The sequence below is a fragment of the Syngnathus acus genome, chromosome 2 (genome assembly GCF_901709675.1).
Source record: "Syngnathus acus chromosome 2, fSynAcu1.2, whole genome shotgun sequence".
NCBI classification, from domain to species: domain Eukaryota; kingdom Metazoa; phylum Chordata; class Actinopteri; order Syngnathiformes; family Syngnathidae; genus Syngnathus; species Syngnathus acus.
In genome coordinates this window covers 8,936,372-8,996,803 of record NC_051088.1, presented here as the reverse complement: position 1 = coordinate 8,996,803, position 60,432 = coordinate 8,936,372, and the positions used below count along the sequence as shown (strand labels likewise).

At 40.3% G+C, this 60,432-nt stretch overlaps 5 protein-coding genes and 1 non-coding gene across 8 annotated transcripts; 2 read left to right on the top strand and 4 right to left on the bottom strand.

Annotated features, from left to right (window-relative positions):
• Positions 1 to 237: 237 nt before the first annotated feature.
• Positions 238 to 7,095, bottom strand: LOC119117527 (protein-glutamine gamma-glutamyltransferase 5-like). 2 transcript variants are annotated; one of them, XM_037243858.1, is made up of 16 exons: positions 6,987 to 7,095; positions 5,633 to 5,827; positions 5,213 to 5,449; positions 5,009 to 5,127; positions 4,737 to 4,865; positions 4,449 to 4,626; positions 4,201 to 4,336; positions 3,742 to 3,845; positions 3,414 to 3,653; positions 3,309 to 3,338; positions 3,031 to 3,090; positions 2,740 to 2,781; positions 2,179 to 2,385; positions 1,932 to 2,092; positions 958 to 1,097; positions 238 to 668 (listed from the first exon to the last, which is right to left on the bottom strand). In XM_037243858.1, the coding sequence occupies exons 1-16, from the start codon at positions 7,006 to 7,008 to the stop codon at positions 518 to 520; spliced, it is 2,151 nt and encodes a 716-aa protein (XP_037099753.1). In that variant the 5' UTR covers positions 7,009 to 7,095; the 3' UTR covers positions 238 to 517. The 2 variants fall into 2 exon arrangements, with proteins under 2 accessions (XP_037099753.1, XP_037099763.1); XM_037243868.1 differs by having other exon boundaries at positions 3,052 to 3,090.
• A 280-nt stretch (positions 7,096 to 7,375) lies between these two features.
• Positions 7,376 to 14,309, bottom strand: e2f1 (E2F transcription factor 1). The gene is made up of 7 exons (XM_037270582.1): positions 12,951 to 14,309; positions 12,200 to 12,299; positions 11,811 to 12,030; positions 11,574 to 11,726; positions 11,363 to 11,477; positions 11,019 to 11,295; positions 7,376 to 10,621 (listed from the first exon to the last, which is right to left on the bottom strand). The coding sequence occupies exons 1-7, from the start codon at positions 13,200 to 13,202 to the stop codon at positions 10,392 to 10,394; spliced, it is 1,347 nt and encodes a 448-aa protein (XP_037126477.1). The 5' UTR covers positions 13,203 to 14,309; the 3' UTR covers positions 7,376 to 10,391.
• Positions 14,310 to 14,659: 350 nt separating this feature from the next.
• znf341 (zinc finger protein 341) lies at positions 14,660 to 20,751 on the top strand. Its single transcript, XM_037270594.1, is given in 22 exon segments — positions 14,660 to 14,735; positions 15,195 to 15,305; positions 15,377 to 15,561; positions 15,876 to 16,025; positions 16,100 to 16,375; positions 16,579 to 16,683; positions 16,685 to 16,767; positions 17,181 to 17,270; positions 17,361 to 17,451; positions 17,597 to 17,786; positions 18,038 to 18,163; positions 18,166 to 18,218; positions 18,221 to 18,250; positions 18,366 to 18,389; positions 18,391 to 18,448; positions 18,451 to 18,524; positions 18,526 to 18,575; positions 18,886 to 18,982; positions 19,246 to 19,378; positions 19,574 to 19,685; positions 19,783 to 19,853; positions 20,204 to 20,751. Coding segments are annotated over 22 exon segments (2,601 nt in total). The 5' UTR covers positions 14,660 to 14,674; the 3' UTR covers positions 20,635 to 20,751.
• Positions 20,752 to 21,000: 249 nt separating this feature from the next.
• Positions 21,001 to 36,635, bottom strand: itchb (itchy E3 ubiquitin protein ligase b). Its single transcript, XM_037270569.1, is given in 29 exon segments — positions 21,001 to 22,828; positions 22,831 to 22,847; positions 23,453 to 23,524; positions 23,764 to 23,861; positions 24,060 to 24,164; positions 24,350 to 24,470; positions 24,598 to 24,738; positions 25,003 to 25,011; positions 25,013 to 25,050; positions 25,052 to 25,089; positions 25,092 to 25,134; positions 25,220 to 25,379; positions 25,910 to 25,998; positions 26,361 to 26,432; positions 27,017 to 27,089; positions 27,698 to 27,826; positions 28,016 to 28,100; positions 28,961 to 29,030; positions 29,163 to 29,337; positions 30,726 to 30,821; positions 31,418 to 31,667; positions 32,108 to 32,289; positions 32,388 to 32,433; positions 32,572 to 32,706; positions 32,798 to 32,922; positions 34,222 to 34,276; positions 34,279 to 34,362; positions 34,721 to 34,818; positions 36,497 to 36,635. Coding segments are annotated over 28 exon segments (2,658 nt in total). The 5' UTR covers positions 34,791 to 34,818; positions 36,497 to 36,635; the 3' UTR covers positions 21,001 to 22,748.
• Positions 36,636 to 37,592: 957 nt separating this feature from the next.
• On the top strand, positions 37,593 to 52,881 carry calcrl2 (calcitonin receptor-like 2). Of its 2 annotated transcripts, XM_037279574.1 has the most exons (14): positions 37,593 to 37,727; positions 46,234 to 46,291; positions 46,680 to 46,839; positions 47,696 to 47,803; positions 47,879 to 47,991; positions 48,113 to 48,204; positions 48,845 to 48,974; positions 49,056 to 49,209; positions 49,943 to 50,003; positions 50,317 to 50,383; positions 50,577 to 50,795; positions 51,066 to 51,107; positions 51,850 to 51,898; positions 51,971 to 52,881. In XM_037279574.1, the coding sequence occupies exons 1-14, from the start codon at positions 37,678 to 37,680 to the stop codon at positions 52,126 to 52,128; spliced, it is 1,461 nt and encodes a 486-aa protein (XP_037135469.1). In that variant the 5' UTR covers positions 37,593 to 37,677; the 3' UTR covers positions 52,129 to 52,881. The 2 variants fall into 2 exon arrangements, with proteins under 2 accessions (XP_037135469.1, XP_037135459.1); XM_037279564.1 differs by having other exon boundaries at positions 51,850 to 52,881.
• Positions 52,882 to 53,002: 121 nt separating this feature from the next.
• Positions 53,003 to 53,074, bottom strand: trnaq-uug. The gene has a single exon. It is a non-coding gene; the product is annotated as a tRNA-Gln (tRNA).
• Between the last annotated feature and the right edge of the window lie 7,358 nt (positions 53,075 to 60,432).

The window sequence follows — 60,432 nt, the reverse complement described above, 5'->3', positions numbered from 1 at the left end:
CTTAAGTTTGTAGGGATCTTGTTGCCTAAAACAGCGACAATTCACATCGTCATCATCACTGGGGGGAAAATGAACCCACATTGCCAGCACCAATGTCAAGCGAGTGTGACCCTGCACTAAAAAATGTTCTGTAATATTTTCCTTGTGATGTTTACATTATGAAACATTGCGAAGAATATTAATATGAATGTTGTAGAAGTTGCTTTATAGGGGCAAAAACAAGCCGAAAACGTCTTACATTCAGACTCTGTGAGCCGTGTTTATTAACTGACAGAATAACCTCGCAATGCGCTTGACAGAAAAAGCCGGCAATCAGAACAGTATAACATATAACAGAACACGTATATGATAAAGTGAATTATGTCGTCCTTGGAGAATGCACTACAAACCCTTAGTATAACAAAAACAATTTTTGGGCTGGAAGAAAAACCCGCGATGCATTGAAGCCGCGATAAACGAACCGCGAAGTAGCGAGGGATCACTGTATAGATATATGTTCTGGGTCTTTTTAATGTCACTATGTGACAGTCACTTTGTGGAAACATCTGGAAACAACGCTGGAGCTGCTACTATGTGAGAATGAAGCACTCAGCATCTTCGTGCCCAAAGTAGAGGCTACGATAGTAACCTTCTTCTCTATCTTCTCATCTGGTTGAAGGACGGTCAGCCTGGATGAGAGCGTAATAGACAGTGATTAATATGACAATTTATGAACAGATTAGTCTGCAGCAAACACACAAAAAATACAACTTCCTGCTACACTTATGAATCTAAAACCTAAGTTGGAATGTTGATGTGTCTCATTTCCAGTCAGACATACCTTACAACATTCCAATAACATTCCTGCCGTACTTTGAGCCCAAACTAGACTTGGAGTAGTACCAGAATGAAACTGATTGCATCATTTAGTGCAGGTTTCGTCTGAAAACAATTTCACAAATGTGCCTCAAATTTCACCTGGCCTCATGTTTGCCTTGCAACAAGCCGTAGCCTTCCACAGTGAGAACAGCGCTACCCAGAGGCTTGTTGAGCTGGTTGGTGAAAGAAACGATTGCAATGCACTCCTTCTTCATCTGGATTCTGTCCCCGCCTTCAACCTACACGGAAATCAGGGTGAGGAGGTTAGCTGGAACAAGTTGCGGTATGTCTTGTCACTGTAAATCAGTAAATAGATGACAGTCGAGTTCTCAGACATCATTTTCATTGTTCGTTACTCGTCAGTCAGCAGGACTGCACAAAACATTTCCATTGAACTGTGGAAGGGTGGAGCGTTCACTATCAAAGCTCAATTTTGGCAATGTAGGAAATCTTCTAATTGAAATAAACAGTTTTCCAAAATATTCAAAGTTATTGAGAAGCAACTGCATATTTGTGTTATTCTTAATAAACTACAAAATTGGTTGCTTGCAGACATTCGGACAAATAAATATTGTACTTCCTTCACCTTCCTTAGAGGAATTTGCTGTTGCAGAGTCCTGACTGAGTCTCAGAACAAAAAATGTTGCAGCATTTTCAATGCTGCCCACAGTTGTGCAAAAGGTTTGAGTCTGAATATTCGTTTCAGTAGTTCCATTCAAATTGATGATTTGAGCTTACAGATAAACACACAAAATCCTCCATCTCAAGATAGACGATTATGGTGGACCTTTGGATTTTTTTTGTTCTAAATCAACACACTATTCAAGTTTCATTTTTTTAATTAAACTACAGAAAACTACAAGATTCCAGGCAGCATCGATGTACTACTAAATCTGAGCGGGAAAGAGTACTACATGAGGTTGTAAACATGAAAAGCATATTTTTCAAGGAGACAGAATTAATTGCAGCGTCCATGCGTTCGTCCATGGTTGGTTGGTTGTTTTCGTCGCAACTACATATCCCGCCCCCAAACACATTGTTGCTTTGTCATTGGTCAGGTAACCTATGTGTACCTGTATGTTTATTTTTGGCGAGCTGAGGTTCAAGTCCTGTATAGCCAGGACCCTCTCTTTTGTCTTTAAGTCCTTAATGACCACCGCCACCTTCACAATGTCATCACCTGCCAGGAAAGCCTCATACTTAGAGGGCGGAATAGAATGGTGGCGTATCAAATCTGCAGAGACACAAAACAAAGCAAAACATGCAAACATTGTGCCAATGTTGGCTTTAATCAGTCACTGTGTCACTGGGACGGCTCACCTTCAAATGGCTGAATGCATACATCTTGGTGGCTCGCCCAGAAGCTTTTTTCTGGGCTGCTGTTGAATTTTTTTATCTGAGCGCTCAGGTGCTCCTTCAGGAGGCGTGCGCTGTTTGTTGGGTTTGTAACCGTCACTGTCAGGTTGATGCTCTTGCCGATAGTCGGCTCTCCATCTATGGTCAAGGTCACGTCCAAGCTGGACGTGTCTGCACAAGAACAAAGACAGTAAAAGGAAGACAGTTATGTATATTCATATTAGATCAAACATGTAACTTTAACTATCAGATCACATGTATGATATTTGTTGTAATGAATTTACATTGTTCAGTTAGCAATTTATACCAGGGATGGTCGACTGGCAGCCCATGTGTGAAGCCTTGATTAATTTTCAAATTTAATTTACTTTTTTTTTTTTTTTAACATTAACTAATGAACATTTAATACTTTTTATCATCAAAACAAATATGGGGAGTGGTGGGGAAAAACAGGGAAAATCCAAAATATGGAAAAAAAAAAAAGAAAGAAAAGAATTATTAACTACATTAACTATAGTATATTACCTTGTTTGGGAGGACGAGGCCCGGCAGAATGGGACCTGTATACTGTACAAAATAAGAGCGCTCAATTACACAGTGAAACAGCAACAAAAAAGAGGATGAATGTTTGGTTCACTTTTCAAAATTAGAACAAAAACTGACATAAAAAAAAAAAACACCTTCATTGTTTTAGCCCTAGCATGAATAATAATAATGTGAAATAGTGAAAACAGCAACATGCATTTCTGAAGCGGGGCAAACCTGAGCAAACAGACAGCCGACTGAACCAGGCCTCAAAGAAGAGTCAAATCTTACCAGCAGTGTATGTCAACTTACCAGGTCCGCCAAATGATTGCCTGCATAGGTCAGCAAATCCTTTAAATAAGAGTAGGCACAGGGTACAACAATTATAAAATAAGGTCCATTAAATGTTTAAAATGTGCAAAATTCTATCTAGGATAAAAAGTTTAATAAGTCATTCGCTTTGCACTGAGTAAAGAGGTTTCTTAGAATGATTAATAAAAAGAATAGACCACACCCACAATTGTCTAGAGTGGAAACAACAAAAGGTGGAGATGTCGACAGCCACTGACCTGAGTCTCCCCCTCTATATAATTGTTCTTCTGTAAACAAAATAAAAACAATTAAATAGCATGCTAATTGTACACTAATTTGCTCCTTCATAGAAATCTTCCTACTTTTCTGTCTTTTATAAGACTCCGTCAGATCCTCTGGCACATCTGAGCCGATGCTCTTGGTGAAGATTGAGCGTCCCACCCACTGAGTGTCCACCTTCTTCTCCACCACTTTACCAGACTGCACTATCATGCGTACGATGTCCGAATCAACAGAGGCATAAATGAAGGCAGTGTCATATGGGATGTCGAGGGAACGCCTCTGGATCGCGACCACAGGACAAGGACCACAGCGGTATATGCCTGCCGTGGGGACATGGTTATAACATTTCATTGGTAAATTGTACCAATTAAGTAATCCATTTATAGACATTTTAAAACATCTGCACACCTGCACTCTTTTCTTGCGGAGTTGGGTCCACAACCTGCCAGCCATTAAATTCGGCACCAATGTCTGACCTCCTCATCCAGCACTCTACCCACACATGGAAATTCCTGTGTGTGTACCAAGTTATAGGGCATACATGATTGGAATAGAAGTACAGATCTATTTAAGGGTGCTCCACAGGGGAGCGGCTTAGACCCACTTATTTTTATTCGGTGTACAGCATGGGTGCTCAAACTACGGCTTTTGGCGTGGGAAGTATTTGCTCCCCGACATCTTTCTTTACAATGACATACAACAACAGGTATTTATAAACATTTCACATAGCCCAGGGTGGTGGAGAGGCAGTATGAAAACCCACACCGCTCATGGGTGTGGGGCCCAGAAAATGAAGTCTAAAAAGTGCTTCCATATGTGTGGTTTCAGTTTGCATACAATACTTTTTCAAAATGAACAGATACCAACCAAATACTGTCTTTTGATATCCCAAGCCTCTGCCCGGTGGTCGAGTAAAACTCTTCAGTGATCAGGTTTCCATCACCATCGTGGGCTGCGTTAAACACTGTCACCACCCTGGATGGAATCCCCAGCACCCGCATTACTGGACATAAAAAAAAGCAGGACCAAACTAAAAATACAGTAGGTACTAACTTTTGCATGAACAAGAAGTAACGACAAAATAAAATATGAATGTAGCCCATTTAAAAAAGCACCTGTGCAGAGGACAGATGCAAAGACCCAGCACTGTCCATAACGCACAGGGTTGCCTTTGGCTGCCATCCATCGGAGAAGGATGTCCGCACTGCCACTCCACTCTGTCGGATTGACACCATTTTTGTAGCTGCCCTTCCACCTCCCCTCCAGAACACCCATGTCATCACTAGAGTTCACCTTGCAGAGGAACAAAAAGATGGAAGAGTAAAAAAAAAAAAAATGCAAGTTTGTGTGTGCGTTTATTTGCTAAAAAAAATCATACTTGGGTGAGGATTTTTGTGTCTCACCATAGCACAGATGATCCTGCTCAGGTAGGCTGGGTCTGCTCTTCGAACGTAGTCTTTGTGATTGTTGCTGAGGTGTTGTGGACTGACTTGCAGCATCTGAAGACATGCCTCAAGGACTCCAGGCTCATACTGTGCATACATAAACACTGATTGAGTCTAATAATTGCTGTCTCTGAATGGCTTTATCAGGAGTGTCAAAGTTTTTGTCATGGTTTGCTGGATTCGGCCTACCAACATTCAGTTGACGCCGGCAGGCTACATCATACATGTACCTGACTGAACGACCAAGGCTGCTTGCTAAAGTTGATGTCCGTGCCCATATAGATCATGCCATAATCATTCTTGACATACTCTTGTCGTTGTGCATCCAGTGGTATGTACACTGGGTCATCTTATAGGAGAGAAAACTGTACTCATTCCGCTGCATTGTGGCGACAATCGCAAGATGACTGCATGAGTCACAGCCCGAGACTCACCTTTGTGCCAAGGATTGCAGAGCAACACAAACCTTCCTGCGACGTAGCTGCTTTGCTCGTGTGCACCTGATATGTGGATCAGGAGTTGGTACTGCGCCACAGAGGATAGCACAGGAGCACAGATGTGGACAGTGACGACACGACGACCTATGTTGCCTGGGTAGATTCGTGCAGACCAGCTATGCCGATCAGACAACTTGTCTGAGAAGTGGACCAACATCTTTGCTGACATTTCACCTGTGACGATGGGAGGAAAAATGTAACCTTTGACCTTATAGTGATGCCAAGTACATAACCCGGCGAAGCCCTTGAGGACTTGTCTGCGATTAAGGGCTATATAAATAAATTTGACTTGAAAGAAAATAAACTTGTCACTATCATATACCCTCCCCCCCTGTTTTTTGGAATGTACAAACTCACCTAGCAAAACCTGCAGGACCAGACACTCTGTGTTTGGGTTCCACATCCGTCCATAAAACAGCAGAGTAACTTTGAATGGCTTCCCCCGCCGGACCACCAGGTATTTGTCGCTGAGCCCCTGGGTCTCATGAGAAATGTGGTTCTCCTGGATCTCAAAGTTGACCAATTTCAGGCGTCTTTGGCCTCTGGTTTGGCCTAAAATGCCAGTTAACAAGAAACTGATCAAATGTAATCTTATGTAATATAATATAATATAATATAATATAATATCATATCATATAATCGTTACATAAATAGATTGAGTGCCCTTATTACAGTTTTTCACAGTTGCTTGTCACGTGGCTCAAACTGTATTGTAACGTTGCTATAATTGTCTGCATTTTGGCATTAGTTCATTCATTACGAAATGGTTGGACAAGTTGTCAGCATATTTCAACACAACCAATTAAAGTTTTTTTTTTCTCAGGCAAGGCTTGGCTTTTTCCAAAGAAGAGAAATTAGTGACGCATTAGGTTAACTGATGATCTACCAGTTTTCTCTTGTGTATGATGTGAATTTCGGATCTTTTTTTAAATGGTAATTATATATATTTTTCATCTTCAATCTTTGAGTTAGGATTTGGCATCAAGGCAGTCATAATACAATAAAGTACAATCCAGTCATAAATGACAGCGGCCTCAAACAAAGCACACTTACCTGCCCTGATTTCAAGTTTTAATTATTGGTAATAAACATTTCACCCAATAAACAAACTAGCAAAAATAATCACTTGTTTGCTAAACAAATACAATTTTTTTAAAAAGGGAGCGAGTAGAAGAAAAACATTGAAATTACCTGCACAGATAAGTTTAAAATCGGACGTGTTGAATACGAATCTTGTTTTTTCAATATTTTTGTTTATAAACATTCAATATTTATTGTGTTGCTTTTTCAACATTTTTATCACAATTATTCAAATATCTAATTCAAACCTTATTTGGGGTTTAAAAGTTTGTTTTAATATTTTTTTTCATTCGTATGATGCACAAATACGTATTATATTTAAAACTAGTTAAGTCACCGACTGAAGAAAAATATGTAAAAGGTTTGTCTTTCGTTTTCATACTGCTTTTTGATTTATTGCACATTCATATCACCACGGTCGATCAATCTTTTTTTATTTACACACCTACGTGTTTACGTAGCACATTGTCTGGAATAAGTTAAAAGTTTGACTACGTGTGACAGGTTAAAATCCACCGCATTCTGTTTCGTGAAAGAATACAAAGGCTCAAGACCTAAATGCATCATTTGGTTGTCGGACAAATGCAACAAAATAGAATGCTTGCGGTGTGGCTTGCGGTGTGGCGCTTACCTGTTTGTGGCGTGGCCTCCATTCTCTGACTGACAGCCACAAGCACCAGGAGCGATAAGAAGACTCCGCCCACCTTTTAATAACGATCTCACGTTTCCTCCTTTCGTATCAGCACCTCAGCAAAAAATGAAGGAATAAATATGATGCTAATCCAAATTAAAACTCTATTTACAAAATAAATTGCATTTGTATTTATTCGCCACTAGGTAGCAGCACAACTCTGTTCAATAAGTTCCCCACTAAAAATGACATTTTACAAGGTGTACTAATGTTGGAATTCCAAAATACAGACACAATTCGGGTGGTATGCTGTGAAGCCGAATTATTCCTATCTCAAAGCAAAATTGTATTCCTAATCATTGCTAACATTATAAATGACATAAGACATGTAAGACCAAATAGTTTATTTTCTCAATTAAAAAAGATACAAAAGAGTAGGAAGTGTTTCATGACAAAAAATCTACTTCATGAGCAAACCAATGAAAAGAAGACCTAAAAAATATTTTGGCATTTCAGGATGGCATTTCAACTGTACTATTTAAAAGAATTCCCTAAAAAGCACTTTGAACCAGAATTGCAACCAAGACACAATCACTGTGATATAAATAAAGTTAGATTTTTAACAAAAACGTTCTCTTCACTTGGGCCAGAATAGCAGTTATTTTCAAAACAAGTAATTTTGAACACGTTTCAAAATGTTATTACTATACAAACTAATGCAGTCATCTTATAAGACGCAGAAGCCATACGTGTTGATTAAATCACCCCCACCAAACGAAAGAATTCATTACGTGATCATTGCACTCTCCATATTTTTGAATTTGTCATTTCTGCATTGAAAGCACAATTTTAGTTTAAGTGTTCCAATAAGTAGTAATATTAATCTACATTTTGTTTAACCTGTAAATGTATCCCCCAAATATTTCCCAAATCACTTTTTTTTTTTAAATAAATGGCTTTCCAAATACTTGAAAAAGCTACCTTCATCCATCATGAAAGGGAACAATAATGGCAAATTGGGTTTTTCAGAAAACTGATTTTTGCAGACATAACTGTGAATGAATGAATTTGTGAAAATAACCCTTACGAGGATAAAGCTGTTCAGATAATGGATGGATGAATGAACCCGTGAAAAATTAACAAAATTGACGCATCCAAACAAAACTACTGATAATGAAAGATGATTTAGTTCGGTGGTGGTCGACAACATACTTGCACATGTTAACAGCAGGTAAACTTTATACTTGCGCAACGTTAATGAGGAAAAACCTGCAGTTTTTAAAGATTTTTTCTTTCTTTTTTTTTAAAAGGACAGAGGCACCCTGAACACAGTTCACGTGCAGTGCTGAGGTTGATAAAACAGTTTGAAAATAAAGTGATGCAAGTGATGAGAATCAAAATTACAAACATGAGAAAACTTGCCATCACTAGCAAATGCACATATTAAAACGCTAATAAAGGCTCACGCAAAAATACTCAAAGAATCATTTGCATGGATCATTCGAAAAGTCCCTTCCTGCTAGCAAGACCTTCTTTAGAATCCCGTCAAATAAAAATAATAAATAACAAATTCAACGCTGTAATAAAAGATAACTTTTCGTCACACGTGTACACCCCCCCCCAATCGTTTAGGAAGGGAAACAAAGCATACATAAATTAGAAGAAAAATGTTTTGATGCAAAAATTGGTAGACATTTTGCAAAGTGGCCAAAGGCCAAGTAGAAAACACTTATCGCTGTCCATTCCCAGCAAAATCCATCATGTTGTACATTGACAAGTGTCCCAACATGTGACTATTGATCACTGAGCTCACAAGTTTTTCCTGTATCTGCACGATCACCACCTCAAGGCATCAAAATAAATTGACATATTTAAGCACAATTTCTGTTTGAAGAAAACAAAAACTCACACAGCCGCTCAGCATTTTGAGGACTCTTTGTTAACTCACCTTCCAAAATCATCCAACCTTTGCTCCACCAGCAAACGCAACCAGCACTGTTCCCATGAAACCCTGAAGATTGAGCTGGGCCAGGGTAAGGGTAAGCCTGGCTTGGCTCCAAACTCTCAAGTCACTTGCACGTGCCACCCAGCACATTAAAAACACTTCACAAAAACATACACACACGCACGCACAATTTAAATATAGCTAAATCCGAGCTAAAGTCCACACAGGAAGTGCTGTAAAATTTGGGGGGTTGGGGTTTCAATTAGAATCATTTCAAGCAACAATATTGCGCAAGTTGCTTGATTGTCCAAAGTACCTCAGCGGACCCTCGGAGCAGTCGCAAGCAACACTTGGAAGTTAGAAGGAAGGATTCGAGACACAATGAGAGGGGATAAATCTATTCATTAATTTCTCGAGAATGTATACTCAATTTATATGCAGCTTGTAGCCCTTCAAAATCAGATTTTTCTTTGTGCTCATGAAAAGTATGCTCCCCAATTTGCCAGTTGAGAAAAAGACTCAGCTACAGCTACAAAAATACGTTGACACACACGCCACAAAAACACAAGTGTGTAATATGCTAGTTGGTCATTAGCTCCGCCAAGAAATTACATCAAAACCACCACATTAATATACACTAATATATTTTTGTAGCATTAGACGTTAAATATCATATTGAAATGAAAGTACGTCCTTTTCACAACACCGTGACATCTAATCAAGCTGACAAATGTGGTTTTTTCTCTCTCCCCTAAACCTATGTACAATAAAATACACTCCCTTGATTTTAACAGGTTTTGTTTCTCCTGCAAAAGATTATTACGTTATTCTCGAGAAATTACGGTACCTATTACCGTGATTCTCAAAGTATGGTACGAGTACCACTAGTGGTACATGGAGTTTCTCTATAGCGTTACACAAAAAAAAAAAGTGAAATAATAGAATTCCAATTTACATTTATAACAAAGTACAATCAAATATTACAGCTATGCAATATCTTTTTTGAATCCAGTACTGTACTCATGTACAGTACTTTCCTTTTTTAAGTACAGTTTAGTTGTATTTAACTTACGTAAATAAACGCGCACTTTAGAACTAAAACCTCAGCCTCTCTAGTTTTTAGACTCCATTTTATCGTTGGCAATTATGGTGGGACTTGAAGAGCTTGGTGTAAAATTTTGAGATTCCCTGATCAGTACAAAAAGTCGTTGTTTTAGGAGAAAGTTTTGTGTGCGTGTGTGTCAGGCTGGTATTTTTACGAGTGGAAGATTTGCTTGATTTTAATGCAAATATTAAAAATGTAAATTAAATGTTATTTAAACAACTCACCTGCACCACACTTCAAACTTTTATAAGAGCAAACCAGTTCTCTTCTTAACAAAAGGTGGAACCTCCGAGGGTCCACTGTACAAGTCTGACTTTTCCCAGACCTAAAATCTCCCCAACCGCCCAACCCTTGTCTAACTCTCCCCCAAAACTTGTGACAAGTCACCAAAGTCACAGTCAAACAGTTCAGTGACGCCCAAGTCGTCCTCCAGGCCAAAGTGGTAGTCGGGGTTGTGAGGCGGAGACAAATTGATGAAACCGTCCAATGGGAGAGGAAGGCCCTCTCCGTGGAGGAAGTCCGTGGAGAAGTCAAAGTCTGCCATGTCCCCCAGGCCTGAGAATGGGTCGCTGTTCATAAGGGATTCTGCCACAGAAAAGGAAAACAATGAAAAAACCAGTGTAAAACAAAAGTGGTGGAAAAAAAAACATTTGACACTGACTTAAAACATTGCCTGCAGTTAAAAGAATTAGAATTGGTGTCCACCAATTGCCCTAAAATTCGCAAGCAAAAAATATTACATCTAGAATTTGTGGTTCGATTTCTTGACAAATTGTACCAATGTGTCAGACAAATCCTATCAGAACTGTGTGATAACTTCAATTTGACATTTGGTAAGTATTTTTTTTTCCCGTAATATTTCAACCTTAAGTTGTTAAACTTAAAATTCAAGTGTTTTCAACATTGATCTAAAATGAAAAAGTGACGTGCACTACTTCCTCCAGCAACGTGACTGAAAACAGAGGCGCTGGTTTACACGCACCTGTTTCCGCACCCAACAACAGCGCCGAGGATTCTGGCTGAGAAGCTGCTGTTAGCGTGGACGACGTGGACACAGGGGATGACAAAGCCACTTCCAGAGCTACGGAGCTTCTGTCTTTGCCGGGCGTCGAGCGGCTGGCTCGTGCGTGCGGCGGGGGGTCACAGCTCGTTTTTGAGGGACTGCTTTCCGTCACGGGGCTGCAAACCCCGGAGCTGTCGTCCGGGCAGAGGAAGACGTCAATGGCGCCTCGCGTGCTCTTCAGCGACACCTGGTAACCCTGAAAGTGGCATAAGGAAGGTGAAATTTGGCTGATGTGAATTTTGATGAACATTTCGGCCGTCTACCTCGCTGGGGTCTGAGACTTGCATCTGGGTTTCTGGTGGAGCTCGGATCACCATGACTAACTGGTCGGGCGTATCGAACGACGTCCTCAAATCCTGGCAGCGCACATAGCCCAGCGTGACGGAGAAGCGTTAAGGACCACGATGCTCAGAGGACTCATGCTCATGCTGCATTCGAGGAAGGTGGGAATATTGTGAATAGTCAAAAGGATATCTTTTGTTCTGTGGCTCCTCTGTGAGTAGTCGGAGCTGAAGATTGCATTTGGAGATGAGCTTATCCAGCTGCTCCTCAGCTGCAGACAGGTCGCACACTTCCTTCCGCAGCTCCTGATGGAGGGCGACTGACTCCCCGTCGACACGGTTCCCGCTGTGAAGGACGAGCAAGCACGGGTTCTTCGGTTTAAGCCCACCCTTTGGCTATGTTAGTCAGCCGCACACATTTTGGACTCACAGCCACTGGATGTGGTTCTTGGACTTTTTGGAAATGAGCTGGATCCCTTCCAATACATTGGTGATATCATAGATGCGCCGCTTCTGCACATCCAGGACCTGCGAGGCCCAATTCAGGTCCACCACGCCGTCAGCTGACTGGGACAGGAGGTCCAGAAAGCGCTTGGTGGTCAGGTTCAAGGACGTGTCATAGCGAGACTTTTCCGTAACGGTTCGAGGAACTGGGAGGAGAAAGAGCACAAAACATCACCATGTTGACTCTGCAGACCATCTCATAACTCACCTCAAATACTTTTAATTCACCGTTTGTGGCATACGAGTTAAGCAGCAAAATTCACCCATATTTATCCATCTCAGGGGGGCAGCCAGTGTGTGGGTGTGTGTTTATACCTCTGGGAGGGGCAGGTGTGGAGGGTGGCACACGGCCTGAAGATGGCCGGGACGTACTAACATACTGATGGTCGCTGTCCAGGTCCAACTTCCTCTTAACCTGAGGAAATGCAAAAAAGGAAAATAAGGTGAGGATGAGGAGAAGGGAAATGGACTGGTTGCTAGTCAATCATACGTTGGAACAGTGTTTTCAGTGAAAAAAAAATAACAGAAATTGCTATTAACAGTGGGAATGTACCGTGATGAGCTTAATGATAGTTCATTCATATATAGTATATATAAGTCCATGAGCACATAACATATGGCAAACAAGCATTCACAGTCGCAACTACGCAAGATTTCATGCAAGTTGAGAGGTACCTTAACTCACAAGTGTCTAAACGTCTGAGGCTTTGGCATTTTTTCATGAGCCAAAATTTTAGACAGTGGTGATCTTAAGATATACAGACTGAAGTAGTAAAAGAATGGAGCAACTAAAGGTATCGGTCCTGCATATTCATGATGTAATATAATAAGTTTCACTGGGCAAGTGTCTTTAAGGTGAGACCCTGTGTGATACTGTCACATATGAGCAAGAAGAGCCATTTTGGTCCGATATCGGTTTATGACAAATGTTTAGATTTGCGAATGTGAAACTCTCGAGCTTAACTTGCTATTGGAAACTTAACGGAAACTTTTGAGAAAATTCTCCACACTTTTGCAATGTGACAAAACACCAAAAGGGATTCCGGCCATGCCCACAAGTCCTCACCGATGGTTTTCCCAGTGCTGGCCTTCTCTTCTCTTGGAAGGCCACATCAGCAGTTCCCTGTGGTGTAGCAAACAGCAGGATTTCTCCCGTGCTGGAGGGGGCGGCATCCAGGTGGAGACCCTCATTGCTGGGGCTGGTAATGATGACTATCTGGTGGTCCTGACCCAGACCGACACCATCGGGGTTGAGCAAAGTCTCGAAGTCAGCCAATAGATCCTCAGACGTGCGGCCTGTTATCAGAGTCTCTGACATGGCAGGGGTCTCTCACAGTTTGCAATGTCACAACGAGATGCACTCTGACTTCTCAAGTGCTCCACTCTGACTTTTCAAGTGCTCCACTCTTATCAGTGACTAAGAAGCCACGTGATGATCGTTTGCCTTCAAGTGTTCTTGAGCAACTTGTGGATAGATTTTCAAGAAGTTCCTCATGAATCTATGACACCCAAATTGTAATCCCACTTCGAGTGAAACAGCAAAGACGGGATGCCCAAACAAATGTATTTACAATAGAATAATGCCAGACACGTACCAGCTCGGGAAGCCAGGTGTGGCGTTTAAGCACACAAAGAAGTCGAGACTCAAAAGAGCAGATGGATAGCGAGCTAGCATGCTAATCTTTTGTTTTCACCTGCGGTTGTCAGCACGAGACCAGGCCCCGTCAACAAGCATGCTAACGAGGAGCTAGCCGCTTCTAGAGACGACGCGAGTTGCACGAATTCGAGGACAAAGTCGCCGTTTGCGTCTGGAGAGCAAGAATGCAACACCGGAAACGACATCAAATTGAATGAAATGTCGTGTGAAACTTTGCGGCAGTTTTACAGGAAGGGTTGAGAGCACTCTGCAACACCGATTAGACAGTTGCTTCACCTTCACCAAAATGTTTCCGTTATGTTCGGACGATTTTAAGTAAATGTACCTTGTGAAACATTAATAAATGAAGTTCTATTCTGGATCATGCAGTAAGTCATATTAGCATGCTAGCACCAATCGCCCTCGGTTTGTTGGGGCATGCGAGAAGCTTTCTGACTAAAGTGCAGATTTAAAAAAAAAGAAAAAAAAAAGAAAATAAAGCGTCCCGTAAATTCACAGATCAGCTAAATCAGCATCTGCTAATGCACATGAAGCTCACAGCGGGTGCGATCCATTCTTATAAGCGTCTTCGCTGCCCGGTGTTTGTCCGTAATTGTTGTTATTGTCCCAGCTGATCGAGATCCAAACAAGGATGGGACACTTTTCGCGCGAAATCTTTTTTGCCGCGAAATCGACACGTGCGCCTGTCTGGGGCCTCTCATTGGTCGAGAAAACGAGTTCCCCGCTCGACGAATTGAGCGTGCCCTGATTGGTGGATTTTGTTGTCAGTCATTTTATCGATCGCAAATTTGTCGATACAAATACGCATTTAAATGTCATCCAGTCCAGTGGCATTTACACTTAACCATCGTAAATTGACATGAATGTACGCTTCAAAAATACATGGACAACATCTCTGGAGTTATTTTGCATTCACGCCTCTATTGTGATATTTTCGGTTTCATTTTTAAAAATGAAATTAATAAACGGAAAATATTGTACTACAACAATGTTTACAGTATTACTTAGTTGTTACTTAAATTTAATCGTCAAATATTCACATGCTAGTCCGTAGTTCCCAACATTAGTTCTAGTGCTACACACATTTGACAGCTGGGAGGAGCGCATTCAATCCAACAGACTCTACTAGTCAAATGCCGAACGCCCAGTCGTGGAAATGCAAGATGGCGCAGGCTATATTTGAGGTGCTCGAAGGTAAGAATAATGTGTTAATATCATGCCACTATAACCTTAAGGGCTCGGTGGTGCATTTAAAATCAATGTGATTTATCGGCACAATTCTATAATGTATAATACCCAACACAAATGAATATTTGGCTCGTGTTTTTGTCACGACACCACGTATAATTTAGTTCAAAAAGGATAAACGGGCTCCTAGGTAATGCATAAATTGAATGTCAGATGAGATGCTTCCACGAAATCATATTTCAAATGATACATCACGTGCAATTCTGTAGGTCTACCTATTTTATCGTGGTGTGTTATTACCTGTCTATGGTTTTAGCCATTGGATTATGTACAGTAAGGCATACAATTTGATTCAAAATTACACGTCGCGCCTGGTGGAGAAGCAGATTGTCATTCACAAGACTTATTTTTCAATGATGCACCAATGCATGTAATCCAATGAACAGGATTGACATTTCTCTCCAGGCATGGACAATCAGACAGTCCTGGCGGTCCAGTCATTGCTGGATGGTCAAGGGGGTGTTCCTGACCCAAATAACCAAAACGTCTCTGGGACGCCAGCTATCCAGTCCATGGGTTCGTAAATGGATGCTTGCATACGTACAATTTTCTGTTTCACTGTACACACATCTATTTTTTCCCCATAGATGACGAAGATGTATTCTTGTGCGGAAAATGTAAGAAGCAATTTAATTCCCTGCCAGCCTTCATGGCACACAAACGTGAGCAGTGCGGGTCGAATGCCCCTTCCTTGTCGACTGTGTCCTTGGCCTCCACCAATGCCTACACATCGGTTCCTTCCATCACATCAGGACCTAATGCCAACAGGCAGGTGAGAAGACAGCGTCAATCAAAGGGAAAATCATACATGATGCAAATTACTTCTGTCGCACTAAAGTCCCAACTTTTTCTCACGATATTTCAACGTCTCATAAATACAATTGTATTAATCGTAATGCCATGGCTATGTTCTGACAGAATTAATTTTGTGGGTCCCAAATATAAATAAGGTTATGGCACGGTTGGGAAGCATAGAAATGGAATGCTGCTTCACTTTGTTTTGGTAATTAAAGCTTCCCTGGTGGAGGTGTTTCTGGACCTTATCTCACGTAACTAAAATTTGTGTGTGTTATCTTTATCCTGCAGGTGTCCACCTACATCGCAGTGCCACCCTCCCCTCTAACACACACGCTGGTTCAAGGCAACGTGCTGGTCAGTGATGACATTCTTATGTCTGCCATCTCAGCTTTCACCTCCATTGACCAGCCAATGACTGCTATGCAGACACCCATACAGGTAGCACAATTTACATCACATTTGACTAAATGAGAACCGTTTTACTTTAACTCCTTTATCGTTTGCCTTTCCAGAGTAACCCAGGCATGCATACAACTGGCGTATCATACCTTCAGCACCACCACCCTCACCATCCCCAACATCAGCCCACTCACACACTTCCTCAGAGCCAGACGCCAGCCCACCCGCTGCCAGCAGGACAACCTGGCCAGCAGCCTCTTGTATCTTCACACGTCCCCACCAGCCATGGCAACTCAGTAGTTCAGGTCTACAGCACACTGCCCCACATGGTCGGTGGCGGTAATGCAGAGATTCACCCGCTGGGTCTGCATCCATTCCATCCTGTACAAGTGAGTAGAGAACAATGGCTTGAGAAGTGTTTTGTGGGTTCACATGGGGTAACTGTACACTGTGAATAAATTATTGAATTGTGAACCACAAATATGCTAGGGTTTACTGTAGTCCAATACAAGAGCCATATCAAAAGTGTTCACTTTGAAGGAGATTTTCCAGTGTATGATTTGTTATCATGACACTGTTATATATGGCATAGGTGCCCAGCCAGTGTGAGGAGAGTCAGTCTTTCACCACGCCTCCTGTCTACAGTCCGGGAAAGCTGGGCATCAAAACCAAGACGTGTAGCATTACCACCAACATAAGCTGAGCTGGGCGAGTTTGAAAAACTCATTGGCCCAAAACGGCCTCGAAGTAGCAAAAAAGGCTCAGATGGAGTCATAGGTATGTATGCGTATGGTTCCTATGTATGCAGCTTCATTTTAGAACGGAGCCAGCACTGGTACACCAATAGATCAGGATTATAGAATTGTGATTTAAAACAACATCATTGTTTATTGCTACTGATGTCTCCTTCAAAAAATCTGGTGGTATCACATTTTGTACTTTAACTATTTGTGCCACCTGTCATTCAGTGGGAAAAGAAGGTGATTTGAGGTACAGGTATTATTTTTGGACGACGCACCAGCCCTTATTTGCGGTGATGTGTCTTTGAGCAGAGGCCACTTTTTGAGGCATACGCTTTCGACTACTGCCACTGATGCTACACCAAATAACTTCAAACAAACACATTGCATAAAAGTGAGGGTGAACGATGCATGTTCGAGTGTGAAGTTTGTTCCTTTTGATTTTCCTCAACAGAGTCGCTGAAATCCAAGGCCCAAAGCTGAAGTGTAATTTCTGCGACAAAATCTTCTCCAAAAATTTTGATCTTCAGCAGCACATTAGGAGGTGAAGTACTCATTTAAAGACGTACTCGCTCTTATTACAGAAAGAGCTCACTTCCTCACAACTTTGCCATACTTTTTTTTCCCCCCTCAGTCATACAGGAGAGAAACCATTTCAGTGCATCGTGTGCGGCCGAGCCTTTGCCCAAAAGTCCAATGTGAAGAAACACATGCAGACACACAAGGTCCTCAGTGATTTGTCAGTACTCTTCTGCATTGTTGTAACCTGCAGTGGGTTCTAAAACTGCACTTTATATGTTGGTCATTTCCTGAAAGCAATACAATCCAACACAGACTTCGTAAAGATACCATCCCTCTCTTGTCATTAAGGTGTGGCCTATGGGTGTGGCCAGCACAGTGTCAAGGCTGCCTATCACCGTAAAGGTGGTGCCGGTGGCAGCCAACGAGGAGGAGGAGGAGGAGGAGGAGGAAGCCGGTGGGGACCAGCAGCGGCAATGTGAACTGGAGGAGGCGGACACCCAAAACCAGATGTCTCAGGAAGACGACGCAGCCACAATGGGTACATTAAACCGCTTTAATGCAGGCATTCACTTATATTTTGCGTCATGTCAACTCGAGTGTCATTCACAACTACAATATGTTCATCTGCAATAAAGTAAGGAGGAGAAAGTAAAAATGAATCTGGAAGATACTCGATTATAGATACCTGAAAAAAAAATCTACTTATGGAGAGTAACAAAGTATTTTTGAACTTCATTACTTCCCACTACAATGCCCATAAATGACAGGTTTGGCTACAGACAACTTCAGGGGAAGCAGAAGACAATCGTGCCAGAGGCCCAGGCTGCCTGGAGGCCGCTTGTGGAGACTCTGTGCCCTCTCAGCCTCAGAATCAAGACGGTCCAGGTCAGACCAAACAGATTGTGGTGGTCGACAGCTCTACCAGTGCCAGTTCTGCTCGAATAAGTTCAAGACCTACTTCCAGCTGAAAGTCCCCACATGACCCAACACAAGGGGGAGCAGGTGAGCTAAGGCCAATGATGTGGTTCTTATTTACTGTGAGGTGTCATCAATTGTAGCAAACATATGTATGAAATGTACACGTCAAGATCCATAATTAGGCTGCTTCCTCTGTCAGGTTTACAAATGTGTGCTCAAGTCCCTGCTCCCAGACCTTCCAGAAAATGGATCAGTTCTTGGAGCACATCAGGACTCACCAGGAAAGCTGACCTACCGCTGTCACCTCTGCAGCAAGGAGTTCCCCTCTTTGTTTGAACTGGGAGTCCACCAGTACTCCCCACTGCTTCAGCCCACAGCAGAACCCACGCAAGGAAACCACATTCTACAGGTTGGTGGACCTTCATGTAGCACTGTGCCTGCAACTGCTCTCTGGGTCATCTGCCCGTTTCTAGTTCATTGCACATGTCTGCAAGCACTAATGACTTCAACAAAAGCGAATTTGTTTTAACACATGCGGATTTGTCCACAGAGTACAATATTTCATATTTATGATTGGCAGGGTGAGGGTTTCATTACGTAAATGTGGTTGTAACGCAACCTCCAATTAGAATCTCAGTCACTCTGAATCATTCACAGGTGGTAAATAGTTGAAGCGTTGGCAGGGGTCAGCTTTTATGAGCGTTTTCTGTTGTCTTCAGGTGTGTGAAATGTCAAAGCAGATATTCCACCCAAGAAGCTCTAGAGCAACACCTTCTGACCGCTACACACAACTTTCCATGCCCACACTGTCAAAAGGTACCACACACACACACAGAGGAAGCGTGATGCCTAATAATGATGAAATATTTAATAATAATGAAAAATAATAGATGTTACTACTATATAGTTGTAAGATAATTATTTTTTCCAGTAAAGAGAGAAATAGCTTACCTAGCTGGCAGTTTCTGCTGTCATTCCAGCTTTCATCAGAGCGGTCACAATTTGTTTCCTTGCGTGACGCGTCTGAAAGCAGTTGATCGGGTTAGGAAAACCTTCAAAGTAAGCACTGCACTCCTCAGGTGTTCCCGTGCGAAAGGTACTTCAGACGCCACCTCCCCACTCATGGGGTTGGAGGGAGGTTCAAGTGTCACATCTGCAAGAAAGTCTTCAAGACAGAACACTACCTCAAACTTCACACAAGGATTCACTCAGGTGTGTAAGACGTCCTAAGATGGAATACTGTCATCGACTCGCTACGGAACGTAGATCACGATCACTTTGAGAGAATTTGTGACTGCCAGTAGGGGGCTGAGTAGGTTGTGACTACTGGACTGTTCGGAAAAGTGAAACTAGGGACTAAATGTTGGCTACGAATTTGAGTTAGATACACGTTCCTCCATTTTTCAGGGGAAAAGCCATATAAATGCTCCGTGTGTGAAGCCACTTTCAACAGGAAAGACAAAGTCAAGCGCCACATGCTCATTCATGAACCCTTCAAAAAATACAAGTGTCCTTTCAGGTAAGGGGGCAAAAGTCAAAATGTAAAGTACCTATAGATTTCTTTTGTTTTTTTATCACTGCCTTCATCTCGCTTTTTCCCCCCCCCCCCCAATTAGGACTCATGTAGGCTGCACCAAAGAATTCAACAGACCGGATAAGCTAAAGGCACATATTCTTTCACATTCAGGTCAGTAGTTTGTCCACTTCATGAATTTAACGCTTACTACACGCCCGTACTTTGATATAGATTTTACTGGATTGAATATGAAATTCATATTGGAAAGAAAATTTGAAACCAACACATACTCTGGTACCTATTGATGGGAACATTCATTTAAATTAGATGTCAATTACAAGCTTGGTCCAGAACAAATTAAACTCCCAACTCAAGGTACCCTTGCACTTTAAATGTTCTTCTTGTTGGTCCAAATTGTAACATAAAAGACAAACCAATAACAGTTTTTTGCTCTGGCAATACTTTCCACAGTGAGATAATTCACATCCCGGTGATGTCTCCACCTGTGTTTTTACCTCCAGGCATCAAGCCCTTCAAGTGTCTGTTCTGTCAGAAGGCGTTCAGTCGCAGGGCTCACATGCTCGAGCACCAGCAGTCGCACACTGACAATTATCGCTTCCGGTGCTCCGCCTGCAACAAAGGCTTCTCCAGACAGAGTTACTATAGAGATCACAAATGTTCAGGAGCTGGGAACGGAAAGAGACACGACAGCGAGAGCGCAGAGGAAGATGTGGAGCTGGACAGAGGGAACGAGCAAGTTGGGAGTAGCTGTGACCGTCTTACAAGGAGGTTAAGGACCAGCAGACATGAGTCGAGGGAAGGTGACAACCCGGAAGAGGTGGGAACCGACGCAGATGAGGGAGAACAGAACTCAACAAATGAAGGCGGTCAAGCTACATCGGCTGTGGCCGCCAGTGAAGTTGACGGACTTGAAGGGGATGCATCACAGTAGAGAACTCATGAACTCATTGAATGCTATGTTTGTGGATTTAAGGATGAATGAGTAAATGTTCATGGATGTGCAATAAGTATTTTGTTTTATATTAAAACATGATTAAACATAAACTTAGAAGTGGTAGTTCTTTTCTGTTACATGGGGGAGGGCAGGAATTCCATTGAGTTTTAAAGGTTTGAGTTGCCACCACACAGAACGAACAGTCGAACACACACGTGATCAGATTAAAAAAATAAAAAAAGATTCCAATGATATCCCATTCATTCTCATTGGAAATGTTCCCAAAACAAAATCCCCTTCTGCGGAGGTTATGTTAACATAAATTGTTATTGTAAATCTACTGTACAAGATAACACACACAGGTTTGTTTTAATATTTTAAATTTAATTAAGGTGACCAGTTTATTGTGTTTCCACCCACATATTGCATTAGAAAATCTCTTATGTTACAAAAAAAACATTTATTTACAGCAGATTGAATTTTACATGCAGGAATCTTAACACCTGCAAGTAAAATAAGCAGAGGGGTGTACTATGATTTGTAATTTATTTTTATTTTATTTTTTTTAAATGCCAGGTATTGGGATTAAAAAAATGAGACCAAAATCAATCTTTTCAAAACCAATAATGCGACCTGTACAACTCAGTGCATAATTCAGGGTGTGCTGAGTTTCAGTTAACATACATTTGCCTGTGGGTGGTTCATTCAGCCACATCCAAAGTTAGAAGATTGCAAATCACGGTCTATCACGGTTACAGGTCAAGTTAATGGTGGAAAATCTACATCTTGGTGTCATGTTTACATCACAAATCATGGTATTTGAAAGGGGATGTGTAGACTACAGATATTAACTGCATCGATTTGCTTAGTAGAAATTAAATAACTGACCCCAAACATAATATTTTTGTTCCTATTCTATTGTCGCTCAGTGTGTGTAGTAAACACATTTTCAAGAACATTGTTAGAATTGTATACTTGTCGATTCACAACAACACTTATTTGGTGTCTAATGAAGAGTACATCTTCTAAAAATGAAGACATGGACACTGCTTATTATTTCGCACTAATTTCTTGTTGCTGTAAAGTTTACAAAAATAAAGTGAAAAACCTCAACAATATTAACTAATTAATCTCTCATTAGAGCTTTGAATAGGGAGGGTTTTAAAAATATCACATTATTGTTCACCTATCTATGCAGCCTATTTTAAAGCAGGAAGTATTTAAGTGATAAAAACACATCAAAAGAAATCAGTTTGGCTTGACTTTCATTTTGGTGTTTTTCCATTTCACAATACTTGCAATTCCCTAAAGGATGCACTGTTGTGTGTGTGTGTGTGGGGGGGGGGGGGGGGGGGGTCATCCATTTCCCAAAACACAATACCGGAAATCATGACAAATTGATATCAGTGAAGACATTTTTCCCCAGCCACACGATACCAGCCGAAACAATGGTCCTATAAAACTAGGACTCTTTTTCAATGCTGCCATTGCAGTAAGCCTCTAACATGAAAAGTACTGCTAACTATAGTCACAATCATGGAGCCATTCCGGGCTGCTTCTCACGGCTTGTCTCAGAAACGAGTGTGATAAGCACCATAATTTGCTTGACATCCTGCTGATGTTTTGTCTTTCTTCTGAAAGGCATCAGCCAATACTAATAAAGTCTTGTTAGCGGGAGAGATGCAGGTGAGGAACAGCGACAATCATTATGGTAGAGGTTGATTAAGAGCGATACAATCTGCTTAATTTTGCTAACCCAGAAACCTAGCAACATACGTAGCAATGGCTAGTTTCACTAATAAGCAACTAGACAAGAGACTAATGCTGCTTCCCAGTTGCTTGCTGACTTTAAAATGGTCAGAAGATGGGGTGGAAAACACTACCAATGCGTAATATGACGCTCATTCGAAAGTGCAGGATCAATCTGGGTAGTTTTGGTTACAAGAGACTATCAATTAAAAGCTTTCTTTCCTTTGGAGGTGGAGGCAATAAATATGCATTCCCTGGGCATGGACCCCTGCTGGCCAATATGAAGGGAGGGCTCCCCAACGTCAATCCGGCGGTCTTGATCCCAGTATCTGGCGCTTTGGCGCCACAGTTGATTCAAAACATCACTCTTGTCCAAAGCCTTCTGTTTCCTCAATGGCAAACATCATCTTCTCCTTCAGCTGTTCATAGCTCTTATAAGGTGCAAGTCCAATCTGTTGAAACTGTGCAGCGGGAGAGAAAAAACATTAGATCGTACACTTCTGCCTCATTGGGACAAATGGTGTGCCTTTTGTTCATCTGTAGGACCATGGTGGTGACAAAACACATCTCCTCTCAGATTGATTGCATAAAATATTCACACTTAGTAAACACAACAATTGGTTATCCCTTTTCTGATTATATTATTCGACCGCAAACAGTGAGACAGAGGCCGGTTGCTACTCTCTGACAGTAACAAACATCTCGTTTATATAATTTTTACAGATGGTGTTAGCATCTCCACCATGAGCAACTGCTAGTAAAAAGATTGACAGTACCCCGAGAACTTCAGATGCAGTCAAACTGAATTTTGCCAAACTGAGATGACCCTTGTGAGGATAAGCCATTTAAATATTAGTTCTCCAAGACAAGAAACGTACGTAAAATGTAAGAGACATGTTATCAACATGCATTATGTGGGAACTGTTACAAATTGTGAAAGAAAAAAAAAGCACATGGGTCTTTTATTTAACTGTATGCTATCAAGTCAGATTCTGTGGTACTTTTTTGCTTCAACTCCTCAGTAGCTTCTTTCCGGAAACAACAACTTCAGCATCAGTGAACTCACCATGTGTGACTTCTGGGAAGCCAGTTTTCCTTTCCCACCTTCTCAATACAGAATTTCTGGGGACCGTTGCTTTCCTGTAAAACAAAGCATGCAGCAGAGAATGAGATATTTTATCGAGTCATCAAAAAATGAATCTGTGTGACTGTTTAAGAAACGCAAATGACCTCAGGTTCAAGTGAAGCCTTCTCAATTTCATTCAGAACATGATCAAACTATTTTGTTTCCCTCTCCCTCCCTAACCTAATTAATCCAACGTTGGCAAAGCCTCACACTTGTGGAAATCTCCTCTATGGCCAACTTCAAAAATCTTACCCATGAGGTCGGCAAAGCCTCCGACAGGAAGACGACAGGTACCAGTGACAAACTGAAGCAGCCTCATCCTCTTCTCATTGTCCATCTCTTTTATGAACTAGCAGAGAAAACATCACGTAATATTTCACTGGTCATTATTATTAAGTACATTTGTACAGTTTGAATAAGATCCAATAGAAGAGCAGTAACAATAATTCTGCCTTCATAAATGCCCATCGCTTTATCTTTCCAGCACTCTAATACACATTCGAAAAGATAATCCCTATTGAGAACATCTTTATAGTTTTGTGCTGACCTGCCAGAACCACATGATCTGCTTGCTGCCACGGGCATAGTGTCTGTAGATGGTATTTCTTTGCCAGTCTGCAAGGTCAATCTCCTGCATGCCACAAAGCATCACCTGCGAGGACAAAATATGTCAAATGTAAAACTTAAAATCAAAGGTGGAAAACCTTTTTTCTAAGAGGTCGCATTTAATTCATGAAACAAGTGACAATGACTGAATATGTAAATATTTGTTGTGATTACTTCTACAATTCCAGTGTATTATGTAAATTGTGCAGATTTCTGTACAAGTGCCCATACTTCCAGCTCTTTGGCATCAAAATACTGCAGGTACTGCTGTGGGAGGACCTCGTTGAAGCCTTCAAAAAATGCCTGGGTCTGCTCTTCCACTCCTCTAGACAGCCTCCACTCTGCTACCAGCCTGCACACCACACAAAACAGAGTGATTTGGGTAAAACCGACATTAAAACAAGTACCATACCAGCCTCTGTTACAGCTCTGGTACTACAACTGACGGCAAAATCTGAACAGAATCTATCAGCGCCCACCTGATGTACTCCTCCTTGTTCTCCTCCGTTACTTGGATCTCCCCTCCCTCAGGTTTCAGGTCATGCGTGGTGATTTCCCCTAGGATTTCCTTGTCAACACAAAAGAACATTTCCAGGCCGCACTCTTCGATGTTGTTGTCCCTGTGGGGCAGTGGCGACAATCACGACAGACCAAGACATTTGTGGGACTTGATAAAAACTATTGTTTCTTCCACCGTTGAAGCTGAAAATTAATAGCGGACTGTGGCTTCCCTTTCCCACATGCAAGAGCATTACACTGACTTGGTATACTGTAAAACCCACAAAAAAATCAACTCAAATCTGCGCTATGATAGGAAGTGCAAAGGATGAACCGCAATGTAGCATAATACTGTACACCAAGAACAATGAGTACTCAGAACCTACTTGATCCAATGAGGAGTTGTAGAACTCTGGGTCGACTGACTCGAGGTCTCTTGAGGGCCAAAGGCTTGTTCAAGATACGCTTGTAAACGGCAGTGAGAAACCCGTGTCTATGAACTTGCTGTGGAAAAGTGCCTAAAAAGGAATAGAAAGTGCATCGATTGAAATTTTTCAGTCATCTTTGCTGGGGTAAACTGGCTTATACAAGACAAGGACTAACCATGGCAATGAAGCGGCCAATGAACTTGAAATACTTAAGGTGGTCAGGATTTATGGAGGAGGCGGGGTTGATCTGAAGACCGTAGTTTTCTTTTCCAGCATATTCAAAAAGGCAGTACATGGGGTTCAATACTTCATGGGACAACAGGAAAAACCATTCCCTGGAAGAGAGCGAGAGTACAGGCGTGGGGGGGGGCACGAATGGAAAAATAAATAAATGAAAAAGATATGTAACAATATATCAATGTTCAGCTGTCAGTGAAATGTGGTAGGAACACATTACAGCTGTTAGCAAGTCAGTGAGCATTGTGGGCCAAGTGCATCCCACGTCTTCCCCACAAGTTAGCCGTCAACGAGCAGTTAATTGAATCAGAACTTGCAGTATTATGTTTCGCCTTCATGTGATACTGGAATTAAAGCCTCTGGAAAGCGAAAGAGGACAAGTGTGTAAGACTGCAGGAGAATGTGCACAGCATGCACACAGAACCAGATTTGGCAGGCCACATTTTGGGGCTGCTCCACCCAGAGCGCGTGCGCACCTGTCATAAGGCAGTGTGACCGATAGATTTGAGTGGACTGGAAAATGCACACAGCCAGAACCGCCCTTTTCTGAATCACTCAAGCGGAAGAACATTGCCCTATTTACCTGCAGTGAAAAATAAGTGTCCACTCATTCTTAATTTGCACTTGCCTGGCAACACCCCCGTAGTCCAGGCCTTCTTCTCCAGGGAAGATAATCCAAAGTCTTCTTCGCAAATCCTGAGCGTTGAAGCTCATTATCTAAAATGTTAAGATTTCTGCATTGATAACTCCATTTATTGTAGTCACAAAAGTGCCATAGAATCGTTGTATTTGATTTGTACATGATGACTGCTTGTGTGATTACTAAAGACAGATGATGGTTTTATTAATATTGCTTCAGAGCCTGGGCTGAAATGGGCTTCTGCTTCCTGGTTCTATTAAGGCTAAGGAATTTCTGCATTGATAACTCCATTTATTGTAGTCACAAAAGTGCCATAGAACTGTTGTATTTGATTTGGATGACAGGATGCATGTCTGTGTCATTACTAAAGAGAAACTTACATTGTTGTACATTAGGATTGCTTTTTACGACAACACAATGGCTTTGGACCTCTTCTTACCTGCTGGAAGGAGTCCTCAAACAGAGTTTTCCGTGACACGTTGATCTTGATGTGTTGCGGCATGGCCAATTGCTAAATGAAAAAGGGAAAATATAAACTTCAAATCACAGTGATTAAAATTTTAGCAACTCGAGTGATTTTTTTTTTTTGCTTGAATTTTAAACTACTTTGAGGATTAAGGATTCAAACTAAAAATGTTATTTTGCCACCTGTTCTGTAGCCAAGAACAATGGTATGGAATTAACCTTTAAAAACCGTGGCAAACAAATCATGTGAGTTACTTTCCGTGGCAGTCACTGATGAGATAAAATGCAAAGTTGCAACAATTTAGTGCAACCTTTGTGAAGGTGTTTATTTATGTTATTGGGAAATTTTCACAGAATAATACATGTCTATGAGAGAATTCAGGCGTGTGTTAGTGTATCTGGAAAGGTGCACCATTTGACACATAATAGCCTGGCTCAAATGTTTACTGACTGTTCTATTTTTTAATCCACCTTCTGTCAAGCAGGAAGTGCTCTCACAATTGAAACACATTTTTTCCACATTGTGCCGATAAATGGCCCAGATTTTGGACGCAGTGTAAAACACATCTGTACATAGGAATATACAGATATTAATCTAATAATTTATGTGCTGTTCTGACTCTTTCTTACCTGGCACCAAAATCTGAAGTATTGTACTTTGGCTTTGAAGTCTCTGACGTAGGTGATCTGAGGTCCATTTTCACTAGAAACAACACAAGTGTAACTTAATATGTGCAAGGGATGTAAATAGGTGAAGTTTATGATTTACGTCATCAACGCTGATTATATTGTCACAACATGCCAGTTCACTCGTCCTGTTTTTCAACAACTGGAACCAGGAGACTGTCAGTGTGGCGTGACACTGTGCACAATTCTGCAAATATGCCCATGAGTCATCTGAGGTGCTTCCTCTAAGCAAATGTCAAGACTCAAGACTAACAAAAGTGGATATCCCTTGCTTATTAGAATATGATGTGGAGAGGTCTAGAAAGAGAGCGGTACAGTAACATGCAATACAACAGAAACATTCGAACTCAATACACACTTTCCTACATTGAGTTTACGCAAGGAAAACGGACCGCCAGGAATTATTCCTGGCAGAATGTGATTTGTACAGAACAAAGTGACTCAAAAATGAAAGATTATGAATAAGTGTGTCTAACCTATTCGCTTACCATAACTAGACTGTAAAAAGCATGGACTTTAAACATCCTCAATTCCTCCAAAATATAAAAGCTTAAAACACGACCTCACTCCCTAATGTGGTATTTCTCTTGGTATCTTGTTTTTTGTAACTGCTGGAGGACCTACAGTGAGGATTTTCCGGTGCGGGGGTCAATGTAGGTGGTAGTTCTCCTGTTGTGGTCTACAAAATAGGGAATGCCATCGACAGTAAACCTCATCTCCCATCCTTCTGGAAGTGGCTTGTCATTCAACAACCTAAAATAAGATGAAAGTTGGGCTAGTGAGTATTTTTAGATGTGTCACACACAAAATGTAGCAATAAAAAAAAGAAAACAGACGAGTGACAGCAATTGCTTCGAAGCACATTTGAATACAACTTAAATAATTTTCTAGGAATAGCACTGAAAATATCAGAGCTAGAACAACAAAGATAAAAATACTGACCCTTGTGACCGTGGGTCTTCCCACTGAGTTGACCGTGTAGGATGATGCACAAAATACACTCTTCCATTGCTGTCGGTTCTCTTCTCTAAACAGGAAGCCACAAATCAATAATCAAGATTAGAAGTCAATAAAAATAACTGGAATTACACTGCTAAGACTCGTGCAATGTACTGTTCTAGTAGTGTTTTTGTTGCCATCATACACTGTAAAATCTTATATGCGTGTGAACAAAAATCTGTGAATTCACTGTTTTTTTGGGAAGAATCTTCATTGACCACGAGTTCTTTCTCCCTCAATTTTCCAATTTTCATATTTGTATGGACGCATGCCCTGAGTTGGGCTGGCTTGACCAGTACAAAAAATACATGGCGCATTCTGAGCCAACTGTGCTTGTGACAGAACTAAAATATTCCATAGAAAAAAAATGTGTGTTGCAGTATTCATGTGTATATTTTGCTGAAAGGTCACAAAGACAAATGATTGTGAAATTTCAGTTACTTACTCAAAGTTAAGTGTGTCAGCACTTTTGCACAACTTGCTGTCCTCTAGAACAGCATAATTCAGAATAGGTGTTTGAGCCGACATTCCACCAATACAAATTCTGGTTCACTTACAGTTTGTATTAAACAGTCCTAGTTATCATGCTCTTCACATTTTGACAACACAACACTTAGAAATTGATCACCAACAGGCTTTGTTCTCAGAGGGGAGCCACTAAGCTCAGAGTGTCATGAAATGTAATCAGCAGGTCGCAACAGAAATACAGTGAGAACAGAAGAGTTAGAGAAAGGCATAAAAGTGGATGTCATCAGAAATTCCACTAAGTTGCTATAACTGTTTGACATGTCCATTCAAAGGTTTGAGAGAAGGTCAAATTACAGTCACCTGTAAAAACATTTGTGCAACTTACACTTGTTAGCCAACAAAGGAGTGCAGAGATCTTACCCCATCCATTTGGCAGAGGTCCAAGAGGATCATACTCCTTATTTTGTGAGGCTGTCGCTTGGTCCTGTCCCTACGTAAGAATTGTGATTACAAACAAGTAACGTTTGACAACACAGGGCTAGTTTTTTAGACATCATTTTGAAATGTGCAAAGTCACAAAAAGGTTATATCATCGACTTATTTTTACAATATTACATCTCACCCCAATTATAAACCTCTGGTTGAACTGTTGCATGGCTCCTTGCAGCTGGCTGCGCTGGTGCTGCCACTGTTCATAACTGCGCACAGTCTCCACTGTGGGACGCTGCCACGTGGTGGTCCGTGTAATGTGGTCGACAAAGTAAACGCGGCCCATCTGGTCAACACGACGTTCCCAGCTAAGGACAGTGGACAAGGGACAAAAAAACTCATCATGCACCAAGTGAACAAAAGTCTCAACTGTCTCACAGAACTGAGTCCTTTGTGGTGTCACGCCGAATAAAACTGTAAAGCTCAAGACAGAAGACATTCATCCACAGACAACAAAAAGGTGGAGGCACTTGATCACAATAAAGAAATTTGGTTTAAATTACCGTATTTTCCGCCCTAAAAGGCGCACCTAAAACCCTAAAATTTTCACAAAAGCCGACAGTGCGCCTTATAGTCCAGTGCGCCTTATATATGGATCAATTGATGAATTTGTTGATCCATACTGGTTGTACACAGTGCTCTGCCAAAATGTTTCAGTACGTTTTAGTACGACTAGTAAATTACAAGGTCGCATCGCTTCCCAACATTACGGCAACTGTAGTCAGGGGGCGTCACCGAATAGCTGTTGTACCCGCGAGGCTATTTCATGTCAAAATAGGCTGCTCTGTTAATGTTTCGAGTAAATCTACGGATCGATATGGAAGGGAAACATAGGTAAGTAGTACCAATGCGTTAGATCGAACTTTAGTCAGTTCCGATCATTTTATAGGAGATCGTTTGAGAAACGCGATTGTTTACACTTTGCTGAGGCTCATGGGAGATTGCGAGCTGAGGCTCGTGAGACTTTGCGGATGGCTAATGCTATAACGATAGCTGCTATACGTACCAGGCTATTTCATGTCAAAATAGGCTGCTCTGTTAATGTTTCGAGTAAATCTGCGGATCGATATGGAAGGGAAACATAGGTAAGTAGTACCAATGCGTTAGATCGAACTTTAGTCAGTTCCGATCATTTTATAGGAGATCGTTTGAGAAACGCGATTGTTTACACTTTGCTGAGGCTCATGGGAGATTGCGAGCTGAGGCTCGTGAGACTTTGCGGATGGCTAATGCTATAACGATAGCTGCTATACGTACCAGGCTATTTCATGTCAAAATAGGCTGCTCTGTTAATGTTTCGAGTAAATCTACGGATTGATATGGAAGGGAAACATAGGTAAGTAGTACCAATGCGTTAGATCGAACTTTAGTCACTTCTGATCATTTTATAGGAGATCGTTTGAGAAACGCGATTGTTTACAGAGGGCTCGTTGGTTATTGGCTAGTGGATGCATACCGCAACCCTAGTCAACCTCAGTTTGTTGCAGTATAGCTTCTATTTTATGCGCCTTATAATCCGGTGCGCCTTATATATGGACAAAGTTTTAAAATGGGCCGTTCATTGAAGGTGCGCCTTATAACCCGGTGCGCCTTTTAGGGCGGAAAATACGGTATGTTGAGTATTTGCTCTGACAAAAAAAAAACAATCTCAGAAAATTTGAAAAAGATGAGCTCAAATTGTAGAAAGATGTTTTACCCTGGGGGTAAGGGATCAGGGCGCTCCCATGTTGTTTTCTTTTCTACATGGTCAACAAAATACAACCTGCCGTGCTGATCTATCCTCTGCTCCCACCTAGAAAGAAACACAAAAACAAGCTGTTACATCAGTGGTCACCAAGCTTTTTGAACCAGAAAGCTATTTTTTAGGCACGGATAGGTTAACACTTTCACACAAAATAAAACATTTGCTGGAATTACCAATAATTATGTTATAATTGTATGTCTATGTAATTGTTATAATTAATTATTTGTCTGTGTGAAGACACTGATTTTTGAATGATTTTGCACAATAATTACTAAGAATGATTTAATCATTGTTGTGATATGCGGAGTTTAATTTCACTGATGAGCTATCTTAAATAATGGCTCACGGCCCACTCAAATAATCCTCGAGGCCAACCTGGTGCTCCTGGGCTGCACTTGAATAATAGCCATATCATGCAAAATCAAGTTTTTGGGAGCTTTAAGCCATGTTAAAATGATAATTTCACACCAAAAATACCTCCAAAGTGGAGGTTTCTTCCATTCACCCCTCTGCTCATTCCTTATCTCTTAACACCAGTCCCGCCTAATCCAAGATAACGACCGGTTCCTCACTTTACGACAGTGAAGCGCCTCCCTCATACTGTCCCTGCAGACTAAAGACAAAAATAATAAAGAAGCTTTTACCCAGGAGGCAAAGGTCCAGAGTTGACTGCAGGGACTCTGGATGAGGCACCAGTGCCAATGGTGCTCATTGGCTGTCTGGTTGCTGGAGGTCCAGAGGTAGATGCTACAGTTGGAGTGTTCCTGTTCGAATTTATCGAAGGACTGCAGTCTGGGGTTGCTGAGGGCCCTGGGACAGCAGCACGCACAGGTGTCTCTGAACCCGACGGACCATTGCTGCTTTCTGCCGGTGTAGAGCTATTGCTGGAGGACGCTAAGGAGAAAAACAGTCACTTGGTTTTAAGAAATGTTACTAGTCTCAACTGTCCTAATACTGTCAAAACGTGAATTTAGATTTAAGGCTTTTAACACATCTTAACCAGAGGTGCCAATAACTATGGAGGGTGCAATGCAGAAATTATGAGCTTGGTCACAAAACAAATGAAACTGCTACGTCAAGATACCAATGTGCTACATATTGCAAATCCGCCAAGAAAAATCTTGGTGATGATGCAACAATGAAAACATCAAGGAAGTGTCGCAAACTACAGGACTGTCAAAAAGGAAATGTGCATCAGATAGGGATTATCACCATTACAATTAACCACAGAGAGTCACCTCCCACATACACGCGTCCTCGCCACGCACACACTTCCGTGTCGATAGAGTTTCTATGAAAAAGCCATTAGAAATGCAGCTTGGTAAATGACAGACCTGGAGAAGAGGTGGGTCTGCACGGGGTTGGAGGTGGAGGTCTGGAGGGTCTGGGTGGTCGCAAAGGCCGCACGCTTCCTGTCGAGACCAGAGGAGAACCAGAGGTGGTGCCTGACCGTCGACCGCGGGGAGATGAGCGGTGGTCTATGCTGTCCAAAGCAGGGGAACTATCTCGGCTGTGTCTATGAGCGCAAGGGGTTGCACGAGATAAATCAAGTTCAAATTCAAGTGAAACTTGATTCGAAGAACTCACAAGAAAAATGTGAACTATCTCCCTTACCTTGGGGTATGTTCTCCATTAGAACGGGATTCTCCATTTGATAGATCTGAAGATCAGTAAATGTATTAAGGACAATGACTTGATAAACAGGGAAAACCTTGACAGGATTTTACAATGTTTTAACTTAGAGTTACAATTCCTCCAGCAATCCTTGATATTCTCTGGGACCACCCTACCAACTTACTCTGGTGGGCGACTTCAGCCTTGGCAAACATTTCGGGGTCAACTGTCATTCCGTCCAGGCAGACAGAAAGGTCTCCCACTACGTCCGTCTGGTCTCGGTCTGTACACAGCTGTATGGTCTGCACCACGTCAGAGACTAAATGAAGGCAACCCGGGAAATATCATCAGTGGTAAACGCAGCGTTTTAACAGGAGTTGTTGTGGAAGCCAATGAACTCGGACACTCACTTTTCATGTTGTTAGATTTGAGTGTGGCACTAATGTCCAACTTGGCCATACCAAGCAGGATGTCGGACTTCAGGGTTTGGTGGCTCCACACTCGGAACACCAGTTTGCTGAAGGGAGTCACAATCCTGTCAAAATAAAATACAAGCCTCAACAACTATATACTACTAAGTTATACAGTTGTACACGCAAGTAACCATTCAACAGAGGATATGATGTAATCTTTCGCTATATGCAACCTGTTGAGCCAGTACCTCATTTTGGCAGGTCACGATTAAACAGAGCAGTCATATTGGAGAGTATCAGTGTGAAGGCCAGTTTCAAATTAGCATTTTTGCAAGGAAAAATCACTGTTACTCTCCAACACATCAGCCACTGTAAGCTTGTGTGAGCAGCAAAACCATTGTGTTGTTCTGAAAGCAAACAATGGCATTGAGAATCTATTCAGGATGCTGACATAAGCAAGCAAACAGCTCACGTTGTCATATTCTCCTACATTTTGTGCAAAAAAAGAGGATGTTTTCAAACCTCAATGTTGCGTAAACTTAATTAGACCCAGTCAATCATACTAATGTCACATGACTGCAATGTAAAACCCATATAAAAGGATGCCAGAAATGCTCTGGTTAATTACTTGCTTTCACTTGTGCTTTTGTATGCAGCCGTGGTATATTCAGCTCTTCTCTGCAGCTCCATTCGCTAGCACGATAATAGATATTAAGGAAAGTCTGAAATTTTGTGAACAAAGGACTTAGATTTTCCGTAACTTGAGTCTGTGATGTTCAACAAGAACGATAATGAGAACGTTAACTTATGGTAAGCTTCCATATGCTAGGCACTTGTGAATACAGATCATGTGTGGATGTTTTGTTGTAATATTTTACAGTACATCAGTGGTGTATTTTATTTTATACTTGAATAACAATGAAAATGTTAAATGACTGAGGTGGATTTAAGTAAAATAATTTCAAGAGTGTTTTATATCAAGAAAATAGACAGTCACAAGATATTTGACTGATGACTGATGATGTTTGACTGATGAACAAACATTTTAAAATGGTGATACTGTTGTCCAGTATATCTTTGAAGGGTTCACCATATTTTGGTCTTGTCACAATTTTTGACAATGAAAACAAAAAAAAATGCTTGTTCAGGGACATGTCGATTCAGGTCCCACAATATCATATGATACGCTCGTTATGCAACGCCTCTGAGCACGGTCTAAAGTCTGAGCCTGGCAGACTGCAGGAAAGAATTTCAAAAAGAGATTGCAGACATTCACAACATCACAGTGACTAATGTTTGAGTGAAATGCTCAGTAAATTGTCCTTGTTTAAGTTTGCGGCAATTCCAGGCACGAGAATAAAGCCTTGCATTTGTACTCCTCTGACCACATATTAATTTGTAATCTTCCTTGCTCGTCTTACACCGTGAGTGGCTGCTTCCATTTGGGACTGTGAGTGTTGTTGCATTTTTCGGTTTCTTGGACTGGCCATCAACAGTAACTTCCACATAAGGACTGGGACCAAACCAGTTCTTCTTGTTCTCTTTCAGTTTTGCTGATAGCACTGTAACAAGAAGACAGAGAGTATGAGCCAGGCCAGAAGATAGTAAGACACAAAAAAAATCTGTCACTAAGAAACCGGTCATGCACAAAAAAGATTGTTTGAGATACTTGTCATTGACAAAACCATCAGGGAAATTCCATCAGACAGTGAAAATACTCTGAAGAGTTGAATGCTGTAGTTACCGCGAGCGTATGGAATGAATTTTCTTTTTTTTCCCCCCGTATGTATAATATCTCCCCTCAAATTTTGAAAAAAATGTCTTATACTTTAAGAAATAATTGGGGAAAAAAAAACAGTAGGTTGAAATGAAAGCTGAATAAACAAGAGTGAACAAATAAGACAAAAATACTCAATTTACCAGTAATTTGCAGCTGTGCCTTCATCGGGTAACCATTGGAACTGCCTGCCTTGGGGACTTCACTTGCCATGACATAGAGCTGGGGTGAAGCCTGCAGTCTAGACACAAAACAAAACAAACAAAAAACAAATGAAAGAGGTTTCCCATTTGTGCAACTTGGGAGCACAAAGAGGAGCACTTCAGATCAAGTGGCGCAATGGAAAGTAGCATTCAGTAGCGTTTTTGTAAACAAAGAGAGGTCCTGGCAAGTCCACATGAATTATAGACCAGTGAACTTGGTGATTGAGGGTTGCTGTTGCAGGAGCAAGGTAGCCTCCAATTGCCCAGGAGGACTACATCACAGACAGCAGGAGATCTTGCACTTCACCTGCCAGTGTCATGTACGATTTCTGCTTCCGTGATGTCAAGCATGACTCTTTGTACTTTGCTTGAAATCGAACTGCCCCCTCAAAACTGGGTGATTTCAACAGGTAGCTAGACAAAATTATGCCAATGTCAGACATGTTATTAAAACACCTGGGAACTTTTTAAATTTGTCGGGAAAAAACAACAACAAATGTATCCTTAAAAAAAAATAACGATTGTGCTCAGAGAGTAAAGGTATACAGAATGTTTTGTGTACTTTTTTTGTTAGCTGGTACTTTAACTCATATTTCCTGTTTATTATAACTTTATTGTTCCTTCTACTTATTACCTTTTTTACTTCTTTTATTCTGTAACCATGGCATATTATAAAACTTCCAGAAAAATATCAATGTTCAATGTTTATAAGAACAATAAAAGGCTCTTAATCTGATGCATTTTTCAAAAAGGCTAAATCTGAGACCTCCAAACTTTTGAGCAGTTTATGTTTTAAAGGCTAATTTACTATATTTGTTGTTAATGGGGGTTTTTGCTAGCTGCAGCTTGTCCAAATGGCATGAGTGAATAGCTACTGGATAAAGTTTCAATTCAGTTACATATTTCTCTGCTTAGTCAATAATTAATTGGAATCGCTCATTCATGTGTTATCTGTGTGTACATGACAGCCTTTCTGTCACAAATATCCACATATTTTTATACCCTGGCGAGAAACACAATATTCTCCCCCATCAACCACCTGGAAAAATATGACTACCGTTGTGGGCACAGCAGTAACAATCCTGATCGGACAACCCCGTCAAATAAAACAAAGAGCTCTTACTGTCTTAAGTATTTAATGCCTTAGTCTTAGTCGATCCAGAGTTACTATAAATAAACGGAAATCATTCCACTACCGGTTTCGGGGTATTTAAAAAAAGTCGTCAAGCAATAAACGTCAAAAGTGTTACCATATGCTCAAGTGAATAAATAGACTAGAAATAGATGTAAGGTTGATGTTAATGCCACTCCATATGAATAGATGCAGCTAGGGAAAGTCAAAAACGCTCGCAATCAACTTGAATGACATTGCTACTTGGCGAAATGAATCTTATCAGCGATTACAATTCATCTCCGTCACATCTTAGGCATGCTGCGAGAACAAGCTTGGGGCTAACACCGTATTAAGACTCTGTTCGTGACTTCGAGGGGCGGTGAGGAAGTATAACGACAAACATCCTGTGAGAATATTTACGCCTCTGGTATGCTAGCCGAGTGCTGAAAACATGTTGAACGCCAGCTGCTACCACTACCACAGCCCAGCTAGCTGCTAGCCTGCTAGCCCGCGTCATCATGGCAGAAACCCCAAAGTCCACGGCTGTCAAATTATCAATTAAAAGCGTGTGAACTTGCCGGGGACTGGTTTCGCTCTCTTACCCGTACTTCAGCAGAGACTCGGGAAATAAACTGACAGCGGTGTAGAAAAGTCCTAGCCCTTGCTCGGCAGGCTGTTTTGGTAGCGGATTCACCTCAAGGAAGCACAAACTTCGACCATCTTCTCAAACTCATATCACGTGACTGGGGCAGGAGGCGGAGCATACGCCTTAACGCTGTGATTGGACAGTCGTTGCATGCGGTCCAAACAAAACACGAAAGTCAGAAACAAAATATATTAAGATTTTTTTTCTGCATATGATTTTAAAATGTCTCTGCATTTATAGAGCTATAGTCAGAAACCCAATTGCTTCGTTTGTTTCAGTACTTGCATCCAATCAGATTTCGCTTCTGTTGCTATGCAATAAGAAGAAATCTGCCTTCAGTATTCGGGACGCGACGACTACAGACGCCTGCGCTTTTTATCTACGCATCGATATTCATATTCTTATTTTGCATTTATATATTCTAAACGTATTTTGTAACTCACGGCGGAAATTACTTTGCGAAAATATTTTGTGTTTAAAAAATACATATTATATTATGATTACGGACAAGCGAACTGCGCAAGAGGTGTGATCTTGATCCCGTTCAAGTCATCGACTGGAAAATAATACACTAGTATAGTAATGCTACAGATGGTCCTTATATTTGTTAAATTTGTAAATGTTATGTTCCATTAAAGTTTATATTAAAAATAACATTCATAAAGTCCGGCAAGTGGCAAACAGCAGGTGGCAGTGTCATACAGCGTTGCGGTGGTACGCAACTGCGTTTTAAGTTCTCGTGTCAAGTTGCAAAATAGTCCATTGTGAACGACAGTTGACTTTTCTAAGTGAATCGGTAAGATTTTGTTTGTTTGTATGTTTGTTTTCATTGCACAAACTCTAAAATTGTGATTACATCGACTATTATATTTAGGTACCGTATCTACTTATGGTATTACCGTTAGTGCGGTACTGTCGCAAAGTTGTGTTTAAAGTTGGGGTCAAGGGCATGTTACCAGTTAGAAATAACGAGTAAAACAATAAAATCTTTATTGGATTTCATCTACAGTGACTGATTTACTCTGAAAGTTCTAACAGGAAATTATCGAAGAGCTCCTGAGCCTTGTTTGAGTGCTGTGCTGGTTGGGGCTGGTCAGTGTTGTCACAGGGCAGCATGAGACTGTCATCTTGGAGGGGATGTGTATTTTGGAAAAAAAAGTCCGTTTGACGACTCGCCCGTTTATAACGTAAGTAAACTGTATTCAACTAATTTTATTCTAGAATTAACTTATTGCAATGGATTTGATTAAATGTGTGGAAGGAACAACTATCCACAGTTGAAGCACAACAGCCACGCAAAGAACTACGCATGCTTGTTGAAAAGTCTATTTGTAGAATTTTCACGTTATTATGAGCATCTCAAATTGTGCCTGATCTGTTTTAGGATGAATATTGTGCGAGTGAGACAATTATCTTTATAAAGTTCAATTTGATTAATTATCTGGCTCCTTGCCACATAATTTAAAACCTTGTTGAACTCAAACTTAAACTGCCTAATTGCAAAGTAGCATATTCTCACAAATGACAATTTTGGAACTTTGTCGTTTGTCTTGGATTACTATTACTTTGAGTAGCATTCCAAGCTGCTTTGTTCATTCACATCTGTTGCAAGATTTTTTTACATTCTTGATAAATTTGCACACTTAGGAATGTCAAACTCTTAATTGACTAACTAGAACAACTTGGGTCAAGCAAGATAATGTGTGTAGTGGTTTTGCTACAACAAATTTGGTGATAATCCACCTAAAGCAGATAAAGCAATTTGTTTGCACAGTTTATCACTATGGTACAGAAGGAATCATAATTGCACCTCTCATGTTTGTGACCTATATTAACCAGGAACTAATAATAATGAATGACCAAATGTACAATTAAATGTTTGACATTAGTTAAGAGCTGCGCTCGACCAAGTGACATTATAGAATTGTAAAACAACAACTGTAAGGATTAGGGGTGTGCGGTTTTCGATACTTAGTGTACGATACGATTCAACAATGTAACACTTTTCAAAAGTATTGTTTTAATTTGATTTGTCAATTAAAATTGAAAAAATCCAGTTTGAACCGTTTTTTCTTACACCCCTTGTAATGATGGTTTTATAATGGTCTTCAATTACATATTACCAGCAAATCTATGGTGTGTTATGTAAAACTGAATTGGTTTGTAACATTGAAATGATGACCAGATGAGAAATGTCATTTGAGTATACCAAAGAAGATAAAGGATTTTTAATAATTCTTTTGGCACATTCACGTGTGTGATTACGTGTTGAATATGGGCTCTGAAAAATGCCCCATAGATCAATGCAGGCATCACGCCGGCTCAGCTGTTAGAAAGACAAACTAGAGGTTGACGTAATGTGTGCCCCAGCCAGGAGTGAGAGCTGACAAGAACAAATAACTTTGATGGGCTGTGGAGTGTACTATACACTTTAATTTCAACATTCTGTATTGAATACAAACTACTCATTAGACAGGGGCAGCCAAACAATAGTTGTTTTAATATTTTCTGTGCTGTTGTTAGCATTCTGTTGGGATGACTGTGATCCCTTTTTCCAGCTTTTCCAAAGGTCCTCACCCTTACAATCAATCCCATCTTATGTGGGATCGTGAGATCGCTTGTTCGTGGGAAGCTTCCACTTCCCACTGTAACTTCGGGCGGAGCAGAACAGACTGCATTTGCCAAGTTGCTCTGTGGGTATTAATAGAAGTTTTGGCTGCTACTTTGATCCCAGTTCCCCACTTGTTCCCGAGCGAACCCTTGTTTCATAACACAAGACCCCCATGATTTCCCCACAACTACCCCCTCTAAGCTGAAAAGAAACGTGTTCTTATTTTAGAGTGGAGAATAACGGAGATGTCAGAGCTGGCAGGAATGATTGCAAGGATTTGTATAAGTATTTTCAGTTTTCAGTCTTGAAATAACATTTAAGTTAAGTGCTTGTAATTCACATAGCAGCTAGTATCTGACGGAAAATTAGAATGAAAAATACACTTTGTTGTAACATTTACTGACATTTACCACAATTTTAAAATGACATTTAAGTGAAGAGCTTGGAATTTAATTTGACACGTCACATAGCAGCTGACGGAAAATTAAAATAAAAAATACACTTTGTTGTAACATTTACTGAATCGTGATATATTTGGAGGGGCTTTTAAATGGTGAGGACAATGCTAATGCAATGTGAGAGTCAAGTGAATGTTTGTGTAATGTAATTTGAGCACACAGTTGTTACGCTGTTAAAATAACAATATTGCAACACTGACATGTGGTATAACAATATCATTGCTTTCACAAATTATAATGACTGCCTGCAGACAGAACGTTTTCACAGTGCGTTTTCTCCTTCATATTTTTATATTGCAGCCTCATTAAAGAATTATCTCAAATGTCATGATTTTACACACAAGCTACAATGACATCATGGAAAAATTACTTGTGCTCGAGGTCATTGACCTCCTGAAAGATGAACCGTTCATTCAGTTTGAGGTTAGGAGCCCTCTGGAGCAGGTTTTCACCCAGGATGTCTCTCAACATTGCTGAATTCACATTTGTGTGTGGTCTGTAATAGATAAAAGAAATGTTTTAAGATTTGAAAAATCCTTACGTGTACCAGAACCCTTAGACCTGATTGCTGCAGAGGGGTTCACTTCTTTCCACAGAGGAATGCTGGAGATCTGACAGAATGAGCAATGGTTTCTTGGTCACTTCTCTGATTAAGATACTGCTCCACTGATTGATTAGTTCAGTTGGTTGGTCAGCTTTGGAAAGAGTCCTGTTGGTTCTGAACTTCTTAAATTTAAAGATGATGGAGGTCACTGTGCTTACTGGGTTTTCCCAAGCAGCATAAATCATTTTAGTAATCTGTTCTCCAAATATTTGCCTCAGGGCAAGCATGTCTTGGAAATTTACAAACAATTTATTTGACTTTATGTTTTTTACATCTACGGTACTGAATATGCACAATGTTCCGTTTCAAATCATGTCCAACCAAATCAATTGACCAAATTTAAACTGCAGAAATACTTGAACCTCAATTGTACAATCTTCCCAATTTGCATGATAGCTCAGAAATCCCTCGGAATCCAACAGCTGTTTAAATACTTGTGATACATTTGGGAATCGACAGTGACCAGAAGGAGTCAAGACAAATACAAGACAGCGCATGAATTTGTCAAGGGGCAAACTGGGGAATAACCTCGGTGTGATTAGATGAGGGGAAAGGGAGTAGGTTTCGGGGTGAACTCGGTGTCATGCTGACCATAATTGAGATGTTTGTCCGGGTGCGCTGGATTTCCTCAATGTTTGCTCTGTGGGAGTTCCCTTTAGTTGTCACATTGTTTTCTTGTGTTTCATTAGATTAGGCGCATTAGCAAAGCAACTCGGACGCACAATGCGACATTATTTTTGTTTGTTTTATGAATTAATACTGAGTTGTATTGTTTTGTACAAATGGTTGTTTCATTTTACATTTGTATGACAGTTATAGTGTATGAGTAATAAAGCGTTTTGGATATTAATATTTATTCTCGCGGTTTGCCCCCGTAAAATTGCATCGTAAAGGATATTTTTTTCAATGATTTTGTATTTTGTTTATAGTCTGTTTTGTTTGTTTATCTGGGTTTTGGTTTCGCCCCAGTCTCTCCAGTTTTTGTAGAAAAGGTGTCATAACAGCATTTTGGAATCATTTTGGGGGTTGGAATGTATTCATTTATTCCTCTCCAATGCATTTCAGTAGGCGTCAATTATACGCAGATTTTTGCTACTCGTTAGCCAGCCCAGTTGACTGTTATTCTAGCTTTGTTGATTTAGTTTGGGACAAATTGTTTCTAAATCCAAACAAATTGGGTGGTCAACCAGCATTCCAGAGTGGATTGGGTAAGATCTGTAAAGTTCTGATTTGTTATTGTTTCACCACAATGGTCAGTAAACACTTTCTCTCACGTACTTTGCTTCTTTTGAAGCACCAGAAATAAATTCTGAGAAATAGCTATGTCAAGTCTTTCATTGTGCTTTTGAATTGCATTTTCATTCATATAGTATAATTATATGAAACAGATTCATGACAAATAGTCTGGGAGACCTTCATAGGTGAGTGTTCTGTAGTAACAGCAAATTTAAATACTTAACAATCATTTAATTATTATCAAAAGGTTTAAAGGCCTTTTAAAATCAAGACCTGGACTTTTAGAGAACCAAATGTCAATCTGGGATGTAGCCCCTCAGATGGGTTAGGACCCAGGTCACAGCTCAAGTACAATGGTGGACACGCTCACAGCCCGTCAGACTATTGCCTTGCGCTGTAGCCAGGAAGCAGACTAGCCAGGGGCAATGTAGCAAAGACAAAAGAGTCATATTGTCTTGAGAATTACTCTATTAAAAGGAAAAGAAATTTCTCACATTAAAACCATTCATTTTTCTATCAAACAGATGTTGGAGGATGACTGAACAGATTGCTGGCAAACTTCAAGGCTTAAGAGCCAGTAAAAAATGAATAAATAGTTCTTTTTGGGGAGAGGTTGTTCCAGCAAGTACTACAATGACTCAAGTCAGCACTCAGCAGAAGTTGCACAGTCCTCTGGCAAACTGCCTTTAAATGCATTTTACCGGAATAGTCACCCTGAAGCTTTCACATTTTTCCCATAGGCAAAAGATTATTAGGATAAACGGGAAATATGTTAGGAATCACCCTATTTGTCTCGAACTTCAGCTTGTTCGGTCCAGCAGATTTTGCATTTGTTACAACTGTAAAACATGCATTCTGTTCTCAGTAACTCAGGCAGTACTAAAATTTGTGTAGCTGGTCAGGGATTGTACAATTGTGTCAGGCGGACAAGCAGTTTCCTCTGTTCAACATTTGTGGATAGTTGTGTCACACTACCTTTGTTTAATTCATTGGCAAGTTCCACTTAGTGTAGCTGCCATGATGTCATGCTATTCTTTTGGTATCACTAACACACCCGTGGGGAAAACGTAATCCTTATCAGAAGATAACAATCCAAACCATACCGCGGAGAATTGCATTGTGCTTTTTTAGTGGAACCATATCTGTTAGCCTCGTTTCTATCCAGCACTCTGAGGCTGTTTCTGATTGGTACATTTGTGTGTGTGTGTGTGTGTGTGTGTGTGTTTACTTTGCAAAAAGGATGCAAAATCTGACCCACACAAAACTTTCAGGATCCTAATATTGAGTTAATAGTTAAAGTCCAATGGTACCTTTCATGTTGAAGCACCGTTAAAGTTACCACACACCACTTATCACATGAGCTATCAGTGCACCTCACTGTGTCTGGGTTACCTCGTGCTTTGGTGTCAAATTAGTCAGTAGCAAGAAGTGCTGCTTTTGTAAAGCAATTCTGTGGTGAACCTTTGTCAGGCACATAGTATATGTGCTTTACTTGAGGGTTGTTGGGTTTCGGTTTTTGTTTTTTCGCTCATTTAGCCGTATCTTATGTGAGTGCTGTCGTGCATTTGAGACCCATTTGTTTGCACTGTTTGACAGCTATCAACTCCCTGCCAGCTGAGTATCATGGACCAATGTCTCCTACTCGATGAAAATCCTCCCCATGTCCCTTTGTGTGTAACAATGGTTTATTTTTACCTGTTGGCCTATATAGAAGTGTTTATGTGTGTGTGTGCGTGCGTGCGTGCGTGCGTGCGTGTGTGTTTATGTGTGCGTGCGTATACGTGCGTGTGCGTTCGTGTGTACGTTTGTCCTGGTGATGGGATTGTCAAAGGAGGAAGTGGTTACAGGATGACGGAATGGGAGATAATCGTGTCCTACAGAACCTTCATCCTTCCTTTACAGAGTCCTCAGTCATACAGTACATAAACTCTCTTACTGTATGGACATAAAAACTGTAAATTGTTGAAGTTGAAAAAAAGGTGAAAAACAGCATCATTATGTGAGATGTATTGTACATGTGTGGTTTTTTTCTGTACTGAGAATATTGCACATAAGCGCTATTTGAAGGTGTTTTCTATGTTGCTATATAGTGCATTTATTTATTTACTTATTTATTTATTTATTTATTTATTTATTATTGCATTCATGCATTTATTCATTTTGGCTTGGGTTTAAAATCAACTTGTGAGTCTCATCCTGAGTCTGTGTTGATTTTCTAAAATGAAGTGCAGTTGCTGTGGGAAGAAAAAAAAACACGTCAAGTGTCTCGTTCTGCCTAGATGTTTACATAACTGTGAAGTTGTAAAAGGCTAAAATGTATGGCAACATGCAAAAAATATATATTTTTAATAAATAAAAGTGACTGTCAAATGTGAAACTTCATGCAATGGCTGGAGACATGGGCATGGAAGCCTTCTTCCATACATCTACTTCAGACAGTGCGTGTGTCAATAATCCTAAATCTGGTGAAGCAAAACAACAATGTTTGGATTTCCCATCAGCCTGCGTCATGACCCGCAACCTCATGAGTGCAGTGGAGGTTATTAAAGCAGGGTTAAAGGATGTGGGATGTCCATATCTTCTTAAACAAATACACAATGGTTAGCATTTAAAACCCCACTGGAGCAATAAAAACAGACGCCCCCTCCCCATAAGAAATAATGGAAATACTACGGAAGAGGATTAGGGCCAGTGAAGAAAAAAAAACGAGGGGTGACAGGATTCTGACTTTTTTCTCAGAATTCTGACTTTATTCTCAGAATTCAGAATTCTGAGAAAAAAGTCAGAATCCTGTCACCCCTCGTTTTTTTTTCTTCACTGGCCCTAATCCTCTTCCGTAAAATACAAACCATCTTTGGTTAATAAAAATAACTTTTGTATCAACACTTTCTAAGCAATGTATTAACTATATTACAACTGTAAAACTAATATTAAAATGTGAAAACAACCTATTTGACAAGTGTGTCGTAATGTGTCATCTAAGCATTGTTAACGATCACAGGTAAGAAAAGATTATATGGTGACTACTACTGTATTTTTATTCCCTTCTCACATTCTTCTCTTCACAACCAAGGGAACAACAAGAGCATGTAGAAGCGATTTACTCCACTTTATTATGACAAAATCTGCTTTATTATGACAGTAACTTTCGAGTGCCTGAAGCACTGTTTCTGTGGAACATTTCCATTAAATTTTTTCCATATTATTTGCCAAAGCTGCAACAGTTAAAAACTTCTTTGTGCTACCAACTGCTATGCTGTATTACATCTCACGTCAACACAGTACTCGTCAGATCGAGTAAATTGTCATTATTAACTTCAGCAAGTTTGGGATTCATATTTTGGCACGCTGAGCAGAACTGCAAACGAGCCATCATGTATTCATACTTCTTAACATGTTTTTGTTTTGTATTACGAAAACTGTGTTGCTCAGTGACATGTCTACCTGTGGTTCCCTGAAGTATAGCACATTCTATTTGACAGTAACTCTCAGTCTAAACATTAGAAGTACAAAAAGTGTGCTCCTTTAAAGGAATGCTTGGAAGACATCAGCCGTCTGTCTGTCTTGCTCCAAACACAGGCCGTCTTCCCATGAAAGGGAATTATTTCCTTAGGAGCAACCCACAATACAAAGTACTTGGCCATGGTACAATTATGGTCAGAAGATTTGCTAGGAACAATGTGTTTGACATTATGAGTTTTAATTGGAACAATACATTCCCACTGGCAGCTGTTTATGTAACGTACAAGGCGTTCTTTATTCTTGATTAACAAGGTGTATCTGCATGTCTACAAGGGACTTTTTAAACCCCCCGAATTCTTAAAAAATAGCTGATCAACAACAAATTTGGAAAAAGTATGTGTACATACAACTTGTGTAGATGTGTCAGAATTCCTGCATGGAAGAATGAAGTGTGATGAATTTGGACAAGTAAAATAATGGAAAAAAAGCACGACTTAAAGTTTAAAAAAAAAAAGTGTGCGGTTGAATTAACTTGTCAGTACTGTAAATGTGGATTTTCCTTCAATAGGGCTGTTAGTGCTTCTCACGATTATATGAATAATTGTTAAGCTGTCAATTATTTTGTCGATTACTCGATTAATCAGATTTAAAATGATTAATTACATTATTTATTAGTGCTTCTCGCGATTATTTGAATAATCGTTAAGCTGTCAATGATTTTGTCGATTACTCGATTAATCAGGTTTAAAATGATTAATTACATTATTTCAAAGTAACAGTACAGTAAATGCACAAACAAATTGCGATTCATTTTTTCCACACCCGTAATTTCCATTCTACTGTTGGAAAAAACTGGAGTAAACTTGGCCGACCAGTGTCCAAGAACAGATTGCGCTTGACCTTTAAGGTTTCGGTGTACATAGGTCACATTCCTACAATTATGGTTTTCTTGAAAGATACTTTTTTTTCTTGAAAGATGTATTTACAGGAAACAGTAAGGACAATCACCCATGAACTCAGTTTACAACAAAATAAAACACTGACTTTTTGGCCAGGTCATCCAAACATTCAATGATGTGGTGTTTGTTTTCTCCCCTTAAGGATTTAAAACTGCTCCAACGGAAGAAAGACCTCGTTGTTAAAAATGCTACCCTGCTATCGAAATTGTTCTTTCTCAGATGATGACCAGTCATAGTCAGAAAATCTCTAGGGAATTTGCTGTCCTCTTGTATTTCACATGACTTCTTTTCTTGATAGATGAACAAAGCATCAACGCGAAGACCACACATGATGGCTTCTAATGTATTTTGTTGTTCCTTTAGTGACATGTGGCGGAGCAGAACCCTCTCACTGATATTTGCACTGTTGCTGGGCTCAGAGGTAAGTACACTAAACCAAATGACTGATTGTGGTAGTTGCCCGCTCACCTTGTTTGATGAGGTCTGGAGCTCTTTCTAAAATCAGTGGGGAAAAAAAAGTAGTCGTTAAAAAAACAAAATGGAGCAAATTTCATAGGCAACAGCTTACGACGTCTATGAAATCCAAAATATTGGGGCGATCATTGTAAAACAAAAAAATTAATATGAATTGGTCTTGTATATCTATGTGAGCATACATTTTGATGACAATAAAAGACAATTAATTTTCAGTGGTGGTTCGCTTTAATATTTATTGTATGATACAACAATTAAGTGAGTCCGATGAAATTGGAAATGAATCGTTTGAGAGAGGGTGGATCTTCCTGAAATGAATCTTGACCACTATCCAGGTTACATGGTGCGATGATGTGGAATACAAGACTGCGGATGACCAGCAAGAGAATTTGGGCAACATATCAACAGTCCTTGGAACGACGCGTCACGAGATCCTGGCTGCGCAGTTCGAGTGCTACCTGAAGATAATCCGCGATCCACCACGAGCAGAAGAAGGTGATGTGTTTATTTAACTTGTTGGATAAGAATGTGAAAATGTCTCTACTATGTATTTATATTCTTTATATTTACAATGGGAAAATTCTAAACAAATCAGGGGTCGACCAGCATCTGACAGACTGAGGTCGGCAAAACCATGAAAAGAGAAAGCAAAGTGGCCACATGTGTCATTTCAAAGAACACAGTCGTTTCTCATTCCCCTCAGACGCCCTTTTGTGTTTTGGTGCTTCAGTAATTCATTCAGATATACGTACATACTGTACTGCGGTTGCTGCAAAGAAAGAGGATGTGAGTATGAAAGAAAGGAAACTTGGCCTTTGTCTGGTGGAGCTGCTTTTTACAGCTGCTTGCTTCTAATCCGCCTTTGAAATGGTATTTCGTGATCGGTTTCCCAGCATGCTGCTGGGCAGCTTGCTACTACCGGGCTTCCGGCTATTGTCGGACAATACGATCGACAGTATTTTGCAGAGTTAATTTATACGACGGGGAGTTTTAAATGTTTAAATTCTTATCTATCTGCGTGACTATGCCGCATGCATTTGTTAGCTCTCTATTCACGGTAACAATTGAGTTTCCATTTTTCAAATCATGTTCACAAATTGCCATATCCAATCATCCACCATTTCAGTCATTTGCGCCTACCTTGTGTGAGGTACTCTGAGGTCAAGGCTTCAAACATTGAAGTGAACTTTACAACATTCGTGGCAAATTTCAAACAATTAACCATTGTTATATTGTCTCAACGCATTGGTTGTAGTATTCCTTTTGTTTCATTCCATTAGAGTGGAGGAATCCTTTGTGTTTTCCAGGCCTCATATGTTCCCGTATTTCATGTATCTACTGCCCCCTGCAGGTAATTACTGCAACCGCACATGGGACGGCTGGCTGTGTTGGGGGGATTCGTCTCCAGGGACGGTCATACAGATGTGCCCTGAATACTTCCACGATTTTGACCCTGCTGGTAAGGCCAGGACAAGGTCAATACAAAACCAATTATTCAATCCTGCAAAGTCGATTTTACCATCTTGTTCAACAGAAAAAGTTACCAAAGTTTGTAACCTTGATGGACAATGGTTTCACCACCCAGACAGCAACAGAGTGTGGTCCAACTACACACAATGTCAGTTCTACACTAAGGACAAACTCAAGGTGAACACAATACACTCAAATCTCGTTCTTAGTGGTACAATGAAAAACTGTAAGGAAAAGCTATTGGGAAGCTTGTCTGAAAATAACTCCAATTCAGGTGGTTTTTACTTGTTTTGTACAGTTTGCCATCAGTCTGTACTACCTGGCCATGGTGGGACATGGCCTCTCCATTGTCTCCCTCATCATCTGCCTTGTCATCTTCTCTTATTTCAAGTGAGTGAATTTGAGTCCTTTCAAAGTCTGTGCAAATTTGTGTTTTGTTGTTTACCTCCAGGTGACACAACTTTGTTAAGATGCCTTTAAAAAGCCCTGCTTAGCTGGGGCTGTTTGCTGAATTCATGTCTTCGCCACGTATGTTTTTACTCTCTGAGTGGCTTTTGAAAAGCTAACAAATGACAATCGGCAATCTGTATTTTTACAGCGGCAACATAGACGCCAGCGTCCTCGCACCTTTGATGCATTTTTTTCAATATCCAGTCATCTGCAAGGCATTTTATTTGATATATAGATATAGATCTTTATTGTCATTGTCACATGTACAACGAGTTGTCAGGGTAATGTTGTCAAAAGACATTCAAATCCGAGTAAATAAACTCTTCAGGGACCATAGCTGGTGGTATAATAATTACGATTGCAATGATTTGACACACAGATGTATTTCTTTTTCCACACTATTTCTTTTTCCAATAGGAAACTGGGTGAATGGAAATGAATGAAAATGTGGAATGCTTTGTTCATCAGTCGAGGATCCACTGTATAAACAAAAACACTTTTTGGGAATGAAAAATGTGTATATCTACAGAATTTGAATACACCCATTATTAAGAATGTGACACCTTTGCCTTTTTTTCAGGAATCTTAGCTGCCAGAGAATCTCCCTCCATAAGAACATGTTCCTCTCCTTCATTTTCAACTCGATTGTAACCATCATGTGGCTCTCTCTGACAGTCGCCAACAACCAGGCCATAAACACAAGCAACCCTGTGAGTTCACCACACCGTAATAATGACAAAAATTGTTTGTGGTGATTTTAGTATTAGAATTCACACCTTCTCCCCTGGTAGATGAGCTGTAAAGTGTTGGCTGTGCTCACCCAATACACGTTGACCTCAAACTACTTCTGGATGCTGTGCGAGGGCATCTACCTTCACACGCTCATTATCGTGGCCGTCTTTGTCGGAGAGCAGAAGCTCTTCTGGTACTATGTCTTGGGGTGGGGTAAGTACTGTCAACATCATCACGTCATTAGATGGACTTTGTATTACATGTCTAAAATCGCACCGGTCAAAGTGCTGGCTACCACTTGTTTACAGACTGATACCAGTACTCGCTGAGTACTCACCGATAACCGGTTACCAAAATCTCTAGTACTTTTTTTGGGGGGGGGGGGGGTGTACTGATTACATTTTTGATTAAAATCTTTTAACCCAATGGAATTTTCAACAAAGACCATTTTTCTGACACAGATGATGATTCACTAATGTGTCAGAATACCACCAAGGAAGACTTACTCAATTTCAGATTTTTTTTTCTTTTAAGTATTGGTAACTGGTAACCTCCATGCCTCCTAACCTCCAAGAGTACCTGATCGCTCAAAAGAAGGTTGTAAAGGCTCAATGCTATACCTACTATTAGTACTTACCCATCCCTAATTTTTAAATGTGTTAGGATGTGTGCATATGCATGAGGTGTCAACCTTTGTACGCACGTGTAAATGCAATTCGATGTGAGTATAGACGGGGATTTTATTTCGTTTGCTTGGGATACGTTATATGAATAAGCTATCATTGTATTGATACAAAATACAGTCGTCAAAATGTACATAGAACAAGGGGTAGAATGGAATCTTTTTTTACTTCTTCCTATTGCCTTTCCAACTGTAAAAGTGTGCTGAATGACTATTTTGATGTGCATACTGGAAGAGAAGTCTAATGTGTGTCTCTATCGTCAGGCTTTCCCATCATTCCTGCCATCACCTATGCTGTTGCTCGTGGGCTCTTCTTTAATGATAAGTAAGTGACCAGGGTAGTGATGTCATCATGGGTTATGGATGAGGTCATGTATGTGTGGGTTGGGATTAATAGCAGGTTAGGTATCAGGATTAAGTTAGGTTTTTGGATTAGGAATTTATTTTGGAATGACACTTTGGATTTGGTTTAGGGTTCATGATGAGGTTAGGGTGAAGTCAATAGGTTAGTATGCCTTTGTTTTAGGGTTTGGGATTAAGTGAAAGTATCCTTAGCATTGAAGTGGATTAGAGATTAGGTCAACCCCCGTTCCCGTGCTTTATTGTGGAACGATTAACTAATTCTGTATGCGTCTCAGGTGTTGGATCAACTCAAACACTTACCTGCTTTACATCATTCATGGACCCATCCAAGCAGCGCTGCTGGTGAGCAATTGATTACAGTATCCTCTCAGCAGATACTTGATTAGGTACACGTGGACATTCTGTTGAGCTGCAAAGAGATCCAATGCTGCAACTAATAGTGGTTAACATGTTGAATTGATATATGTGTCACTCAAAGCTGAGCACTATAATATCGTACTAATTGCTCGCTCATCCACCTTTCTTCTATATGCAGGTAAACTTGTTCTTCCTCCTGAACATTTTGCGGGTTCTGATCACCAAGCTTAAGGAGACCCACTGTGCCGAGTCCACAACCTACATGAAGGCCGTGAGAGCCACGCTTATCCTTGTCCCTCTGCTCGGAGTCCAGTTCATTCTTGTTCCCTGGAGGCCAGAAGGGCGCATCAGCCGGGCCATATATGATTTCTTTATAAATATCTTCTGTCATTTCCAGGTAAGAACCATAAAACCTTTGCCATTTCAAAAGTGAAAATTAAAAAAGAAAAACGTAATAGTATTTGTTTAGTCTATATTATTTACTTCTCACTGTCGCTATTTGGGTTACTGCTGAGATTATTAGGGAGAAGGTCTTCAAAATTTCTTTCATTAAACTCGAGCATTAACTTCAGCTTTATTGTTGATTTATGATGTCTTTTACATCATGTACTTCAGAGCCACTATGTAAATTGTCGCTATTCTTCATATTGATCCTTTTATTTTACAGGGACTCCTGGTGGCAATTATATTATGTTTCTGCAATAGTGAGGTATGTTAACAATACAAGACACAAAGTCGGCATTAGTTGGACTCTCGCTCTTTGTCGAGTATATTGATTTTTGTGGGATGAGCGTCAATGTCTTCATTCTTGTGGTCTTCGGTGAAAACAATTGGATCATTATGTGGTCATGCTAACTTGTCAGTTTAATTTGATTTATCGGCTCGGTGGTGCACTGGTTAGCACGTCCACCTCACAGCTAGGTGGGTGCTGGTTTGATTCCACCTCCGATCCTCCCTGTTTGCATGCTCTCCCCGTGCCCACGTGGGCTTTCTCGGGGCACTCCGGTTTCCTCCCACATTCCCAAAACATGCTTGGTAGGCCGATTGAGCACTCCAAATTGCCCCTAGGTGTGAGTACGAGTGCAGATGGTTGTTCGTCTCTGTGTGCCCTGCGATTGGCTGGCAACCGGTTCAGGGTGTCCCCCGCCTACTGCCCGATGACTGCTGCGATAGGCTCCAGCACTCCCGTGACCCCCGTGGGGACAAGCGGTGTAGAACAGAATGGATGGATGAATATGATTTCAATGAACAATTTGGACATCTGCCGAAGCAAATAAAGTGCACTAGGCTTGAAACTACAATACACAATATCCTTGAGGTCATACCTCTGCTCATCAAGCAACTTGGCTCTCAATTGTCTATTTAAATGCCTTTTTATTCTTTATTATTCTATTTTTGTTATTATTATTATTCGATTTTGAGTGTCACCACTGTTTTGTTGTCACCATAAGGCCCAAACGGCACTGCAGAGGAAATGGGCCCAGTGGAAATTGGCGTGGGGTAAGACGGGCTGGGGAGAGACCCCCGTTAGCAACAGCCACTTCAGCTACCACCACAACTCATCAATTACAGAGACCAGTCGCGCCACCGTCAGCATGGAACAGCCTGATACGCATTGGAAAAGCGGCGAGGACGCTGGCTTCCTGTCCGGGAGGCAGCCAGGGAGAAGTGTGGAGTGCACCAATGGGGAGGTGGATGTGCTCAACAAGCCGCACCTCACTGAAATGTGACATAGCTGAAGGGGTATCTATTTGTTTGTTTTTTGTTTAAGAAAAAAAAATGTATCCTGTATTATTTTTGGACCATGAAGCGCATTTAAAGTCCTTTGATTTTTCTCCCGCGTGCCCCATGAATGGAAATCAGCTTTTCAGTTCGTCGTCTGTAATTCAAATTCCTTGATATTTATTCCAAGCATCTAATCGCATCGAATTAGCAGCACCTTTTTCTTCAAACCTTTTTCTTTTTTTACTATCGGAGCCCCTCCTCAGCTCCACTTGAATCAACACCCGTGTAAATTGCACAGCGAACAATAGCACACGATACCCAGCCCAAATCTAGCATAATAGCTATCATAATCTATCAAATACATAATCCGAATAATCGATTTGACACACAATACTTCAGAAAGATATTGCGGTTTATAATTGGAATGAATTATGAATGAAATGTATAATTGTATAAAAATAGACTTGTTCATTGATATTGCGCCTAATATTTTGGCTCTCCTAATTGTCCATAAACGGTAGTCCTACCTATTATTAGAGCACTTGCAAAACATGGATACATTTTGTGATAACAGCTTCGATTTACGCACATGTATACACTGTTAAATACACAATGTATATTATTTTGTAGTACTTATATTAAGTTAATGTACAATATATGGCTGTAGAATCTTTGATTTATTTCTCATTTCATGGATGGATGGGTGGACTACTTGAGAAAAATAAAAACTCCATTGGTCGCATATATTTAAGGAACTACTTGGTCTACTGTGAATCTTATTATTCAGAATATCGACCACATTCTTCAGAATATCAAACCCAAGTAACATGCAGCAGTACAAGCGAGGGGTAACAATCTTGAAATGCTATAAAAAAGACGAGGTCCCACCGAGATTTGAACTCGGATCGCTGGATTCAAAGTCCAGAGTGCTAACCATTACACCATGGGACCAGTCGGGGCGATTGTATATACACGCAGTACTTTAAATATATTAAAAAAGACATCGTTTGCCGAATGTTTACTTTTAAACTATATCAAACGACTAAACTATCCCTTGAACATGCCTTTTCGGTTTTTACGTAGCCGGAGTGCATTAGTTACGTCAACATTTGAAACACGACGAAAACGATTACATTCCACGCTCCGGCGCGCCCCACTCGCTTTCCCATTTATCACTAATCATACATAACTTCAGCATGACGTCTTTAAAGGCCCCAAGGAATTCAGAAACACGACCATGTCATGAACTCGTGAAGACGACATAAAAGTCTTTAAAACCAATCCGTGATCGTGTAATCGCAATGCAAACAGCAGTACACACGTTTTATGTGCCACTTAGGACAACTCAACAAAAAACTGTTACTAAGTTCCTTTAATAACCCAGAGTGGATCGCTCTTGTGTAAACTACTTTGGCTTCCGGTTTTGGATGGCACCGTTTTGGAACAACTTTTCACCCGCCTCATCCTGAACGATAAAGCGCCACTGCTTGTGATGACTAACTATTGCCGTGTGGAGGCGGTAAATTATCACATCATATTTTTTGGGCGGTACCCAACCACCACTATCTGCTCCAAAATACCAAAGCAATTACTAAATAAGACGTATTAGCCCATTTTAAAGTTTCCATGGTTACTTATAGGCATATGTATTATATATACTTTGGCACAATGGGGAAAAAACGTCGCTATGGAAACAAAGGCCAGTTTCAAGGCTGCGTTCGTGTGTCACCGGAAAATACGTAACTGAAAACCACTTGAAAACCTTAACCTAACTAGAAAATAAAGTTGCAACACACTATACCATTGCTTTGTTTATAATTGTCATTCGAATTATAGTACATTGTGCAAAATCTGTCTGATTTGAGTTTTTACAGTCATATACTGTGATTTTAAATATAAATATGTAATGCAATTATGTTTTAACATGCAAAACGTTTGCAAATATTTACTGCATTGATTTTTTTTTACTAGTGTTACTACTAGTAGAAATATCCATTAATCATGGTGTATGATTATAGCTGTAGATGTGTTTTTAAACATAAGTGAGGATTGCAATTGCAATAAACTCGCTCTCTCTATCCATCCAACAATAACAGCAAGGTGGTGCAAGGATATGGTAACCTGATGTCCTTCCAGCTTGCTCTGGAGCAACAACTTAATGGGAACACACACACAACACACACATGCACACGCACGCACACAGTCCTGTCCTCACAATCCCTAACACGTGAGTAGACCCCTCCTACTTGACCCCAAGCTCCTTTTGATTTGTATAAGACCACACAAACACACGCACAAGACCGAGCTGGTGTTTGACCATTGTTCGGACTTTGGTTGTTTAAGAATACAAATGGAATCAATACAGTTAGGTATTCCTATACCAGAAATACCGGTATTGGGGAAGGGTTGGGATTTGGAATGGCTATGGCATGAATAAATACATAGAATATATAAAATAGCCACCTAAGAAAGAATGGGGTTCGGTGATAATATGCTTTATAATACAATAGCGATTTGGAATAAATGGAGACAGTCAAAAGTTACTCCCCAGCATGTTAGCACAATCTTTATATTTAGTCGTTCATCACAGACATGAAGAACGTATGCCTTTGTGTATTATTGTCAGTGTACATGCATTGCTTCACCATTTCTGTTCAAATATCTCATGCTTGAAGTGACAAAGTTACATTTCCTCATATTTTGCAATTTCCACACTTTAAAATTATCAAACAAATTTAAAATGCAGGTATAAAAGGGTGACTTTATTTAAGATATTCAAAGATACTTGATCCTGTGTGAAAATGTACTTGTCCCCTAAACCTAATATGTTGTTGGCCCACCCTCAGGAGCAACAACTGGACTCAAGTGTTTTTCGTAACCGGCAACAAGTCTTGCTCATCAACATCTCAGTGGAGATATTTTGGCCCACTCTTCCTTGCAGAATTGCTTTAATCCCACAACGCTTATCAAGACTCAACAGTCTTTTTAAAGTCATGCCATAGCATTTCAGATGGATTCTGTCTGGACTTTGACCAGGCCAAACCTACATTATTTTTTCAAAAGCCATTCAGAAGTTGACTTTGGTGGTTTTGGATCGTTGTCCTGCTCCAGAACCCAAGTGCACTTTATTTTGAGGTCACAAACTGATAGCCCAACATTCTTCAACAAGATTTTCTCATATTGTTAAAAAACATTTTTCAAAGCTTTTATGTTGTCAGGAGAAAAAAAAAAAAAGCAAATCCCAGAACTAAAGCAAGCTCATGAGCCACCAGTGATCAGATGGTGAAGTGATAAATGCATCTGGATTGAATTATCATCGATATTCATTTGTCCTCAAGGCAATGAGGTCATTCTCCTACAATACTACCATCAAAACAAGAACGCATGCTTGACATAATCTGGATGCTGCTTTTGTGTTTTCAGTCTGGAAAGAGTTTACAACTTTTTGGACAACTCGGTGTTGTTTTGCCCTTTTTGTTTTTGCTGTGAAACAGAACTAGCATTATTTCCATCAAGGAACTGTGGGGAAACAGATTGCATCACTTGCCAAGGATGGGTGCGTGGCTGGTGTGAAAACAACCGTTTCCCACAGCAATTAAAAACCCACGTGAATCGACGGAAACAAAAGTCATGCAATAAACAGATTCTTTTGTTCAGACAATAAAAATTTTAGATGTTACCTGCTGACAATTTCGACTTCTTCAGAGCCGTCACGAAATAAAAGTCATGCGTATCGTTCAATATGCTTGCTTTGCTCACAGGACGTGTTTATCAATGTTGCTTTTTATACAACAAAAGCCACATGTTGGCAGCAGGAGCTTTTCTGGAATTAACTTGGCATGATTTCTTATTAAGAACTTGCATTAAGATGTGTTTACTGTTTCAAATTTTTGGGCAGAGAAAATCCTTCTTTGTCTTCTTTAAAGACAGCAGAGTAACCATGTGTCCTGTCCCCACTGAGGTTGCAAAGTAGTGAAGGGTCATTCACTCCACCAAACTGTGACAATGTGGGAAGTCGTGAGGACCCAGTTCAGGAAGCCAGCGGTCTTGGTTTAGTCTAGGGAGGAAGCTAATATCTTATTATGGTCTACAATGACCACCACACACTGATGTCTTATAATTTTGAATGTGTAAAAATAGAAGATCCTGACATATGAGGCTGACTTATGTTTGCGCTTCTTAAAGATAAAGAGTGTGTATTTAGATCTGTGACCCCGAGAAGTGCGACTATGATAAAATTCTACTAAGGCAATCAGACTCCCAGGAGGTTAGACGTTAGCACTTAGCTTTGGGCTGTTTTATTAAAATATCATTTGTGTAGCCTTAGATGGCCGAGTACGTTTGACCAGAGCTTCTTGGGTGAGGGCCCTCCACCTTTGGGTTAATAGAGTGTGATGATGCATAATGAGGAATGTGGGGTAAAAGGCCAACATAGACCATTCTGTCTTTAATTGACACGTTCTCAATAGTACATTGCATGCCAAAGGCGTGAATGGCTGGAATGTCTACAGATGTTTTCCTCCAAAATTCCTCCGACAGCTAGCAATTGAAGCACACATGTGCATGATGTGGGAACACTGAAGCAAGTGTGTGATTTCACCAGAAATGGCGTTTGGTTTGATTTCCAAAATAAATGATTCAACCAAACCCAAACATTCTCAGCAAGTTATCACTGGAGCACATTTCTAATAGATCATTTCCATTTGATAGAACGATATAAAGGGGTTATTCAATATATATAATGAAGAGCACTTTTCCAAAATGGTAGGAATCCATTTTTATTATTTGGAGAAAAATGATGTGGCAATTGTACATACATTGATTTTATCCAGTTAAAACAATTCATTGGCTCAGTGTGAGATTCCAGGTTTGAGTCTCTACTCTGGCCCTTCTGTGTGAAGTTTGCATGTGCTCTCCTTGTTTGTGCGGGTTTTCTTTCTCCTTCATTCCAAAAACATGCATGTTAGTTTTTTTCAAGATTCTGGATCGTCAATAGTGGGAGTCAATATACTAGTTGTCACTGTACGTGCTGTGATTGATTAGCCACCAACCCAGGGTGTACCCTGGAAAAAATAAATCTGGATGAACTCCATCTCGCCCACAACCGAGAGGAGGACAAGCGCTGTACAAAATGAATGGATGATCATTAAGTGTGGTTTGGAAAACATGACCTATGCTGTCGAAAAATGCTAATGACGCAATGGATGACAATCCGACATCGTATTTCCTCTCAAAGTTCCTTTTCCAAACTATAACAGAAAATAGACAAAAGTCAAATTAACAAATTCTCACCATTATTTCCTTTAATCAGAAGTGGAGATGAAGAGGGCGCTAAATGAGAAGTGTACGCGTGATTGTTGAGTGATTCGATGAGCAAGCACATGAGGGAGCTGTAAATATAAAACCACACCACTGGAGGAGAAGTGAATGTGCGGTTTGGATAATGCATGGATCAAATAATCATCATGTGTGTGTACAAAGTTCACTTTGGGTCGAATCATGTGCGTGCTTCTTCATTTCTTTTTCCCACACTTGGTTTTTTTCTTTTTAAAGATCACCTTAAACATTTATTCACAGATTGGCCCAGCTTGTGTCTCGCAGTGATGCACACACACAAACAAGCCCCTATTCCCCACTCCCATGAATGATTTAACCTAGACGTGTCAGGGAGCTTATTACTTCACCTGAGGAGGCACAACAACAGTGGTGATCACAAAAAAATAGATGTTTAAAATATTAGAAATCCAAAGTCAGCCTTGGTTGTATAACAGCTCACCGCTCATACATTCGATTTGATTACAAAAAAATCTGAAAATGTGTATTTATGTAAATGTGATAAAAGCCCTTTTGTAATCTATTGTAGTTCCTTCCCAACTTGACAAACATGAAATTAAATTTGAACTCAACCCAAATCAACTAAGACCATCTCTGCGTGTGTGTGTGTGTGTGTGTGTGTGTGTGTGTGTGTGTGTGTGTGTGTGTGTGTGTGTGTGTGTGTGTGTGTGTGTGTGTGTGTGTGTGTGTGCGTGCGTGTGCGTGTGCGTGTGTTGCTTTGTATCTTTTCAAAAAAGAGAGAGTGGCCAGAGGGGTTGGAAGGCCACTGTGTAATTTTCTATGTATAACTCTGGCTCCTAAGCAGTCACTGGTCTGGGTTCCAGTGAGTTTTTCTCCCCCTTTTTTTTTCTATCCAAATACACCAGCAGACAGGTCAAACAAAAGCAGCGGAAATCTCCAGATCATGATGGATTTTACACTTAGTTACACAGTCAAATCCTTGCTTAAACATATCTCACTCAACTTTTATTCATGGTGTACTTTAAAAACAACCACACCTGAATCAATTCATTTATTGGTCAAGAGCATTAATTCTAAGTTCCAAGTAGAAAAACAAAAACAAAAAAACACCAACATGTATTAAAAAAAAATATATATATATATATACACACCAACCAACCACAACATTAGGGTCACTCCCTAATTATGTTATCCAGTACAAGAGCTTTGTCAAATATTCTGCCTTTACAAAGAGAACAATATCCCCTTGTCATTGACACTGTCAACGTGATATTAAACAGATCTGCAAGAAAAAAAAACATTTGTAATAAATGTTCGTTTTCACATTTAATGTTTGCAAGGCACAAAAAAATTCTAAGCAACACAAAGGAATATCATTCGCCTAACACTGTATCATAATTGGAGTTTATCATGTTTAACTTACTGTCACGATATAAATAAATGCTACGTACTAGATGTTGAACATTCATGAACCTCTGTGAAACCCATTTAAAAACCCTATTTGTCTTATCAAAAATGAAAAAAAAAACAGATTTAACTGGGCAGGCATTGAACGAGTTATTATCTTTGCTTCAAACAGAGGTCAATATTTATCCTCCAAGTGATGTCATCTTTTTTGGAACACCCTGTATATTGTGGTTGTAGTTTATGGTCATGTTCATCTGTACTAAGAGCAACTTGTTATACAGTATTTGTGACTCACTGCACCACAATTTATTATGTCACATCAACCAAAACTCTTCTCTAAAAGCAGAATATTCCGTCCAGTATTTGATATCAATAAATTGTGCAAGTCCAGCTGAGGCTGCTCGGTGCATATTTTCAAAAAGAACTCATATCGCCGTTGTTATTCACATACATGATCCTGGAGTCACATGCTGGTGCTGGTGCAATCGTACAGCTTAGCATAATGCCGCAGGATGTTGTGATCCCTATCACATGGTTCTGCTTATGTATGAACTGAAGCCTATAGGCTACATAATGAAGTTTGACATGACAACCAAGTAAAAGAGAAAAAAAAAGATCCATTTCGTCTTCTGATGATCTCTGGATGAAGCCCATTACGACACGCAGCGTGACATAAATGTGTGTTACAAAAAGTGAGGTCATCAAGAGCATCAATGGCGAGCCGTACAATTGCGTTGTAAGCCCAAATAAATATTATGAAAATACAGTGGAACCTTTGAGTTGTTGTTTTTTTAATTCATATACACTAGCGTTGAAAAATATTCGGTGGTCCATTTCTAAGTGACCCCAAACATTTGACCGCTAATGTATTGGATATAAAATCAACAGATTTCAGTTAAGACTGCAAGATCACACATTAGACTGGCAGAGACAGAGGCCAAGAGTATAAGGGTAGGAATCATGGAGGTGGGTTAGGGTTAGACCGTCTTCCGCAAACAACATGCAAACTCCACACAGGGAAGGCCGGAGGGGTAAAATCGAACCCACAACCTCCAAACTGTGAGACGGACGTGCTAACCAGCGCGTCACCGTGCCGCCTCTATTATTATTATTATTATTATTATAATTATGGAACACATAGACGTTTGTCCTCTACAGACTTAAAGGAGGGTTAGTCACCCTCCATACAGCAGACCAGGAGGCAACTGCTTGGTTTAGGGATTTGGCATTCGCTAAATAAATAATAAATGATTATTATCCCATTCTTAATTCAAAATGTTCAGCTCATTTAATTCACCTTGGGAACTATTTTTAACCGTCCCACAATTAACCACATAAAAAAAATTCAAAAATATCTTACCCATATATTGCTCCAATTCGTCTTATCCCAGATATTCAACATCATTCCATATCAATAAATGTAATTCTATTTTTTTCCCACCAACAGCTCTTTGTTTTTGTTGAAACTTCTTCTTCTGTGTCGTCGTTTGGCCTTTTCACCTATCCAAAGAGGTTCTCCAAAACTTTTTTTTGTGTGTGTGTCCAAGACGAGTGATGTGACGTATACAGAGGCACAGACGGATGCACCGGATTTTTAAATGAAAACT

Coding starts and splice junctions, on each gene's coding strand:
- LOC119117527 (XM_037243858.1), bottom strand. CDS start 7,008: ATGGAGGCCACGCCACAAACAG. Junction 5,450..5,632: donor GGTCCTGCAGGTTTTGCTAG/GTGAGTTTGTAC, acceptor CCATCGTCACAG/GTGAAATGTCAGCAAAGATG. Junction 5,128..5,212: donor CTGCAATCCTTGGCACAAAG/GTGAGTCTCGGG, acceptor CTCTCCTATAAG/ATGACCCAGTGTACATACCA.
- e2f1 (XM_037270582.1), bottom strand. CDS start 13,202: ATGTCAGAGACTCTGATAACAGGCCGCACGTCTGAGGATCTATTGGCT. Junction 12,300..12,950: donor CAGCACTGGGAAAACCATCG/GTGAGGACTTGT, acceptor GCATTTCCTCAG/GTTAAGAGGAAGTTGGACCT. Junction 11,478..11,573: donor GAGGAGCCACAGAACAAAAG/ATATCCTTTTGA, acceptor CTTCTCCGTCAC/GCTGGGCTATGTGCGCTGCC.
- calcrl2 (XM_037279564.1), top strand. CDS start 37,678: ATGTGTATTTTGGAAAAAAAAGTCCGTTTGACGACTCGCCCGTTTATA. Junction 47,992..48,112: donor ACACTAAGGACAAACTCAAG/GTGAACACAATA, acceptor TGTTTTGTACAG/TTTGCCATCAGTCTGTACTA. Junction 48,975..49,055: donor CCATAAACACAAGCAACCCT/GTGAGTTCACCA, acceptor CTCCCCTGGTAG/ATGAGCTGTAAAGTGTTGGC.